The 72089-nt window shown below is 44.4% G+C and overlaps 1 protein-coding gene across 14 annotated transcripts; it reads right to left on the reverse strand.

Annotated features, from left to right (window-relative positions):
- Positions 1–17339: 17339 nt before the first annotated feature.
- On the reverse strand, positions 17340–28457 carry LOC100283535 (UDP-galactose translocator). Of its 14 annotated transcripts, none has more exons than XM_020545077.3 (16): positions 28191–28413; positions 26103–26172; positions 25968–26028; positions 25762–25873; positions 25535–25614; positions 25179–25254; positions 24993–25093; positions 24584–24655; positions 24423–24471; positions 24293–24334; positions 24059–24180; positions 23913–23972; positions 23794–23842; positions 17902–17996; positions 17755–17813; positions 17340–17693 (listed from the first exon to the last, which is right to left on the reverse strand). In XM_020545077.3, the coding sequence occupies exons 1-15, from the start codon at positions 28215–28217 to the stop codon at positions 17756–17758; spliced, it is 1074 nt and encodes a 357-aa protein (XP_020400666.1). In that variant the 5' UTR covers positions 28218–28413; the 3' UTR covers positions 17340–17693; position 17755. The 14 variants fall into 14 exon arrangements, with proteins under 14 accessions (XP_020400666.1, XP_035818963.1, XP_020400667.1 ...); XM_035963070.1 differs by having other exon boundaries at positions 24584–24676; positions 26103–26169; positions 28191–28409; XM_020545078.3 differs by having other exon boundaries at positions 26103–26169; positions 28191–28381.
- Positions 28458–72089: the final 43632 nt, after the last annotated feature.

The raw sequence follows: 72089 nt of genomic DNA on the forward strand, positions 1-72089 counted from the left end.
GTCGTGTTATCCATTTGCTAAGGGATCACAACTTCCCATTCATCTCTACCAAGGAGACGAGGCAGGGTAGCACTACGAGGCCTTTACAAAGTTCCACTAGCTTTAGAAAACCCGCTACGGTTTCTGAGAAGGGCAATATCGTCCGAAAAGCCATCGCAGCATGATCGACCCAAGAACCTACCTATACGTAGGTCCTCTACCGCCCTTGCCCCTTTCGGGTAACGTAGTCTTCCACTAGCTTTCCTAATTAGTCAGCCAAGGGTGTCCCATACCACCCTTGTGGTAGCACTGTTTTCCCGGGTGATTCTCCATGTTCTAATTAACATGATGATCTTATCATGAACAGTAATTAAAACAACAATATAATTGGAAAATGGTCATAATAAAACATTAATTTACCAAAACCAGGTAGAGCAATAGCAAATCTAACCAATAGTTCATCTATTTGCAAGGTGGGGGTAACAATGCTAGGGAGCAAATCTAACCAATAGTTCATCTATTTGCAAGGTGGGGGTAACAATGCTAGGGAAACATATTAGGTCCCATCAAATTAACCTGTGCATATCACAGTGATTAACATGACCATTATTAGGTAAAGAAAAGTGATCAGGGGCACAACTAGCCTTAGACTCGAGATTTCCGGGTACCAACTTGGTCTTCAAGTGACTCGTAACCTCGCTGATGTTCGTAGCAATACAAACAAACATGGTATAGGCAAAATTAACATTACACCAAACATAAGAATAAACTGCATAATGATGTTCTACACGTCGTAACTAGATCGTAGGTTCGAGAACCAATAAATTCAGAGTTACGGTTATAAAGTTATGATTTTCCGAAGGTTTAAGTGTTGATGTAAAACAAATTAAGTGCAGAATTTTAACCTATGTTTCATGATAAAACAGGGTTACCAGATGATAAACAATATTAGTATGAATTTAATGCAACTGGAATAGATCAAAAAGGAGTTAAAATGAATTAAATATGAATTAAACAAGTTTCTAGAATTATTTTTATACTAAAATCCTTTTCTTTATTAATTTATTCGGTTTATTTAATCTCTAGACTACGGCCACTATTCCTGAGAAGCTCAGGGTCTAATTTGCAAATACCAGAACATATGCGTAATACTCTTTCAATACCAGGGGACGTCGGGTTTATTTATCAAAAACTCGGGGTCTCTTATGCGAAAGCGCCACGACGAAGAGGTATGGGCTAATCACAGCCGTTGGATCAGAGACCACCGGCCACGATTAGATTTTCATAACACCGAACTAGTCTCAATCGTACCTGTTGGATTCGCGACCGGCGATCGAGGAGTCGCCATGCCACATCCACAATCTACCCTCGGATGAACGACCCACGGTTCGGATCTAAAGCACGAAGGGGTATGACATCTAGAGATGGCAATGGGTACCCGCGACCCGATATCCGATGGATATTTACTCCATTAGGGTATGTATGTGGGCTAAATATTTTACCTGTGGGTCTGTTATTGGGCAAAAATCTTCACCCAATGGGTAAACGAGTATTAGAACGTTCCACCTTCACCCATACCCGTTAACCCGTGGGTATAAAATACCCAATATAAACTTAGCCCAAGCATGAACTTGGAGTTTAGTCATCCATCTTTTTTACTATGTAACAACCTTTTAGGCCATAATGTCATAGAAGGCTTAACGACCATGTAATGTGCTATGTAGTACTATCCAAGTGTTACTACTTTATCCAATTATCTTTGGTGTGTTGAATGGATGGTTAAATGATGCTAGAAATTTTGTAATGGTATTTATATGGATATACTTGACATTTGTATACTATAATATTTTGATAGATGTTTAATTTTTGTGGGTACGGGTGACCCGATGGTTAACCCATACCCACTTGGGTATGGGAATGGGGGTAAATACATACCCACCAGTGTATATGGGTGACCCGATGGGGTTATTTTTGCGTCGTGGGTATGGGTATGGGGTAGTAATACCCGGTGGGTATTTACCCATTGCCATCTCTTGACATCTTCTAATCCCAGCCGTTCAAAACGCATCGCATGGCAACGGGGCCATCTTCTTCCTCACGACGCTAGGCCGAGCTGGGCACCCATGCTCATGCCGGTGAGCTCGTCGGAGCACACCGACCCGGCGTTCCCGAGGCCGATTAGCCAGGCGACGGGGTGCAAAGCAATACGAACATCCAGACGAAACAATTAGGAAGGAACTCACCGTAGATGCCACGCACAGGAGCTTTGCACACAGGGTTAGGCGAATCGGCGGCAGCCCGACAGCACCGATGAGCAATTTCCCCCACACCGGTCACCCCCGATGCACAATGAAGCACTAAGGATATGCGGCCCGATCTAACGCTCCTCCCTGCACCCACCGTTCGAGCACCACGACGACGTGAGGTCCGAATTTTTTGTATTTTAGCCCCTAAACCGAATTAAATTTACGTTTAGACCTAAAAAAATTTTAAATGCAGTTTTGGACCCTTTGCTCGGCGCCATAGGCCGTGGCGCCGAGCTAACACAGCTCGGCGCCATAGCCTATGGCGCCGAGCTTCGTGACGTGGCAGCCCGCGTGGCACACCTAGCTCGGCGCCACAGATCTTGGCGCCGAGCTAGGGAACTTAACCGAAACGCCTTTCCTCTTCGTTTCTTCTCTGTTTCGCTCGCGGCTTCATTTTCCTACGGCCGAGTTCGCCGCTCGCCGCCTGCCAGCCCGCCGCCGCCAGCCCGCCGCCGCCAGCCCGTCGCCGCCAGCCCGCCGCCGCCGAGCTAGCCGCCCGCCCGCAGCCCGCCGAGCGCGCCCGGCGAGCGCGCCGCCCGCCCGCAGCCCGCCGAGCTCGCCGCCGAGGTCGCCGCTCGACCGGCGCCCGCCTCTCCCGCCGAGCTCGCCGCCGAGCTCGCTCGACTCCGGCCGCCGCCTGCTCTCCTCCGCCTGCCGCTCTCCCTCCGGCCTTCCAGCTGACAAGGTAATAATTTTTTATAATTATTACTTAATATTTTTGTATTTAGTTGGTATTACCTAGTTATTTAGTGTTTAGTTGTTCGTTAGTGGTTAGTTAGTATTTAGCTTTTAGCATTTTAGGGTTTAGTGTTTAGGGTTAGTGGTTACATTAGTGTTTAGCATTTAGTTAGTATTTATTTAGTTTAGTATTTAGTATACTAGCTAGCCATTTACTTGTAAATTGTTTAGTAAATTGTTAGCTCTTGTTCGTGTTTAGTAAATTGTTAGCATATTGTTAGTGTTTAGTAAATTCTTAGTGATTATATAGTTACCATTTTGTTTAGCGCATTGGTATTACATGTTTTCTGTGTTGGCAACCATCGTGTTGTCGTTTATTCGCAGGTTCTATAAACATCACTTTACAGGGGAGGTGCTGCCAAATTTTTTACTGACAATAAGTTTTTTTGTACGTAGGTGTTCGTCCGACTTGACCTTCTCCACCGTTAGCTGGAGTCGTACGCGTTCTCAGGTATACATAGTTTTCGTACATTATTTATAGATTATGTAATTTCGTTTGATGTGTTTATTTAATATTTATTGTATAGTTATTAGTTAGTATATATTTATTACTTAGTAAGTTAGTAGGCTTAAGTATGTAGCCATTATTGAGTTAGTAATCCATTTTTGAAATAGATGGACAGCCTAGTAACACTATACCATGGAGGAAGGGTGGAGATAGATGCTTATGGGAGTGTTACTTTTGATGGTATGAAGATCGTGACCATGTTGTTCGTTGAAAGACCAACTTTTGACCAGCTTTTGGCTCGAGCTTGTGAGGAGATTAGTTGCGACATAAACGACCCTAGAATATCAATTCAGGGTTTGTTGTCCCATATTACATATGGAACAGTTGTCCGACGGTTGATCTCCATTACCTCAGAAGATGATTGGGTGATATATTTAAGAATTGTGAAGACGATGGTTCCACCATGTTTGGATGTGGTTGTTCAAAAGTTACCTGTTAGTCATTGCGGAGGTCCAGTCGGGTTGTCTCCACAAATGCCAAATGCATCTCGTATTGAAGCTCCTTTGGTAGAGCTTCATGAAGAAGTCGTTGTTGTGCCCGATGCTCAATCGGGTCCGCACGAGTATGGGATTTCTCGTCCTATTCCCGGCGTTTGTGGGGCTTCTAATGCGGTGGTACCCCCCCAAGAGATCCCATTGACCCAGGATCCAGTTGACGATCATCCTAGTAAGTGTCTTCGACACATTGTTCGTATCCATCATTATTTCGTTTGATTAGACTTTTTAATGTGGTTTTTCTTGCTCCGACCCGATGCAGGATCTCCACATATCAATAATGCTGATGTTCAGATTGATGTGCCTGTGTCATATAATATGGACAACATATGCAGGGCATCCAATAGTGTTGATGTTCAGATTGAGGATGAGGAGGAGCCATATGAGGCTGCACGGGCCGTAGATTCTGATGATGACCGTCCGGTTCAAGAAATGACCGAGCAAGAAATTGAACTCATAAGACGTTTGTGTCCGGAGCGAGACCCTGCAGTACATGAATTTAGCAGTTTAAGTCATTCCACCCGTGCGTATGCTGAAGGACGTGACGATGAACTGCTAGAGGCTCCGGATAACGCCGACAGCATTGAGATTAAGGTTGGCTTACTTTTCAAGGATCTGCCTACACTGAGACGATGGCTACAGGAATATTCTGTGAACCGGAAGAGGCCGTTCAAGGTGAGACATTCGTATGCACAGCGTCGTTACACTGTTGTGTGCGAGGTGCCAGAATGTAATTGGAGGGTATGTGCCCGAAGGCAGAAGGACACCGGAAAGTTTAAGATCACCAAAATTGTAGGTCCACACACTTGTGCCCAGACAGAGCTGAGCTCTAAGCATCGTCAGTTGACATCTACCCTGATTGCGAAAAGGATATTGGGGATATTGAAGGGTCAGCCAAACTTGAAGGTGAAGTCAATTATGACCATGACTTCGGAGCTGTTTGGTTACAGGATCAAATATGGGAAAGCATGGAGGGCAAAGCAGCGAGCATGGAAGATGATATACGGGGATTGGGAGGAGGGTTACGAGAAGTTACCAGCATTGTTCAATGCAATGAAAGCAAAAAACCCAGGCATGCATTACGAGTACATCCCCAAACCTAATGAATGGAGGAACGGCAAAGAGATATTTTATCGTGCTTTCTGGTGTTTCTCGCAGTGCGTAGAGGCCTTCAGGCATTGTCGTCCCGTGCTCTCTATTGATGGTACTTTTCTTCTTGGGAAGTATAAGGGCACATTGTTGGTTGCCATATCATGCGACGCAGATAACTCACTGGTTCCTTTGGCATTTGCTTTGGTGGAGAGGGAGAACAGAGATAGTTGGTCTTGGTTCTTGCGGCTTGTACGCATCCATGTCGTAGGCCCTGGACGCGAGGTTGGTGTCATATCTGACAGACACCAAGGTATTCTTAATGCAGTGCAAGAGCAGATTACTGGCTACGCACCCATGCACCACAGATGGTGCACTCGACATCTAGCAGAAAATCTTCTTCGAAAGGATCATAGCAAGGCTAACTTCCCCCTTTTTGAGGAGGTATGTCGTCAGTTGGAGGTTTCGTTTTTCGAGGATAAGTTGAAGGAACTACAAGATGCAACAAATGCTGAAGGTAAGAACTGGATTGCTGGATTGCTGAGGGAACCGCACAAATGGACAAGGGCCTACGACGAAGGTGGCTGGCGGTTCGAGTTTCAGACTAGCAACATGGCCGAGTCATTTAACAGTGTGCTCAAGGGTATACGGGGCATGCCAGTCAATGCTATAGTAACATTCACTTTTTATAGGCTTGTGGCTTGGTTTAATGATAGACACGCGCAGGCCAAGGCAATGCAGACCCGAGGGCAGAGATGGGCACCTAAACCAACATCACACCTTAATAATGCAAAGGAACGTGCCCATAGACATGAGGTACAATGCTTTGATGAGGAGCTGGGTAAATACGAGGTAACAACACTAGGCGGCATAACTTCGGACGGTGAGGTGCGACCTTCGAGGACACATGTCGTGTTACTTGATGCATTCTGGTGCGGATGTGGTAAACCTAGACAATACCATTTTCCATGTTCTCATTATGTTGCGGCCGCACGTCATCGTAACTTTGCATTTGAGAGCAGAATACCTTCTGAGTTCAGTGTAGAGAGCTTAGTACGTACCTGGAGCCCTCGTTTTGAGCCATTTCTTGATGAGTCACAATGGCCAACGTACACCGGTCCGGTATACGTTGCTGATCCAGCGCATCGATGGGACAAACGTGGTAGTAGGAAAAGGAGCCGGTGCAACATGGTTATGGATCAGGTTTCCGGTCGCAGTAGGAGAGGACGAGCGTCCCCCTTTCTCGTGGACCCAGAGCAGAATGAATGCGGAAAATGCGGTAGACTTGGCCACAACTCACGTACATGCATTTGGACACTTAGTCAGGTGTGATATATTTTTTTATACACAAATTTTATTCTAATATGTCGATGTTTTTGTTACACTTTGTACACAACTTATATTCTAATATGTTGATATCTTAATTTGCAGGATGGCGCAGTTCCACTTGCTGGACCCTCACTACGACGAGCACCACAGGGGCCGTCTCACCGCAGAGGGAGAGGTAATATTTTGTTTGCTATATTTGCGACCTATATTTGAATTAATATATGCGACCTATATTTGACTAATGAAAAATCTTTTGATTGCTAGGTGTTGCCCGTTCTACGGGTCCGGACCCACGACCGGTTTCTGGAGGAGATGAGGTACGATGAGAGGTACACTCCTCTCCTACAGAGGGCTGGCTTGGACGTCTTATCGTACCAGGTCCGCCGTGGGCTGCCCACTTTCAACCCAGCGGCGTTGACGGCTCTGGTCGACAGGTAAAGACTTCTCTAGTTGTTTAATATTTACAATTATCAAATCTACTTTGCATACTAATGATTTTTGTATTCTTTTGTCTTCCAATAGGTGGCGGCCAGAGACTCACACTTTCCACCTTCCCTGCGGTGAGATGACTGTGACGCTTGAAGATTGCCAGAAGATTCTTGGTCTCAGCATTATGGGTCGTCCAGTGACCGGTCAGGCATCACCAGGCGGTTGGAGGCAGAGGGTGGAGGCCTTTCTTGGGAGACTGCTTCCGGATGAGCTACGAGGTAGCCACAACACCGGAGTCCCACTGACCTGGCTTAGGCAGAGCTTTGGGCAGTGTCCACCTGGTGCAGATGAGCAGACAGTTGGATACCATTGTCGAGCTTGGATTCTCCATCTCTTTGGTTCAGTTCTTTTTCCAGACGCAACAGGCGACAGCGCGTCATGGATGTTTCTGCCCTGCCTGACTGACTGGGATACGACCGGAGGTTACAGCTGGGCTTCAGCAGTGTTGGCCTTCCTGTACAGGCAACTTTGCGAGGCTTGTCGTCGTTCGTCGAGGACCGCCAGCTTAGGTGGATGTGTCTACCTACTACAGCTGTGGATGTGGGCACACATACCCGTCGGGCGACCCAGAGAGTTTCCTCCTCGTGAGTGGTTCGTGGTAGCCGGACATCGGCTTAAGCCCACGGCTGCTTACCGCTGGGACCAGGTCGAGGAGCCATTCGCACGACACCAGCGTGCTTACGTGGAGTACTCAAACGAGCTCGACGCACTTACTCCATCGATGGTGAGTTGTCTCCTTTTTTCTTTTTACATGTCCTTTCTACTTTTATCACACGACACCAGCGTGCTTACATGGGCTTTCTAAAACTTTTGCAGGTGACTTGGCAACCGTATCTTGATCCATATTTCGCCAGCATACAGTTGAGAACGTGGCCCAGGACGACGACGATGACGACGACGACGACGACGATGACGACGACGACGATGACGATGACGACGACGACGATGGCGCTGGCGCTGGCGCCGCAGGTCAGGTGGAGATTGGACCATCTCAGTTGCAGGATGCTCCTACAACTCAGGCATCACAGCTGACACCACGTAGAAGGCGTCCACGAGACCCTTACACTCCAGGCACCGACGCTCTTGGGGCCAAGGGCAAGGGTAAGACTAGGAGGAAATGAATACTTTTGTGATATGGACTGTGTGATTTGGACTTATGCTGGAGACGGTTGTAATATGAACTATGTTTTGTGTTTTGGACTATGTGTTGGGGAACTTGTATTTTGGACTTTGTTTGTGGACATTATATGAAGAACTATGTTCTGTGGATGTATTTATATTCGATGTGATTTTGTGATGTATTATATGTTGAAATGCTTATATGTCTTATAATATGTGATTATTTGAACTGTGGTTGTTAATAAAACAAGGGGAACTCTTGCAAAATTTTTTTGTGAATCGTAAAAAACATAATAATCAATAAGTAACGCATCTTTAGAGTTCTAAATTATTTTTGATACGTAAATACTACATAATAGGCTACAATTCTTCAGTCTGAATCACAATCTATGAGTAACTCATCTTCGGAGTCATCCGTCTCGCAATCCTCAACAACAACCTCATTCCACTTGCTGCATTGTCCTGCATCACACTTGTCACCAGTTCTTTTGTAATAATTGGCTTCTGCTTCATCTGCAGCTTGGGAGAATAGCTCATCCTCAGCCTCAGCCTCATCAGACTTCTTCTTGTAATAAGCTGCCTCTACCTCTGCGGCGGCCTGTGACAGAAACTCATCCTCTTCCTCTTGAGCACGTAATCCTGCCTCAGCTAGTGCTATGAGCTCACTCAACCTTGACATGTCGTCCTCCTCTTCTTTATGTAATCCGGCCTCTGCGAGGGCGATAAGCTCACTCAATCTAGATGTGTCGTCGTCCTCCTCCTCCATCAGCTCAACCGTTGCCATTTTATCCTGAACATATCTCGCATGCGCCTCATCGGCCAAATAGTTTACGCCGCTTCCAATCTCTGCAAATATAATGAGAAAATTAAGTTAGCAAAGTCAGGATAAATAAATTGTACTAACATAATTATAATATCATTTATCTCACTTACTTCCCTTGAGGCGATCAGCAAGATTATCCAACATCTGTTTCTCGGCTTGAGCCGCTTCCCATTCCCTTGCATCCTGTGCTCTCTTCTCATCTGCCGCCTTCAACCTCCTATACTCTGCACGCTTCGGGCTATCATAAAAGGCAGACTTTGCTTCCCTACGCATGTCGCGTATGCGATCGTTAATGTACGAATCAACGAGCTGAGATCCACAACGCATCTTCTGTCCCATTATTCTCTTGGACTCTATTGTCCGCATCACCTCTCCTTTGTCGTCGTAACTCTCCCAACTGCATTTCCTCGTCTCCTACAAAAAAATAGTAAGTACCGCTATAACATTACATCTGGTGCAAAAAAAAAATACCAACCTCATCGTAATCGACCATATGTCCACAAAAATATCCAACACCAAGCTCCGAAGGAACTAATCCATACTTAGCTTCAATACCGCATTTGCAGAGTACTGGATCAAATTTGACCTCTTCTGCCGCCCACCCCATGTATCTCTTTTCCTTTACCTCTGGCTCTGGCCAATGGGACAAAGGACCATACAACCACTCTCTGAAACGACACTTACGCCACCCGTATGGCTGCAGGAGAAAAAATTAGTAATTTATTGTAAATAAAAACTAGTTCATATATTTAGCGTATCAATGGGCTCACATAATCAATGTTCGGACAACAGAACTGCTTGTCATAGTCTTCGTCGATGACAGCACGGTCTCCACAATCGCATCGAGGCGGTGAGTCCATCCGTCTTTCTGTTGCTACCTCCTTCTCTGCATCCGTCATTGGTGGAGGATTCGGGGGAGGAGGTACCCAACGCTTAAAACGCTCATGACTGGTCCTTCCACTCAACCAATTAACGAAAAGAAGATATCGAGGGTCAAATTTATCAGGACCATCGATCCACTGGAAAAAGAAACACCTCTGATGTCCCTAAAATAATGGAAAGATGCACTATTACATATCTACAAAATAATGAACGCGAACAAAGTTAAGTGACAAGTCATAAGCTACGTACGTCCAAAGTGCCACAAAGGTAGTAGCAGCGAGCAGCCGTGTCTGGATGTTGTGATTGATGTACCCAAGCCAGTCTGCCACAGTCACAGTTAGGCACGGGGAGTTCAGGAGGAACAGGAGCATCCTTACTAGATACGTCCGGATATAACTCCCGAGGACGACCTCTCTTCTGCCACAACGCCTCTCGGTACATGTCTTTCATCTAATAAACGATTATAATTATCACTTGTACCTATTATGCTTTATAATAAGTCTACACAAACTAATATTCGAAATAATAATATAATAGGTGTATACAAATTATTTAACTAACAACCCAATATACAAAACGAATCAGTTCGAAATCATACCTTGGCCTACGAAGTGAACCAACTCAAATCTTTGAATCCAGCAATTTTTGACGAAGTTTGGAAATGGGATGAAATGAGCTGCTCTCGGCCAGCCGCGCGGGCGTTTTTATAGGCATTCGTACCTCGGCGCCAAGATCTGTGGCGCCGAGCTACGAGGCCGCGCCGCCGCCACGTCGGAGCCAGGTAAGCCCTGGACGCAACTAGCCGTTGCGGCCACGTCAGAGCTCGGCGCCATAGGCTGTGGCGCCGAGCTGTGTTAGCTCGGCGCCACGGCCTATGGCGCCGAGCAAAGGGTCCAAAACTGCATTTAAAATTTTTTTAGGTCTAAACGTAAATTTACTTCGGTTTAAGGGCTAAAATACAAAAAATTCGGACGTGAGGTCGGTTCAGCGGTGGCGGCTCAAAATTTCCCCCACGGCTTGGTCGGCAGTCTATGGCGCTCCACAAATGATGGACAGGGGGTGTTCAGGGTCCCACGCTTTATATCCTAAAGTCTGAATCGCGTGCCAAGGCGAAGGAGGATGTAACGGACCGTGAGTTCTGCAGCAAGCCAGCTATCCTGGCGCTGGCGGCGGAACCACGCAGAGGAGTCGTTCGGGAAGATGTATAGGGTCGGCTGACAAGCCGAGCCCACCAGTCAGCCAAGCATACGCGCGGTGGAAAAACTCGGGAGTTCTGCCCGTCCGGGCCCTGGTGGCAGTGCTACGAGGGCGCGCGGGGGGTCGATAGGAGCGGCCCGCCTGTCGGCGGCACCCAGCGCACAGGTCGTTTGTGTTGGGCCGGTTTAGTGAATTCGGCCGAGCGAAGGTAAGCTTTTCCTTTTCTTTTTTTCTTTTTTCTTTTTCTTTTTATATTTCAAATTAGAATTTGATTCAAGTTTACCTCAAATTTTGAAAATGCTCAGAACATGTTTTTGCATAAATATTTCATTTATTCTCTTTTTTCTGTATTTGTTTATTCATGAATATTTTAAACTACACAGTTAATGAAAGAAACATCCCACTTGTTTTAAAACACATGAGAAATCTTCTTGTTATTATATATCTAAATCATATGTTTTAAAGAACACAATTAAATAAATTTTATACTAAGGGATAGTTTTATCTCAACCTATCCAAAGAATATTTCCAATTATTTTATCAAAAAGAAAAGTCTAACACATAATTCTTCTATATCTAATCCAAACCAAGTATAATTTAATTTTTAAGTATCTTTTATTTTAGTCTTTTGTTTGAACAATATATTCATTTTGGGACATTTTTAATTGTTAAAGTTATAAATTCCAAAATAGAATTTTGGGTGTTACAGATTTCCTATGCCACTAGTTGAAGAGATTCTAGATGAGTTATTAGGCACACAATTCTTTACCAGTCTTGATCTTACAGTTGGGTATCATCAGATTCGAATGGGTGAGACAGATGAATTCAAGACAGCATTTAAAACTCATCAAGGTCATTACCAATTTAGGGTCATGCCTTTTGGTCTCACTAATGCGCGTTCAACTTTTCAGTGTGCTATGAACTCAGTGTTAGCACCCTTTCTTCGTAAATTTGTCTTGGTATTCATTGACGATATATTGATCTATAGTGCATCTTGGGCTGATCATTTACAGCATTTGAGACTGGTGTTTGAGAAGTTGAAGGAACACAAGTTCTTTTTAAAGTAATTGAAGTGTGTTTTTGGGAAGTTGGAGTTGTTGTATCTAGGGCATATTATTTCTCAGAAGGGAGTATCCACCGATCCTTCTAAAACTGAGGTTATGGAGAAGTGGCCTACACCTACCAGTGTGACTGAGTTGAGAGGTTTTTTTGGTTTAACAGGGTATTATAGGAGATTTGTGAAGGATTATAGAATCATTGCTAAACCTCTCACTAACCTTCTCAAACATAAGGCATTTCACTAGAGTCAAGGTGCTTAAACAACTTTCCAGCAGTTGAAACAAGCTATGTGTGAGACACCAGTGCTAGCTTTGCCTAATTTTGAAGAAGTATTTATGGTAGAAACTGATGCCTGCATGGATGGGATTGGGGCAGTTTTAATGCAAAGAAACAGACCCATTGCATTTCTTAGCAAAGCTCTATGTGAGAAAAATCAGATGCTATCCATTTATGACAAGGAATTCTTGGCTCTTTTAATGGCAGAGGAAAGGTGGCGTCAATATCTACAAAGAGCTGAATTTGTGATTCGAACAGATCACAAGGCATTGAGTTTTCTAAATGAGCAAGTATTGCAGTCGAAATTGCAAAAGAAGGCCATGGCTATATTAATGGGACTACAATACAAAATTGTCTATAAACAAGGTAAAGAGAATATTGCTGCTGGTGCTTTGTCTAGAGTTGGGCATTTTATGGCACTGCAGACTTTGACAGAAGTGAAGCCTTTGTGGGTACAAGAGGTGCTTAACTCTTATGTGACTGATGATGAAGCTCAGAGATTATGAGCTGTCATTCATAGTCCCAATGAACAAGGGTTTTCAGTGCAGAAAGGTGTGATTAGAAAACGGAATCAGATTTGGGTTGCTCAGAACTCAGCTCTCAGAACAAAGATTATTGCTGCACTACATGACAGTATGGTGGGAGGCCATTTTGGCAGCCTGGCAACTTATCACAGAGTGAAGAGGTTGTTTTGGTGGAAAGGGTTGAAAACTGATATCAAATTGTTTGTGCAGCAGTGTTTAGTATGTCAACATGCTAAATCTGAGAGAGTTCTCTCACCAGGATTGCTACAACCTTTACCTATTCCTTAGGGTGCATGACATGACTTGACTATGGACTTCATTGAAGGCCTTCCAATGTCAGAACGGTGTGATACTATTTTGGTGGTGGTTGATAGATACTCCAAGTATGCACACTTCTTTGCTTTGAAACACCCTTTCTCGGCAGCAACTATGGCACAAGTGTTTTTGGATAATGTGGTGAAACTTCATCATTGGTTTCAGACAGGGATAAGATTTTTACTAGCCATTTTTGGAAGTCCTTATTTCAATCTTTGGACACAAAGTTGGCTCTGACCACTGCTTATCATCCTCAATCTGATGGCCAATCAGAAAGGGTTAATCAATGCTTGGAAATGTACTTAAGGTGTGCCATTCATGATTGTCCTGCTAAGTGGAAAAGGTGGCTTCCATTAGCAGAATTCTGGTACAATTCATCCTATCACACTGCTCTTGGATTTTCTCTTTTTAAGGTGCTATATGGGTATGATCCAATGTTTGCTGCAGCACCAGTGTTGTCTGAGGAAAAGGATCAATCAGTCCATGATTTGTTGATGGAAGACAATAGTGTTCAGAAATATTGAAGTCTCGGTTAGCAGCAGCACAGAATCGAATGAAAATTCAAGCTGATAAGAGAAGGTCTGATCGAGTGTTTCAAGAAGGGGAATTGGTTCTGCTCAAATTGCAACCTTATGTACAAAGTTCAGTGGTTAATCATCCTTGCCCTAAACTAGCCTATAAGTACTTTGGGCCATTCAAGGTGTTGAAGAAGATTGGGTTAGTGGCATATTATTTGGAACTGCCCGAGAATTCTTTGGTACTTCCAGTATTCCATGTTTCATAGTTGAAAGCTTTCACACCAAATGCAGCTCCTGTGTTTTCGGATCTGTCTCAGTTGGTGGATCTGTCTCAAGTAGAGGTCAAGCATTTGTACATTGTGATTATCGCATGGTGAGAAAAGGGAGTCATGTTGTGATTCAAATTCGTGTGGTGTGGTCTCATTTACTATAAGATGCAGCTACTTGGGAAGACTATGAGGTGATGAAGAAGCGCTTCCCAGACGCACTTGATTGTGGACAATCAAACTCTAGCGAGGGGGTAATGTTAGGAATGGCACTACTTGATTGTTGGGTAATCAGCTGTAATCAAGATGTAATCTGTGAGTAATAGGCCTATTGTGGCCATTTTACTAGTGGGTTGTATTAGTCTAGTGTTGTACTATATATACTGGACAAATACTAGATAAGAGGACAAAAAAAAGAATTGCAGAAAGTATTCCACCGTTTCTACCTGTTGAAGCGCATCCGGAAGTTTGCTTCCGCCTGGCAACAGCTCACGACGGTGGCTTGCGCTCCACCGTCCCAGGGTTGTGACACCGCACAGTAAAAGGAAGTGAGTGACTGGGAACTGAGGACCACCCGACGTGCGACTGCTGTGGCCCGGAGGCGGCTACAAGGATGAGGAGCGTTGCGCTGGTTCTCATTTTCGTGAGAAGAAACATAAACTAGACGTAGCAAGCGGTCTGAAGAAGTAGACGTCGGCTCTATCTTCAACTCAAGGCTGGGGCAATGACTGATAGCAAGCAGCCACGTGGCATCGTGGGCCACGCGGCGCCCCAGGCTGTGCGCACGCGAGCGCGGCTCGCTCGCAAGTAGGCGTGAAGCTCAAGTCCAACACCACGCGGCACCACAGGCACAGCAAGGCATCGAGCTTGGGCAAGCAACGCAGCTAGAGACCAGGCAGATAAGGACTCCACCGCAGATACTTTGAACCTCCCAGGGCACTCTCTAACCAAACCAACCAAGCAATGTCGGCATAATCGTGGGGCTGAGATCTTTCCTTTTCTCCATATCATGAATCAGCTTCGGCCACCAGAACCTGCACTCAAACTTTTGCCTCTTTCTACTACCGACGCCGAGCACACAGGAAACAAGCAAGTAAGCAGAAGCCTGCCCAAACTGAGACAAATTCAGTTAACTGACAATTCTTCAGTTACCTACAACTAAACTTACACCACCGAACTGAACTTGCATCTCGACTACCACCTAATCCCATGATTTTAAATGGTAATGCGGGATCAACCTTAATGCCAATTGTTTACCAAACTATCCCCTAACAATTAGCTACAGGTACTGCAGGTCAGAACACCACTAAATAGTCACAACAAAGCTCTAAGAATCGAATGAAACATTGAAACCCGTTTCAGCTGCTGATCAAAATTCAGTACACATCTATCTGACAGAGCAACTTAGAGACCGATTTAATTACAATTTTCTGTGCTAACAGGGAGATCTCCGTTAACCAAACTTGTTGACAACATGTATCTCTACAAACTTAGTGCAGCAACCTAAGGTCGAAAGCTCACAAATTGAGAGCTATAGAGCTCCAAAGTTAGGTGAAAATACGGCAACTCGGCTTCAGCTAACTGAAAATGAACTGAACGCAACAACATAGAAGATTGCAGCACACATTTCTCCACATTTTACACAGTAGCAAGCCTCACTCCTCTCATGAAACTTGTTCACCTTCATCTGGTATTTGACTTTGCTATACAACTTGTAGCCCAAAACCTCATGAATTGGTCACAGGAGAGCTCCAAACCGAGCAATCTGCTGCAATTCAGTTTTCAGCTAATTTGAACAAAAATTCAGTCATTGCAAACTGACAGTCCATTTTTGGGCAGGTTTTACTCTATTTTTCCGTGCATCCCCAAGCCAAATCTACTTGAGGAGATTGATTCACCAATATATGGTATTCAATTCTTCTAGAGAAACTACAACCCAAAGCATTATAGATTAACCACAATTAAGCTCCAAAATTGTACTCATAACACTAAAATTAAGTTTCAGGTTATTGCACAAAGTCTGAAATCCACAATTTCTATCAGCTCCTGTTTGGGCCACTTTTTCTCCTGATTCCATATGGTTTTAGGGCTGCAACACTTAATAAAAACTGCTCTTTTATAGTGTCTCTGCAAGTTTGCTATAGCAACCTTTTTCAAAATACTCATGGATTAAATGTTACAGTAATTCAAAAACAGGTAAACCAAACTGTTTTGGGCTGATTTCAAACTGACCCAAATCTAAACTTTTGCAAATTACTTCAAATTCTCCCATTGGAGAGCTCCAAATATGAAAATTGTTCACTTTTCCAATCTCCACAACTTTGATATATGTACTTTTAGCAAAACATAGCTAGATCTTAAAATCCACTTTTGGGCTAGTTTAAAGTTGAAATTAAACTTGATCTGCTTCAAATCTTTCATCAACTTATTGTATCCTACTAAAAACAAGGTTATTCTTAAGCTCAAACCCAACTTTGGAGTATGGATCTCATGTCTAAATTGCCATTGGTTTAAAAGTTGTTTGCTTGTAGTAGATTTCAAACAAAGCCTAACTTCTCTTGCTTTTTTCGAAACGACACGACCTCACCTTTTTACAAATTTGTTATCCTAGTAAATGTTAAGATGATATGCCAAGGTTTTAGTTCTCGTAACACCAGCTGTTATAGTTTTGATGTTTTCTTATGTCCGTGAATCTAGTTTTCATCCATCCCAAGCTTCGACGTTTATATTCATGGTGCATGTTTCTGATGGCGGTTTTCTGTTCTACATCTGTTAAGTGTGAGATACTCGATTATGTGATGATTATTGATTCTTTATTTGAATCCGGAACTCCAAACAAATTTCAGAAATATTAGCAGCACAGGATCAATGGTTGAATTTGGCTCTGCAGTGAAATGTATTCAAGCATCACAATATTGTCTTACGCTATATTTGGAAGTTCAATGCTCAGAGCACGCCGGCCTGTGCACAAACTAAAAACACCCTACACTTTATTATGGCCAATTGGCCATGAAACACAGAATTAGAAAAACACATCCAATACGTTCAAATTTAAAAAATACATATTCAAATCAAGAGTATTGAGACAAAAATATGATTGTCTGCATTTTGGACGCATCCGAGTGGAATGCCCATAAGATAATTCTAGCATAATACAAACACCGAACATGATTAAAATATACTTTGCAGGATCAAATATCCTGCTCCTGCACCGGCCTTGTTTGTTTCATCCCATGATTATATAATCCAACTAACTTATAAATTATATAAACACCTAATGACATGCTTATGAATTATCATAATTTAGATATCTAGATTATATAATCCAGTTTAAATAAGTTAAGAGACAAACAAACAACATAGATTTATTAGATGGATTATGTAATCAAGAGAGTAAAAAGGGCCTCAACATCGGTCCACACGCTCGGTGGTAAAAAGAATGGTAATTCTATACATTAGAATGAAAAGACAACTAGCTCCATACAACAATTGGGTACTACCTAGTATTTCAAAATACTAGCATTACAATAAATGTGCGTTTGATATATCAAAAACTAGGCACGGATGCGGTTAGCGATCAACGAACTCGACTTGATAGAATAGAACAAAAACTAGACCGGATAATAGCTAGAACCCCTCCAAAAATACATTTCTGGTTCTTACTTTGACCACCTACTAACTTTCACAACTATGCAATCAAATCTCATCTCCACTGAAGCTTTTCTTATAGCCTCAAAGCACCAAACACCGATAATGAATCCCATATTCCATCTTCACCAATCCTGTGTTATCCAGTGATTACTAACAGACGAGGAGCAGTCAGCAATCAGTGACTAAACAAACCTTATTTCTGTGGTTGAAGTTTTCCAATTGAGTGCAGGTACACTGAGACGGAAACAACTCTGAAAGTTTCGCATATTGCAATATTCTATCATGAGTTTGAAAGCTCTGATCAGCAGAAGCTGCAACAAAATTATCATTAACACTTACGTGGATCCAAGGAAGAATGCGAGGGATAAATGGAAGTTGAACAAGAAGACAGATACAACTGCTGTCAGAAGCATTGCAACTGAAGTTGAATAGACCTGTAAATACATATTGTCAGTAAAGACTGCTGTGATATTTAACTACATCGAAGCACACCAAGAAGACCAAAATTATTCTAGTGTTTGCTTCATGGGATGAGGCAGGACAGGACACAATAGGAGGGGGCACATTTAGTTAACAACTTAACATCCAAATAAAAGATGCATCTGGTTTAAAGCACATATATGACTGATGTTTGGGAGTATCTAAATCTGTTCTCCTGGAGGCCAATAATAACAGCCTTTTAGTCCCAACCAAGTTTGGGATAGACTAGAGATAAAATCCCCTTTTTCCAATGCCAAAGATAAATTCAAGTGCTTTAAATTAATACTATTTAAGCTAATGATCTAGGTATTTGGTAAACTTAGAGTAGATGTATTGCTTCCAGAAAGATTAAGCAAACATATGCATGTTTGAAACAATGGGAAAACAGTAAAATGCATGCACCAATAATGTACCAAGTATCGTTTTCAGTGCCATTTAGAATTATTGTGCATATAATTAAAAGAACTTTACTGTTCCTAGCTACTTCTCTGAGATGATCTAATTCAAACCGAAGCCTCAATTTGTGACCCTCAAGGCAGCGACTCAGTCCAGGGAGTTAGCAGGATGGTGGATACTTAGACGGTGTTAAGTCATATTAGATGTTTGAATGTCTTTTACGAGTATTAAATATAGTCAAATTATAAACTAATTATACAGCTGAAGACTAAACGGCAAGGCAAATTTATTAAGCCTAATTAGTTCGTCTTATCGTTTAGTCCTCATCTGTGTGATTAGTTTTGTACTTAGACTATATTTAATACTTCTAACTAGCATCCAAACTGAAAGACAGTGTATTGGGAAAATGTTGAATGGTTAATAGGAGCAAAGGCTCGAGTACATATAGGCAAGGATGTTCACAGGAATAGGAAACTATCCTGGACAATGGGAAACTATCTTTAGACAATAGGAAACAATCCTAGACAATCCAATCAGGAAGATCCTTGCCTATTACAACCAAATAACTAAAACTAGGAGAGGGCGCACAAGGCAACATGCCTATGCAGCCGCACTACCTAAAACACAAGGGTCCTGCCTACTATAGCCCATGCTAACACCCTCGGCAGTCAGATCGTCAGCCACTGCACACGTTCAGACTAATCCTAAATTCAGTGAATACTAAGGGATGCCCTTGGTGAAGATGTCCACATACTGTGATGTCATTGGCACATGCAGGACACGAAGATCACCGGCAGCAACCCGTTCTCGGACGAAGTGAAGATCAATCTCGATGTACTTGGTGTGTTGATGCTGGACAGGGTTGGAGGACATGTAGACAGCACTGATGTTGTCACAATACATCAGTGTGGCGCGACGGAGAGGGGTGTGGAGTTCTAAGAGGAGCTGGCGCAGCCATGTAGCTTCTGCAACTCCATTTGCCACAGCGCGATACTCAGCTTCAGCACTAGACCTCGAGACGGTGTTCTGACGCTTGGAGGACCAGGAGACGAGGTTGTCACCAAGGAACGCAGCATAGCCCAAGGTGGACCTGCGCGTATCCAGGCAACCTGCTTAATCAGCATCAGTGTAGACCACAAGATCAGTCGATGTAAATGGTTGCAGCAGTAGGGCAAGATCAAGGGTGTGGCGAATGTATCAAAAAATCCGCTTCAGCGCAGCAAGATGTGGCTCCCAGGGAGCATGCATGTGAAGGCAAACTTGCTGAACAGCATAGGCAATGTCAGGCCGAGTGAATGTGAGCCACTGTAATGCACTAGCAAGATTGCAAAAATCCCAAGTGTCAGTCACCGGTGCACCCTCTGCTGAGGCAACCTTCGGGTTGGTGTCAACCGGTGTCAGGCAGGGCTTACACTCTGACATCCCAGCGCGATCAAGGAGCTCCACCATGTACTGCTTTTGAGAAAGAAGACTCGCATGAGGGCTGAACATGCATACCATGTAAGTGATGCAGCACACCGAGATCCTTCATTGAGAACTCCTGTTGCAGGACCAAGATGATCCAGCGCAGGAGAGCAGTCGAGGAAGCAGTGAGGACAATGTTGTCGACATAGAGCAACAAATAAGCAGTGTCAGGTCCACGCTGAAATACAAAGAGTGATGTGTCTGACTTGGCCTCAACAAAACCGAGGGAGTAAATATGTAGCAAATTTGTTGAACCATGCACAAGGAGCCTGCTTCAACCCGTAGAGAGACTTGTTCAATCAACAAATAAGATTTGGATGTGCAGGGTCTTCAAATCCGGATGGTTGAACGCAGTACACAGTCTCGGGCAAAGTGCCATGCAGAAAAAGCATTCTTCACATCAAGCTGGTGCGCGGGCCACCTCTGGGATAGAGCCAGGGAGAGGACTGTGCGAACCGTAGCTTGGCTTCACCACAGGACTTAATGTCTCATAGAAATCCACACCAGGACACTGGATGAAACCTCGAAGAACCCAGCATGCCTTATACCACTCTAGTGTCCCATCGGCATTGAACTTATGCTTGAAGACCCATTTGCCTGTCACCACGATGGCTTGAGGTGGCCGAGGCACGAGATCCCAAGTGTGGTCTTGGGCACCGAGGAGAGTTGTGTAGCATGGAACAGCACCGGAATGTGAATATGCTTAGCGTGCGTCGCCATCGGGTGTTGGTTGGTCACTGGCTGGACAGCAGCAGCACCGTTGAGAAGCGACGTAGGAGATGATGCGGGTGGTGCCGGAACAGGATCAGTGTGTTCCCGACACGTGTAGATGTTGGTGATGACGCGCGCCGGAGCCTGAAGAGGTGGAAAGCCCGGCAGTGGGCCGCGCGTGGCGGCGCCCGGGGACACCTGCGCCATGGAAGGTGCTGGCAACGTGCAAGCGGGGCGCAGGTACACATCAGGCGATGTCGACAAAGTCACATGTGGCACGGGAAGGGGCGTCGAGGCCACGCGTGGCACGGATAAATTCAGCGGTGCCACAAGGTCCTCGAGCGCAAGCACGGAGGTGCCTGTTGTAGCTACTGTCGATCCAAGGTCGTCGGGGAGAGTTCCTAAAGAATGTGTTGTGGTCCAATAGGACTAGGCACAGTGTCAGGAGCATCAAGAATCTCCAAAGTTGAAGGAGAGCCTGGTCCATCGCGATCACCAAAGGGAAAAGCATTTTCATCAAAGATGACATGCCTCGAGATGATGATGCAATTGGAAGAAAGATCAAGGCAGCGGTAACCTTTGTGATGGTCGGAATAGCCAAGGAAGACACACAGGGCAAACCTGAGAGCTAGTTTGTGGGGAGCTGTGATAGACAGGTTGGGATAACACTTGCAATCGAAAACCCGTAGATGATCATACACCGGTGGAGTGCCATGCAAAGCAAGATGCGGCGTAGAGAAAGCAAGGGTCTTAGTTGGCAAGATGTTAATCAGCCTTGTTGCAGTGGATATAGTGCCTCGACCCAATACGAGGGGGCATGGATGCCTGGAACAATAGAGAGCGAACAACATTATTGACTGACTGAATGATGTGTTCAGCTTTACCGTTTTAAGGCGAGGTGTAGGCACAGGACATCCAGAGTGGATGCCCTAGCTGAGACGTAAGGTACGGGCGCTAGAGTTATCAAACTCACGCCCATTGTCGCATTGGATGGCCTTCACAGAGGCGCATAACTGAGTGGAGGTGTAGGCAATGAAGGTCGTGAGCGTGCTGAAAGTGTCAGATTTAATACGAAGAGGAAAAGTCCACAAATAATGTGCAATCATCAAGGATGACCAAATAATATTTATAACTAGACACACTGACAATTGGAGATGTCCAGAGGTCACAATATATAAGATCAAACTTATTAGACACACGGGAGGTAAACGCATGAAAGGGCACATGGCACCCGAGCTGACAAGCATGACATAAGGTGGAGCAGTCCTGTAAATGAGTGGAGACACTAGACGCGAGCTTCAACAGAGCTTCATGACCAGGTTGACCGAGACGGCGGTGCCACAGGGGAGAGGTGGTCATGGCGACCAAAGACTGTGCTAGAGGAAGGTGCAGGGGGTACAGGGCCCTGGAGCTATTGTACCTGACGATCACGTTCCGAGTTTGCAGATCCTTCACAGAAAAACCACTAGGGTCAAACTCAACAGAGCAATTGTTGTCGATAGTAAATTGTCGAACTAAAATAAGATTCTTAATAATTTGTGGAGACACAAGTATAATATTAAGAAATAAAGAGTGGGGGTAGTGTTGTTATTGCTATTAGAAGTGTTGGTTTGGAGATTGATCTTTGGGTTTTGGTTGGTGCAAAGAAGCTGTCCTTGCTTACTGCCCCCATCCCAGGTCTCCATGTTAGCTAGATAGTTGTAGTGCTGTTTTTTAGTAGTATTTTTGTCATGGATGGGTTCATTTATGCTTGTTATTGGCCGCCGTAGAGGAGGCCTTATCTGTATCTTGGGGTCCTTCTGGACCTTTTTCTCCTTAATATATTTCGCGCAGTTCTCTTGCGCTTTCGAGAAAAAAAGAGTGGGGTAATTCAGTAGAGCCAGTGCTGACCACAGGAAGCAGGGAGCCATTACCGACAACAATAGATGGAGTAGGATACCGTGGCGAAAAAGTGTGTGAAAGATTGCTAGAAGACGTCATGTGGGAACTAGCACCTAAGTCGAAGTACCACTCAGTGGACGGGGGTTGCTGCAGCGTCTCCGTGCTGAACGCAGAGGCCAACGACTGACCCAAGAGGGTAGGCTGGCCATGGGGTGATAGAACCCTGGCGAAGCCCACTGACTGACCCCCTCCTCGGCCGCGGCACGAGCCTCCTCCTCGGCCGCGGCGAGGCAGGCAACATCCGCATCGTAGGCCCTCTGGTGTTCCAGGGCGACAGCACTGGTCGTTTCCGTGGCTTGGCGGGTAGCTCATCTTGTTGAACGCGGGTGAGGGTGGCCGAGGCGGACAAGTCAACAAGGTCGACGGCGGTAGCAACCACCTTGTCCTGGGCGGTGGCGCCCTTGGGCGATGGAGGCGCAGTAGCGGACATGGTGCCTCACAGGAGGGAGGCCGGTGCGCGAGAGCTGCATGGCAAGGAGGTGGTGGCGCTATAAGGCAGAGAGGCCGACGCGCTTAGTGGGGCAGAAATGAAAAAAATCTGAGGTGGAACCCGGACTCTTGATACCACGAAAGACTCTGTATTGGGAAAATGTTGAATGATTAATGGGAGCAAAGGCTCGAATACATATAGGCAAGGATGTTCACAGGAATAGGAAACTATCCTAGACAATGGGAACAATCCTAGACAACAGGAAACAATCCTAGACAATCCAATCAGGAAGATCCTTGCCTATTACAACCAAATAACCAAACTAGGAGAGAGCGCACAAGGCAACATGCCTGTGCAGCCGCACTACCTAAAACCCAAGGGTCCTGCCTACTGTAGCCCATGCTAACACAAACATCCGATGTGACAGAGACTAAAATTTAGTGAGGGAAACAAAACGGGGCTTAGACTAGACTTCTTTCACATTTCTATTTGCTTAATTCAAATGATGACAGTGACCTCACGTGTAGGTGCTAGGGACTAGGTCTAACTCATGAAATATTCAAAAGAGAACACCTTAATGACAGCAACTAAACAAAACAAATTATCTAATTTGGAAGCTAACAAACATATCCAACCTAATCCTAACTAACGCAGTCACCATACTCACGAGTTACTGCTTAGCCATTTATTGGCTACAATGCCACATATAAACCGTAGTCAGGCTCTAGTGGACAGCACATATACAACTGAATCAACAGTAGCATCATCTATCATGCTCATGCATAAATTTACATGCTAGTGCCACATGCCTTGACTATGTTATCAGCATATTTCATCACCATTGAAACAGCAATTCCACTGCACAGCAAATGAAACCACTGTCAGTTGCTTGATTAAGTCACCAAGTTAAACTGTTAGTGTTTGGTACCTCAGTGCGTGGTTCAGAATCATCAAAACTGTGATGAATGAATACCCATGGAAAAAGCCTCTGCGTCAGATATCATAGGTTAGTGTTAAATCCATAACTTATACTGAAGACGACATAATAGTTTAGTAGTTTCCGTGTGCACTAACTTATTCATGACTGCATCATAATCCTGAACACAAATTGCAACTAGATTGAAGATCACCCCAAATATGTATAGCCAAAAGTTCTGCACGTTGATGTTTCTTGATGGCCGTTTTTTAATGATAGCCTGCAGTGTTCAAAGATAAATAAAAACATTCCAACTGTCTTACACCCCCAATGAATTCACTTGACAGATAAATGTATATAAGAGAACATAAACAAAGAGTAACAAGACGTACTTCTGTATACACCCCAGCAAAACCACTCAAAAGAGCCATCACCTGCATGAGAATGACCAATTCAGCAACGTGGGTGAAGACGCTTCCAACAGTAAACTTAATGAAACTGTATACATCTATTACAACTCACAATTGCCATCATCCAACCTTGAATAGGAGTTTGAAGCACATGGTCAGACCTAAATAAGGACAGATAACATTTCAACTAATCAAAACTCATGTTTAACTAAATGACCAAATGATGACTAGATAACGAGAGAGAATCGAAGTGGAATATCATTTAGTGCTTACGAAGGATTAAGTTGAGCTGTTGTGCAACCAGCACATAGAAGAACAAATGCTGCCCACTGAATTTCACTTAGCCTAAAAGGGACAGGGGGGAAACTGAATATACATACACAGAGTGAAAGACTGCAGAACAGCGAACAGGTACTGATGAAATAAAGATTGTAAGACATCCTAGGAAGGAAACAAAACTTGTGGTCCACTAGAAGGCCAGTCACACAGAGCTATAGTTCTTTTTCTGTCAGGTCTGGTATCTGTCAGACTCATGGCCTAAAAGACTTGAAATTCCGATTCTGCTTCTATCCAAGTCAAACAATAATCAACAAAATAAATTGTGACCATGATCCTTGGAGTTCCACTCTTAGAGTAAAGTAAATCTGTAAAGATAATTTCCAATTGCTCAAAAGATACTAACTTTTTCTTCAAAATGATGCGGTACAAAACACCTGTGCTGATGATATTTAGGTTCTTCAAGATTTGATAAGCTGGTGCATCCACGTAGACAAAGATATAGTACTGGCAGATAACAGCAAATGGCCATGTCAAAATGCTTAAACATCATGAAATTAAATTGGCCATATTACAGAAGTACCACTCGCACCTGCAATAAGTTCTTTACCATGTAAAGAACAGCAGGAATCGGATATACACCAACTTCATCAAAAGATGTGGTTAATCTGAAAACAGCAAAAATAAATGGTTGATGACAAAGTTAACAGAAGCAACAGTTTGTATATTGCAAATTTGCAATTGCAAGTCTCAGTTTCCCATATACACAGCAAAATTCATAACATGTTGTAAATTTCTTTGAAACATAATTCCCATGTTAATGATTGGAATTGGTAAAACAAATTTATAATAGTTGACTATAGCTTCATCTGAAAGTAAAATTATACACTCATGCTAGAAATGTAGGAACTAGGTCTATATAGCACAGTTGCCAAATGCAGTCCTCACCTATTATCATCAGTGACACCATGGCAGTTCCACGTCCTAAAAAGAGCAGCTAGTGATAGAAGGCATTTTAAAGCCTCCACCTAGACATATACAAACAAATATTACTAAAATAAGATGTATTGAAAAAACAAAAGGAATAATCTGGCAACACAGTCTACATGCTAGTTCATGCAAATTGGTGGGCAATCTAACGTATATGTAATAAACATCTTGAGACATTTTCTCACCGAAAAATTAGCTGTTGTGACACTATATTCATATTTTCCAGCTCTTTTTGACCACACAATTAATATTGCCTGAGAACTTGTTAGCAATGTCAATGCAAGAGTAACAACAGACCTGTCGCAAATATAAGGATAGGAGATATAATAAAATTCAAGAAAGTATGTGGTCAAAAAATAAGGTCAATACTTAAGAGGAAACTGACACCTACTTTAGCTTCCAACTAGAGTTGGCTTTTGCGCCTCCTGCAGAAGCGGGACCAATAGCTGTAGCTGGTGGAATCCATAATTAGTTCCACAATGTTAAAATAAGAAGGGATCATTTCTACAATGTATCAATAACTTACTATTGGCACTAGATAGTGTCCTCCCACTCAGGCTTTCCACATCCTTCTGAGATAAATCATCATAAATCTCCTTAGGGACAGAAGATATGTTAGAGACTGCTCTAGAGATAAAATACAGGGCTGGCATAGTGAATAAACAAACAAAAGCAACATGCAGGCTAGATATTACTAGCTTTTCTTTTTATGTGGATACTTCTGGGAGATAGGGACTGGACCAAAGCTGGTCTAGTCAAAACCATACTTATCAAGAACGGCACAAACTGGTCCAGTGTAGTTCACCCTGTAAGAGTTAAGTAACACATATACCATTTTGTGAACCATGAGTTCAGTCTTCAGCTCCTTGTTTTAAAGGCGTCGCCTAGGCGTCCAGGCGCCCGAAAGATCCAAGGCGTCCCCGTCGCCTAGGTAAAAAATCAGCAAGAGGGAGGGCATAGGGCAGAGGGGAAGGGGAAGGGGCGGCGCCGTTTCGGGGTGGCAACGCCGAATCGGGAGCAGCGGAGGCCAAATCCAGGGCGGCGGAGGCTGCATCGGAGGCCAAATCCAGGGCGGCGACATCCGAATCGTTGGAGGCAGCGTCCAAATCGTCGGCGGCGGCGGCGAAGCTGAGGCGGCGGCGGCGAAATCGGGGGCAGCAGCAGCTGAATGGTGGGGGAGAGAGGCAACCTAGGGTTGCCAGAAAAAGGACTATATGGGCTGGCTGGTGGGCTGGGCCTCCTACCCCTTCCTTCTCCTTTTTTCTTTTTCTTCCTCCTTCATGGGGTTGTTTTGCTGATTCTCAGGTTGATAAGGCGTCGCCTTGCTCGCCTTAGGCGTCGCTTAGGCATCGCCTTAGGCGTCGCTTAGGCATCGCCTTAGGCGTCGCTTAGGCATCGCCTAGGCGTCTAGGCGGTGGTCCAGCGCCTTATCTCGCCTTAGCGCCTTAAGAACCATGCTTCAGCTTATGCTTGAAGCAGTTTGGATACAAGTTCCCATAAACGATGTACACCACAGAACAGCATTCGAGAGCAAGATGAAGGAAAAAGGATGTTATTTAAACTGCAGATGTTCCATGTTGGTTGAGTCATCAATAACATGAGTCAGTCGAACAACCAAGCTGAATCACAATGTGTTTAAATTTGGAGTGTGTTTGGACAGTTTTGATTGTGCAAGCAGCAGCCAATTATCAGATAGCAAATTATTTTTTTACTCTCTACAGCAGCTGTGCCGGAAGCACCAAACTGAACTTGGTTGCACAGGATGACAGGAAGCTTCACCCTAGGCCCAAAACAGCATTCTACGACCAAAACAAGCCTCTGCAGTTCAAACTGTCTCCCAAGTTAACCAATATATGCCACAATCTGGGTCCATTGAGCTAAAACCAAAACGAGTGCTGACGTTGTCGACAGCATGATCAATCTGAGTAAACAACAGTCATAAACTTCGATGTCCTTGCCAATACCAACTAGCCAGCATATGAAACATGGTCAGTCCCCCAAAACAGATGCAAGCATGTCAATCTCACACACATTCAACATGGCACTCACTGCGGCGACCAGATTAGCAACCCTATTCATCTGATATCTACAAACAGAGAAAAGGTGTGATTTCAACGTATGGCCATCTGCATCATGTGGAATTTGTGGAAGGAACAAAACCACAGAATTTTTTACAAGAAATTATCCACACCCACCCAGGTAGCAGGCCTAACTAATGAAGATCTGGAGCAATACAGAGGGCTCAAATACATATGCAGAGTTAGCGCACCACTCAATGTCCCTTTGGGCTATCAGACCGTGTAATTACCTCCGAGACCGAGAAGCATTCTTGTATAGAAAACTTCCTTTCCTACTTTTAATTGAAAGGCACAGCTCCTGTCATTGCGTTCAAAATACTTACAAACAACGACAGATACAGTACAGATAGATTGTACGAACCCTAGGTAAAGACAATGCCGCAGGAACTTTGGGTGATAGTTCCGGAAAGGGAGAGATTCTTCCTAGATCGAAGAGGCAGCCGACCGCGACCTAAATCTGAGGAGCGCATTGAATCTGATAAAGTTCTCTAAGGGTTAGAGGCTTCTGCAATCGCTATTCTAGACACGGGTTTTACCTGATCCTTCACCCTCCTGTACTCCATAGCCACCTCACCGCTCCGCCTTGGAATCGCTTAATCGAGTGGCGGCTCGACTTTGAGAGACGAGGAGGAGCTGCCGCTCGCTGCGTGTTGGGAGACTGGTGAGTGGGCCCCGGCGGTCGATGACACGAGCACGGGAACCGAGGAGCGTGGAGCAGGACGGTAGTGAGCCGGTGAGCGGTGGAAGCGTCGAGTACTCGAGGGTGAGTTGGCGAGTGGGATTTTAAATGCTATGAGTCCAACACAGAAAGAAGTTAATGGTTAATATCTTTCGTCTTTTAAAGCATTATTTTTCTTTAGAATATAACAATTTTCGGACGAAGGTCGTGAAAGACGTACCTTCGTCATCACAGTTTACATTGATAAAAGAATAAACATATGAAACATAAGAAATAACATGATAATCATATAATATCATTTATATGTCCTTATTATATAAATCATAGATGAATAAGAACAATATTGAATTATATTTAGGGCCTGTTTGTTTAGTCGGAATTGGGTTGAATTAGAATTTGATTCCTGCCAAGCTTGTTTGGCTGTACCTGGAATTGGAAATCAACTTTCCACTCACTTTCCTAGCCTGCATATTAAGTCCACGAGTGATTCCAGCCTCTAAACATGGAATTGGGCTCCCATCGATCCTCCAGCCAGAGGGATCCCCCATCGATCCTCCAATGGGTGAGCAACAGGCTCACGTCTGAGACGCGGGGCGGGTGGACTCGTCGATCGGCCTGCGGTACGCAAGCGAGTGCCGCGTTGAGACTGCTACGGGCGCGCTCGAGGTGGGAGCGAGCTGCGGTGAGATGGGACAGTGCAGCGCCGGACGGCCATCGCTGTTATGTATGTGCGTCTGTATCTGCATCTATCTGTTCATCTTTCTATTCAGGTGAGCGAGCTGTATGTGCTATGTATGTTCAGCCATCTGTCTGTTCAGCCATCGCTGTTCAGCCATCTGTATGTACATCTCTAATTCATGTTAGGTGAGAATTAGAGGGGGGGTAAAATGAAGCATGCACCTGATTCAAGAATGGTCTGGCTCATCTCTGAACCATCGAATGCACACAATGAGAGCTTCCCGGATTCCATGTGCCTTTCTTTAACCGACAGCAACACAGTTACAGAGATCTTACCTATTTCCAGTACTGTTGGAAAAAATGGGAAAGGTCTTGACTCTTGTATAAGCCATGCAACTAGCGCAGTCAACTTAGAATTACCTGTTTCCCGGATTCCATCGTTGTTTCAGATTTTCTTTTTTCAAACAGCTATGCATTCAATCTTATAAATCGTATCCATATGTTTTCTCAAGTGTTATTCAATATCTAGAATCTTGTATAACTACCCAAACAGGATATTGAATTTGATTCATGGAAATAATTCCATTAGCATCCAAACAAAAAAATTGAATTGAATCAAATTCTAAGGAATTACTTTCTTTAGAAATCCAATATCTAGAATGTTATTCATGGAATGAGTTTCATTTCCAATAAAACAAACGACCCCTTATACTTTCGGCTTAACAGAAGGCAAAAGTATAAGCTTGACGCACGAACAAGTATAGGTCAGCGTGAACAGTATGGGGGTACTGTTCATTTATTTATAGGCACAGGGCACAGCCTGTGCAAAATTGCATTCATGCCTTTTATGTTTGTTATTGACTTAAGGACAACCCATCGAGGACTAGATAGCCTTTTCCCCTTTAAGTCGGTTCCTCTTTCTTCCGTTGAGCTGAAGCTCCCTTGCGCGTAGCTTCGGAACTGCATCGACCTTCGTCTCGACCATGCTTTCCATATCGTGTACAGTTTTATTCCAAATCTGAAGATACATGTATATTATACTTGGGAACATTGTTAAATCATGTTTTTGAGGACCTTCAGAAAATGAAGACCCCCAACAGTAGCCTGTCGCAGTATTAATGTGTTATAATCAACGAATTCAGACTGCGACATGAACGAAGGCCTTAAGACGAAGGTCCGAAAAACACCTTCCCTTTTGCCAGAATAGCAATAGTTACTGACAGATGGGGTCTACCAAATTGCAAGGCACTGAGCGTATAAATATGAACCCAGACCGGCAACATTTGATACGCCATTTCTAGCATTCACGTTATTTTCTCAAACTTTTTAACTCTTGCTCACTAGCTCTCGCCTGGTTTTCAAGCTTTTCGAGCTTCGGTTTAAAGACGTGCATTCACCATGTCTGGGGAAAAATGGTTGAGGAAAAGAAGATGACTGAGGAAAAAAGGATGACTGCGGAGACAAAGCTGGCTAAGGAGACGAAGCTGTTCGAAGAAAAGAATGCTATGGATCCTTTCATCACCGGGTTTGAAAGGGAAATAGGGTCAAACCTTTTCCTAAATGATTTTGGTGGTTGAATTACCCAACACAAATAATTGGACTAACTAGTTTGCTCTAAATGTTAAGTTCTACAGGTGCCAAAGGTTCAACACAAACCAATAAAAAGTCCAAAAAAGGGTTTAAAAGAAAGGAGCAAAAGACAACCGAAGGCTGCCCTGGTCTGGCGTCCGGTGCACCAGGGAGATCCACTCCGAACTGCTCAGCTTCGGGTTTCTGGGGAGCCACTCCGCTATAATTCATCGGACTGTCTGGTATAGCACCAGACTGTCCGGTGTGCCAGCGGAGCAACGGTCGCCAGCGCAACGGTCGGCTGACAACGCTACAGTGTGAGAATTGTGCGCGCAGAGTCAGAGCAGGCGCCAGAAGGCGCACCGGACTGTCCAGTGGCCCCACATGTCAGAGCTCTAACGGTCGAACCCTAACGGTTGGGTGACGTGGCTGGCGCACCGGACTGTCCGGTGCGCCCATCAACAAGAGCCTTCCCCAACGGGCACTTTGGTGGTTGGGGCTATAAATAACCCCCAACCACCACACTTCAAGGCATCCAAGTTTTTCAGCCAACACATTCAATACAAGAGCTAGTGCATTCAATACAAGACACAATTAGATTGAATCAAAGCCTCTCCAAGTCCCAATTCCACTCAAAGCAATTAGTGACTAGAAGAGAGAGTTTTGCCCATGTTCTTTGAGCTCTTGCGCTTGGATCGCTTTTCTTCTTTCTCTATTCTTGTTCCCAAGACTTTTGTAATCAAAGCAAGAGACACCAATTGTGTGGTGGTCCTTGTGGGGACTAAGTGTCCCAATTGATTGAGGAGAAAAGCTCACTCGGTCTAAGTGACCGTTTGAGAGAGAGAAAGGGTTGAAAGAGACCCGGTCTTTGTGACCACCTCAACGGGGAGTAGGTTTGCTAGAACCGAACCTCGGTAAAATAAATCACCGTGTCATCCGCTCTATTTCTTTGGTTGATTTGTTTTCGCCCTCTCTTTCGGACTCGATTATATTTCTAACGCTAACCCCGACTTGTAGTTGTGCTTAAAGTTTATTAATTTTAGATTTGCCTATTCACCCCCCTCTAGGTGACTTTCAATTGGTATCGGAGCCTGGTACTTCATTAGAGCCTAACCGCTTGAAGTAATGTCGGGAGTGAAAGCATCTAGGCCCCTGGTTGGTTTTAGTGATTAATGACAACGTAATATTATATGTGACTAACGTGTGTTTTGCAGAGACAAATGGTAAGTTAGGTCGCATGACAGGTAGAAGTACTACAACCGTGAAAACAATCCCGGAGATAAAAACTCGAAGCGACGGCTAAAACGACGGAACAAAAGGTGAAGGTCTAAGGAGTCCGAGTGTCAAGGAGATGTGGACACTCGCGATTTAGTTAGGTCTTTTATTCTCTTTTAGTCGTACTATAAAGAGGGGTTGTCGATGAGTAGTTTGACCAAGAGAGTTCTAGTGTAGTGTTGGTGCACAATCACACTCATATACAGTGCTAGGTGTCACTCTAGAACTCACACACAAGTTAGAGCGAAAACCGATTTGAAAATCAGCTGAAAAACAAGACTTAGAGTTTCTGGCTTTGGGGCACCGGACTGTCCGGTGTGCACCGGACTGTCCGGTGCACCCTCCGCCAGGTGGGGCCAGGCTGGTCCACAGCAGAGTCTTCCCAGTCGCAGAAATCCGAGAGCGCAGCCTTCGGAGATGAATTTTAGTGGCACACCGGACACCGCACCGGACTGTCCGGTGTGCACCGGACAGTGGACTGTTCACTGTCCGGTGCGCCATGAGTCCAACGGCTAGCTGTCAGAACTAGCCGTTGGAAGTGACCGTTGGCGCACCGGTGGCGCACCGGACTGTCCGGTGCGCCATCGCGCAGTAAAGTGCCTGTAACGGCTAGTTGGTGGGTGAGGGCTATTTATACCCCCTCCACCCACCATATTCAATGTCTTGCACTCCACATTTATTCCAGCACCTTGGTAGAGTATTGCAAGCACCAAAAGCCTAGTGAGGAGATTAGAGAATCATAATCCGGGCTTGTTCCTCATTAGCGCTAGTGAGAGCCACCTAGAGCACACACCACTTGCATTAGGCTTCTCTTGGTCAAGCGAAAGTCTATGGCTTGTTACTCTTGGTGATCGGCATCACCTAGACGGCTTGGTGGCGTTGGGAGCTCGGTGATCACCGTGAAGATCTTGTTGGTGACCCGACTAAAGTTTGTAAGCGGTCTCGAGGGATCCACCATGCCGGAGTGGCAAAGGATCATCTCGTAGTGAGCACTTGGTTCTTGCGAGGACCAAGGGGGAGCGATACCCTTGCGCGGGTGCTCCAACGAGGACTAGTGGAGAGTGCCGACTCTTCGATACCTCGGGAAAAATTGGAGGAGTCTTCTAAACTTTGCTTTACATTCCGCACTTAATTCAAGCACTTTACATTGTGTATTTGTTTAGCAAGTATTTGAAGTATTATCTTAGCTTTGTTACATTTCTAGTATTATATTCTTAGTGCTAGTTGTTGGGGTGAAGTTGGGCTTTTGTTTAGCTCTTGCTTAGGTTTTAATTAGTATTGATTTTTAGAAAAGCCCAATTCACCCCCCCTCTTGGGCATCGTGATCCTTTCAATTGGTATCAGAGCCTTGTTGCTCATAGATTAGCTTAACTGCTAGAGTTACGATGTCCGGTGGGGATGGACCTCCTCCCGTTTTTGATGGTGACGATTTTTCTTATTGGAAAATTCGTATGGAAGCATACTTAGAGGCTATAGACATTGGTGTCTATAAAGCCGCCACACAAGGGTTTCCCCAACCTAGAGATCCCACAAATCTAGTAGGTGATGAGTTCAATTATGAGAAATGGAATGCGAAGGCCAAAAACACCCTTTTTAGAGGCCTTTGCAAAGATGTGTTCAATAGAGTTCGGAATCATAAAAATGCTCATGATTTGTGGATAGACATTTGTGCTCTACATGAAGGAACTAGAAGTGAACGTGAGGAAAGATATCACATAGCCATGCGAAAATTAAATTCCTTTGAAATGCTTACTAATGAAAATGCAAATGCTATGTACTCACGACTTAATATTCTTGTAGAGGAAGTCAATGGATTGGGGCTTACTCAAATCTCACAACCAGATGTTGTGAGGAAGATTCTCAGTGTCCTCCCAATAGACAAATATGGACACATTGTCACTGTGCTACATCAAATGGATCTTTCAGTTACCACACCTACACAAATTTTGGGAAAGATCAATGCCCATGAAATGTACATGCACATCAACAAAGAAGAATCATCTTCCAAAAGAAAGGATTTGGCTCTCAAAGCAAATCATGAAAGAAAAGGAAAAGCAAAAATCCAAGTTGAGGAAGAATCCTCAAGTGATGATGACCTTGATGCAAATATTGCCTTGATGGTAAGGAAGACCACCAAGATGTTGAAGAAGCTAAATAGAGAAGGCATCAAATTTGATTCAAGAAAGAAGAAGTTCTTTTCCAACAAAAGAAAGCCCATTTCTGAGATGGACTGCTACAACTGTGGTGAGCTTGGTCATCTTGCTCATCAATGCAACAAGCCCAAGAAGAACAAGTTCAAGGGCAAGAAAGAAGATGACAGCGATGATGAAAAGAAGGAAAAGAAATTCTTTAAGAGGAAGGATGGGAAGCAAAAGAGGTTCCACAAGAAGAAGAATGGAAAGGCATATATTGTTGGCGACTGGCTCACCGACATCGAATCATCAAGTGGGTCTTCTTCAAGTGAAGAAGAAAATGATGAAAAAGTTGCGGCCATCGCCGGGGACTTCTCTTCACCACCACCATCGCCATCATCCACTTCTCACCTATGCCTCATGGCTAGGGGTGAACAGAAGGTACAAAATGATATTAATATTGATGATGATAGTGATAGTGACAGTGATGAAGAATTTGCTTCACCTTCATATGATGAGTTAGCTGACTTACTTAAAGAATATACTCAAATCATTAGAAAGTCAAAAGCTAAATGTGATAGGTTGAAAAATGAAAATGAATCTTTAAATGCCAAGTATGACATAGTTATAAAGGCTAGTGATGAAATAAAAGAAGAAAATAAAACTATGTCATCAACTGTAAATGAGCTTACAAACTCCCTAAAAGATGCTAAGGAAAAATATGACAAATTAAATGAAGCTAATAGGGAGTTGCAAAATAGACTAGTAAAGATCAAGGAAGACTATACTCAAATTAAATTTGATCATGACAATCTTCTTGTTGAAAATGAACTTTTATCTTGCAAAACACATGAGGCTATTAACCCTGTTGTTAAGCTTGATGTAGCAACCTCATGTGATGACTTGATTCAAGAAGAGCAAACTAGTCTACATGCTGAATTGACTGAAAAAGTTGAAGTCCTGACTTTAGACAACCAAAAATTGAAGAATTACTTGACTGATGCAACTACTAGAGGAAAAGTTGCTATTGAGAACAATGATTTCAACAATGAGTTGGCAGTGGATAATCAAAGGCTTAAGAATGAGGTCAAGAAACTAAAAAGTGAAAATGAACATCTTGCAACAAGTGTGCAAAAGTTCAACAAGGGTCAATATCTCCAAAATGAGTTGCTTATGAACACTGTTATGAAAAATAACAAGAGTGGTATTGGATACAATGCTTTTGTGCAAAAGAAAGCTATCACTCAATACAAGCCAAAGCAGACACACAAGCCTATCAAATGCTTTGAGTGTGGAAATGAAGGTCATTTTGCCCACAACTGCAAAGCTAAACCACCAACTCCCTTGCCTAAGCACTCAAGACCATTTGCTTTCAATGCTCACTATGTTCTAAGAAAGGCTGCAAATGGAAAGATTAAGGTTACATTCCTAGGTCCACCAAATAAGAGTAGACCTAAACAAATCTGGGTGGCAAAGTCCTTAATTGAGAGAGTCACTGGTCCTATGCAATATAGGGCCCTCAAAACTCAAGCTTGAATTGTCTGTGAATGTAGGTGAACTACAAGACCGGTGGGAGCCATTGGGTTATTGACAGTGGATGCACACAACATATGACAGGCAACCCACGGATGTTCACCTCATTAGATGAGAATGTTGATGGTCAAGATAAAATCACATTTGGAGACAACTCAAAAGGAAAAGTACAAGGACTTGGCAAGGTGGCAATCTCAAATGACTTATCAATATCAAATGTTCTCTTAGTTGCACCTTTGAGCTTCAATTTATTATCAGTGGGACAACTCTGTGATCTTGGACTTCAATGCTTATTCACTCCATCAGAGGTTATTGTAACAAAAATGGATGATGAATCAATGGTATTCAAGGGATTTAGATACAACAACCTCTACTTAGTGGATTTCACTTCAGAAGATGCAGACTTAAGAACTTGCCTCTTCACCAAAGCTTCTCTTGGATGGCTTTGGCATAGGAGGCTTGCACATGTTGGGATGAGCACACTCAAGAAGGTATTAAAGAAAGATATGGTTAGAGGATTAAAGGATGTGGTATTTGAAAAAGACAAGCCATGCAGTGCATGTCAAGCTGGAAAGCAGGTTGCTAATACACATCCCACTAAAGCTTTCATGTCAACATCAAGGCCACTGGAACTACTTCATATGGATTTATTTGGACCTACAAATTATGTCAGTGCCGGTGGCAACCTCTACTGTCTAGTGATTGTTGATGACTTCTCAAGATACACTTGGGTGTTCTTTCTCCATGACAAATCTGAAGTTGCATCTATATTCAAGAAGTTTGCCAAGAAAGCACAAAATGAATTTGATTGCAAGATTAAGAAGATTAGAAGTGACAATGGCAAAGAATTTGACAACACCAACATTCATGAGTACTGTGATGAAATTGGGATCAAGCATGAAGTATCTGCCACATATACACCTCAACAAAATGGAGTTGTTGAAAGGAAAAATAGGACCTTGATCACCCTTGCAAGAACAATGATTGATGAGTATAACACACCGGAGAGGTTTTGGGCCGAAGCTGTCAACACTGCTTGCTATGCATCAAACAGGCTATTTCCTCACCGACTACTTGCGAAGACTCCTTATGAACTGCTAAATGGGAAAAAGCCAGACGTCTCCTTCTTCCGGGTGTTTGGGTGCAAATGCTACATCTACAAAAAACGCCATCATCTAGGGAAGTTTCAAAGACGTTGTGATATTGGTTTTCTTTTGGGTTATTCATTAAAGTCCAAAGCATATCGAGTATTCAACCATGCCACTGGCGTGGTAGAAGAAACATATGATGTGGAATTTGATGAAACTAATGGCTCCCAAGGAGCACTTGAAAATCTTGATGATGTAGGTGATGAGCCACTTAGGGAAGCAATGAAGAACATGCCTATTGGAGCTATCAAACCAAAAGAAGATGAAGAAGAGGTGCAAATCATTGACAAGCCTTCTTCATCAAATGTACCACAAGATGATGAAAAAGATGAGAGGCATGCAAATGAAGATACATTTGTCTCTCATGAACAAGCAAGGGTACAAGCCGAAGATGTTGATGCTCCAGGATCTTCTTCCCAAGTGGTTGACAGGAGAAACTCATCACTACTTCAAGCTCATCCACAAAACCAAATCATCGGGAGTCCTTCACAAGGGGTTATTACTCGATCACATAGACATGCTAATTTTATTGAACATCACTCTTTTGTTTCTTGTGTTGAGCCTACTTGTATAGATGAGGCGCTACAGGATCCGGACTGGGTGAATGCCATGCATGAAGAACTTAACAACTTCACCCGTAACGATGTTTGGACCCTGGAGAAGCCCCCACAAGATGCAAGAATCATTGGAACAAAGTGGGTGTTCAGAAACAAACAAGATGATCAAGGTGTGATTGTAAGAAACAAGGCAAGACTTGTCGCAAAGGGATTCTCTCAAGTTGAAGGCTTAGATTTTGGAGAGACCTTTGCACCGGTTGCTCGACTGGAAGCCATCCGTATCCTACTTGCATATGCATCATGCTATGATATAAAACTTTATCAAATGGATGTAAAAAGTGCATTTTTAAATGGCTTCATAAATGAACTTGTATATGTTGAGCAACCGCCTGGATTTGAAGACCCTAGATATCCTAACCATGCTTACAGGTTGTCCAAGGCGCTATATGGGCTAAAGCAAGCTCCAAGGGCTTGGTATGAGCGTCTTCGCGACTTCCTCATCGAAAAGGGCTTCAAAATCGGGACCGTCGACACAACTCTCTTCACAAAGAAACATAACGGTGATATTTTCATTTGTCAAGTATATGTTGATGATATAATCTTTGGCTCGACAAATGACTATCATTGCAAGGAATTTGGTGAGTTGATGTCGAAGGAGTTCGAGATGTCAATGATTGGTGAGCTAACATACTTCCTCGGCTTTCAAGTCAAGCAAATGAAAGATGGTAACTTTCTCTCTCAAGAGAAGTATACCAAAGACTTGTTGAAAAGATTCAACATGGAGAAGTGCAAACCAATCAAGACCCCCATGCCTACAAATGGACATCTCGACTTAGATGAGGGAGGTAACCCGGTTAATCAAACTCTCTACCGTTCTATGATTGGTAGTTTATTATACCTTACCGCATCTAGGCCCGACATTATGTTTAGTGTCTGCATGTGTGCTAGATTTCAATCTAATCCTAAGAAAGCTCATCTTCGCGCTGTTAAGAGAATTCTTAGGTATCTCAAGCACACCACAAGCGTTGGTCTGTGGTATCCCAAAGGAGCTACTTTTGATTTAATTGGCTATTCCGATTCGGATTATGCTGGTTGCAAAATTGATAGGAAAAGTACTTCTGGGGGATGCCATCTGCTTGGTAGATCACTAGTTTCATGGACATCCAAAAAGCAAAATAGTGTTGCCTTGTCAACTGCCGAAGCGGAATACATCGCCGCAGGTGCTTGTTGCACACAGATTTTATACATGAAGCAAACTCTTCTAGACTATGGCGTAGTTCTAGAAAAAGTACCTTTGTTGTGTGATAATGAGAGTGCTGTTAAAATTGCTAATAATCCTGTACAACACTCTCGCACCAAGCACATTGATATCCGTCATCACTTCCTTAGAGATCATGTTGCTAAAGGAGATATCATTTTAGAAGGAGTGAGGTCGGAAGATCAATTAGCGGATATTTTCACTAAGCCACTTGATAAGACCCGCTTTTGCATGTTGAGGAATGAACTAAATATACTTGATCTCAGAAATTTTATGTGAAATGTCAAATGGTGTTGTCAAGCTTGCATTGCATATTTAAATTCCTTGTATTGCATCTAGGGCTTGTCTAACCTAGTTGAGATAACCGCCAATAAAGCGAGTGAAAAAGCTTAACTCGGGTCAAACTTGACAAGTCTTAGTTTTTAAGCTTTTAGCACTTAAATTCTTACTTTTCATGCAATTATTGGTTCTTGAAATATGCATGAGGTACTGCACTTAGGGGGAGTATTCAAAACTCAAATCACTCTTGAAAACCCCTAGTGCTAGCCAAAATGCAAATTTCACCATTTGCCTATTTTCTCTAAAAATTATCTAGCCTATGGCAAAATATTTTGAAAAGTATATGAGGGTGCCAATACCTGTCCCAACAAGTGTTGTTTTGTGTGATTATAAGTTGGGATTTGGTTTGGTTAGGAGTTAGAAAAATTCAAAAATTTCCAAACTCCCCTCTGTCTGGGCTCACCGGACAGTCCGGTGTGCACCGGACACTGCACTGTGCAATGTCCGGTGCACCGGCAGCCGCACGCTATAATCCAATTCTCCTGTGCGCTGTCCGGTGGTTCACCAGACAGCTACTGTGCGCTGTCCGGTGTGCACCGGACAGGCGCTGTAGACTGTCCGGTGTGCCCATCTCGCGTTTTAAAAAACCGCCCCCAGCCCGACCGGGCCAGAGGCATTCTTTTCCTGGCCGCGCGCTCTGTCTCCACCTCTGTCTCTGGCGATTTCCCAGCGCCCGCCGACGACCTCCTCTCTCCGGCGACCTCCGTGCTCCGGTGATCGTGTGCCCGGGCTCGCCTTCTCCCTCTCGGTGAGCAGCCCATTCATCTGTCTCTTTCCCTCTGTCCCTTTCCCTGCTGTGTTACAGTAACCACCCTTTTCCACCTCTTGTGATTCTCTTCAAAACCTGTGAAATCTTGTGAATCCAAACAGTGGAATGTGTTCAATTGTCCCCATTATGTCTCCCTGTAGGTTCTTAGCTCCTTCGGGAGGGTTTTCCCACCTCAAATAGCCGTTTCACCGAAACCCTAATCCTTCGCACGCCACGTGCTCGGTGAAATGCCCAAACCAGCCAAACTTGCTCCAATTGAACCCAAATTTTTCAGGCACCTTCACCACACTTCCAGTAACCTACTTGCCAAATTTCACACCAATCCGAGATCCCAGGCTCAAATTTCACCAAAATTCCCGTTTTGAGCGATCGTTTCCGAGCCGAGTGCCCTAATTCCTTTTTCTTCGCCTAAATTCAAACCAAGCACACACTTCACTCATATTTACCTATATAAACCTATTCGTGAAGTATCGGCTCAATTCCATATCATTTCGTGCCCCATTTCAAATTCCAAACCTCCTATGTCACTATTTATCTATCAAATGTCGTTTTCACGTCTTTTGACCTCTTGAACGTCCCGTCTCGTGCCATATCTCTCTGCGTATGTATTTATTCACATTTCATATGCTTATGACTATGTGACTAATACGTGCTCACCTCTTCTGTCATTTCAGTGACCGTGTGTGATCGTGTGCCGTCTCCCGTCCTGCCTGGATCGTCACCTCTCGTGTGAGCTTTCCAGGTAGACATCTCACTCTTTGCTAATTCTATCGGTCACTTTTGCTCTGTGCTTAGTCTCTCTATCTCATTTGCAGACTTTAGTTCAGGATGCCGCGCACGAAGAATGCGTCGGCATCAGGGGGTGGCGACGATGAGGACCCTCGTCGCCCCTTCAGGCAGGTGAAGGGCAAGACTGTCTTTTTGGAGCAGCAGGAAGGCCGCAAGAAGCGGCGTTCGGACAGAGAGGCTCGTGCAGCAGCAGCAGCTGCAGCAGCCGCTGCGCAGGCAGCACTTGGAGATCAGCCGGATGTTCCATCAGATCAGATTGCTTTCCGTGCTCGTCGTCTCGCCTCCCGGTCTCGCTCCTCCACTCACACCTCCGCTTCCACTCCGCCACCCACCCTGCCTGCTCCCGTCACTCCTATTGCTCCATCCACCTCCACAGCCATACCCACTACCAGCACTACGTCTGCTTCCACTGCTACCCCTGCTCCCGCTCCCGCTTCAGCTCCACCTGTCCCTCCACCTCGCTTCCGGGAGCGTGATGAGACTGAGGTCCGTCCTCTGGTTTCGGATCCTCGTCTGTTTGATCTTCAGCGTGCTACTGCAGCACGGGTACGTCGGTTCAGGTACGTACCCGTGGAGTCTTGGCTACCTGCTCAGAGAGACCCAGCAGCAGGTGTTCTTTTCAGCACACGGATTTAGGAGTCATTCTTCAGGGCTCAGATGTCTGCTCAGATAGCACTGCGAGTGCACCGCCTCTTGGATCTTCCAGCTTTTCTGCTTGCAGCCGGTGCTGAGTCTGAGGCGCATCTCACCTATCTGCCTGGCCTTCTGTCCCTTCTGACTATCAGCGGCAGATATGTTGAGGAGTGGGTCCGCGTCTTCTATGCCTCTGTTTGGATTGACCCGGATCATCATTGGATGAGGTTCCGCTTTGAGCGCGAGGATGTCACGATCACTGCCAGTCAGATCCGACAGCTATTTGGATTCCCTGAGTCGACGACTCGCCTTCACAGCCTCTGCTACGGCACTTCAGATCCTCCTCGTCGCCCTCACGGCGGTGTTGCTCCAGGGACAGCTCACGTCGCGGCTCTGTTCCGCCCGCCTTTCACAGATGGGTCGCGACGTTCTCCAGCAGACTTCACTACAGCAGCAAAGTACTTATATGAGCTCGTCAGACGGACACTCCTGCCGAGGATGGGATACAGGGAGGCTACCACTCACAACAACACTGTAGATCATTTTCGGCGGCCCGTGTTATTTTCGGCGGCCAGGGTACAGCCGCCGAAAATAAGAAGTTAATTTCGGCGGCCCGCGCATGCCGCCGAAAATAGTACTAATTTCGGCGGCCTATGAGGCAGCCGCCGAAAATAGCCCTAATTTCGGTGGCCACCTGTCTCGGCCGCCGAAAATAGACCTAATTTCGGCGGCCACCTGTCACGGCCGCCGAAAATTAACCATTAAAAACTGCATTCCCTCGGTTCTCCGTCTTTCTCTCTCTCAATCCCGCGCGCTGCTATAGCCGGTCGTCCGCCGCCGTCGCCGCCAGCCCCTGTCGCGCGCGCTCCCGCCCCTCGCCGGCCACCGCGCCTCGCCGGCCACCGCGCCGTGGACGCCGGCCGGCCGCCCCCGCCCTCGGCCCCCGCCGGCCGACCGCCCAGCGCCCCCACCGTCGGCCTCCGGCGCCGGCCGCCCGAGCGCGCGCGCGGTCCGCCCTCGTCGGCCGCCGCCCCGCCGCGCCGTGGACGGCCGCCAACCGTCGTCCGCCCCCGCCAGCCACCCGCGCCGTCCGCCCCCGCCAGCCACCCCCGCCCGTCCGCCCCCGCCGCGTCGTGTGGACGTCCGGCCGCACGACAGCGCCGCCGGCCCGCCAACAGCCAAGCCGCGCTGCCCGCGCCGCTCACAGCCACGTCGTCAGTGCCTCGCCGACGCGCCGCACGCAAGCCCGGACGTTCGGATCGACCTCGACTCCATTAAGGTATTGTTTTTGTCTATTTTATTTCTTATTTTCGACGGCCTTTTATTTAATTGCCGCCGAAATTAGTATATCGTTGTAATTGTGTTTGTTGATTAGTGCGTTTGATTAATACTATTGTTTAGTATATTTTTGAAATTATATGGTGTATTTTTGGCCATATTTTATTGTATAATATGTGGTTTATTAATGTATTAGTGGTTTATATATATGTGTTTGTTGATTAATTATATATGTGTTTGTTGATTAGTATTATATGTGGTTTATGTCGTTTAGGAAAGACATATGTACGTGGTATATGTGGTTCATTCTTATATTGTTTAGTGGCAGCGAGGTCATGCTGCCGAATTTTTTTTGGTCCTGCTAGCTTGCTGTGGGTTTAGAACCTATTCTTGCCTATACATATATATAGGACCGAAACCATTAACGTAGTTGAATAATGTTTTCACGATATGATTCGGTTTAACAGTCTCAGGCATGGTTGAAGATCGTGCATGGATGTACAATGGCTGGAGTAGGAATGGGCGTCATTCTGATGAGTGGGTAGCCAAGACCAAAGATTTTGTGGACCACGTATTCGCTTTGTCCTTAACCGGCACTGTCAGATGCCCTTGTAGGCGTCACGAAAACAGTATATTTCTTAATAAGGAAAGAGTTAGCCTAGATCTTTGTCAGTTTGGATTTATGCCCGGATATGAGGTGTGGGAACATCATGGTGAGGTAGTACCCAACCGGAATGTAGAAGAGGAGGAGAACAATGATTGGGCTGGCGATGATGCGATGCATGAGATGGTAGATTCGCTACGTCCAGAATTCAACCTAAGCTCCGAGGATCCTGCCACACCAGAGGTTTCCAGATTTTTTAAACTACTAAAAGACTCTGAAGAGCCGTTGCATGAACACACAGATGTGAGTATACTCGCTTTTGTGACTCGGCTCATGGCCATTAAGTCCAAGTACTTTTTCTCGAACAATTGTTACAATGAGATTTTAAAGTTATTAGGAGATGTGCTCCCAAAGCCCAATAAGTTGCCTAAAGACATGTACCAATCAAAGACAATTATCAAAGGTCTCGGTATGGATTATGAGAAGATTGATGTGTGCAAAAATAATTGTATGCTTTTCATGAAGGAGCATGCGGAAGAGAAAAAATGTCTGAAATGTGGACAATCTAGATTTGTGGAAGTTGTTAATGATGAGGGTGAAAAGGTGATGACAGATGTTGCACATAAGCAGCTCCGCTACTTGCCACTAACTCCTCGAGTGAAACGAATGTTTCTATCTAAAAAAAACCGCTATGCACATGCGATGGCACAAAGAAGGTGTCCGTGATAACGATGACCTAATCGTGCACCCTTCAGATGGGGATGCATGGAAGGCTCTCGACACGTTTGATCCTGAGTTTGCAGCTGATCCGAGGAATGTTCGAATCGGCCTCGCGACCGATGGCTTCACACCTTTTGGTCAAATGGCATCATCATACTCATGTTGGCCCGTCTTTGTTATTCCATACAACCTTCCACCTTCTCTTTGTATGAAATATGAATTTATATTTCTTTGCTTAATTATTCCTGGCCCAGACTATCCTGGAAAGAACCTCAATGTCATGTTAAAACCCTTGATTGAAGAGTTGAAGGAGCTTTGGAAAGGTGTTGAAGCATACGATGTTTTTACAAAACAGATATTCAAACTTCGAGTTGCGTATTTGTGGTCGGTGCATGACTTCATGGCGTATGCTATTTTTACCGGTTGGAGTACACATGGTAGATTGACATGTCCATATTGCGGTTCAGATACAGATTGCTTCCGTCTTGCTCATGGTGGAAAGATCACTTACTTCGATTGTCATCGACGCTGGTTGCCCAGGAAACACCCCTTTAGGAGCGATAAGAAAAACTTTATAAAGAACACTGTGGTCACCAAAGGTCCGCCTAAACGTCTTAACGCGGCAGAAATATATGCTCAGCTGAACAACCTTGTCCTAAATGAAAAGGGGGACAAGTACGAAGGATTCGGAGTGGACCACAACTGGACACATATATGTGGTCTCTGGGAGCTCCCTTATATGTCGTCATTGATTCTTGTGCACAATATTGATGTCATGCACCAAGAAAGTAATGTTGCTGAAGCCCTCATACACACCTGCATGCATTTTGACAAAACAAAGGACAATCTGAAAGCTCGAAGAGATCTAGCAATGCTTTGTGACCGACCAACCCAAGTGCTCAATGACAACGGTAGGCCGCCCCGTGCCTTGTTCTGTCTTACCTCTAAAGACAAGATCGAGGTAATGAGATGGATGAAAAAAATTAAATTTCCCGATGGTTATGCTGCGGGCTTGAAAAGAGCTGTGAATTTGAAAACGGGAAAACTAACTGGGTTAAAGAGCCATGACTTCCATATATTAATGGAGAGGATTATCCCTGTCATGTTTCGTGGTTATATGCCCGATGCCATGTGGCAAGCAATAGCTGAGCTAAGTTATTTCTACAGGCAGATCTGTGCTAAAGAAATAAGTAAAAATATGATGGAGAAGTTGGAGAAACAAATACCAGTGTTGTTATGCAAGCTAGAAAAAATATTCCCACCTGGATTCTTCAATCCGATGGAGCATCTACTTATTCACATTCCATATGAGGCAAAGGTTGGTGGACCTGTACAATATAGGTGGATGTATCACATTGAACGTGCACTCAAAAACCTGCGAGGCATGGTTCGAAATAAGGCTAGAGTAGAAGGATGCATCGCTGAAGCTTTTTTGCTAAAGGAGGTTTCATACTTCACGAGTGTGTATTTCGCAGAGGAACATAATGTCTATGCTGCTACCATGCGATACAATGTCGATGAGGAACCTCCTGTCAGTGATCTAAACATTTTCCAATGGAGAGGCACAAGTACTAGTAAGGGCACGTTCTACCACCTTAGCATGGATGAAAGAATGTCCGCATTGCTATACATGTACTCTAATATGGAAGAGATGGAGCCATATTTCATGTAAGTCTTTATTTTACCCCTTAATTTCTTTACCAAAGGAGCCATATTTAATTACTTATTTGTCGTACAGTAAGTTCGACGAGGAAAATTGGACTTATTCCCATCAGCCTACAAGCAAACAACTAGATACTATGCGACGACATGGGAGGCAAGGAAGACCTAATTTTGTTGACTGGTTTCGCGAGCATGTAAACTCTCTATATTCCTTACTTTCATGTCATTTAGCCTTTTACGCGAGGTAGTCATTTGAACTGTATATTATTTGCAGTGCACAAAGACTCCTAACATACACGAGGACTTGAGACAGCTATCTTATGGGACGGTCACTTGCAGAACATTTGGTCGATACGATGTGAATGGCTTTCGTTTTCGTTCAGACCAATTTGAAAAGTCTCGTCCTCGTGCAGCCACACGTAACACTGGAGTTCTGACTAGGGCACTCGATGCACTCGGCAGAGAAACTAATTATTATGGCATCATTCAAAACATCCTAGAGTTTAATTTTGCAGGGAACAAACCTTTGAAATTAGTATTCTTTCTATGTGATTGGTTTGACAGCACTAATGGTATTAGACAAAGTCAATATGGTATAACTGAAGTAAAGCACAAGGAACGACTTCGAGGCCATGATAATTTTATCCTTGCACACCAGTGCGAGCAGGTCTACTATATGTCATACCCAAATCCGAAGTTTGAAGCATGGTGGGTAGTTCATAAGGTGAACCCTAGGGAACGTTTACATACTCCTTGCACTGCTGGTTATCAATTCGAAGATGAACAGGCCGATGATGTTTATCAAGAAGAAGAATTGCCAACTACTTTTACTATCGATGAGGGTGTTGCACTGAACTCACTAGTCGGAGACCGTAACGATGTCACTACTGATGAGTGTATTGCACCGAAACGAAAACGAAATCCAAGGAACAAAAAAGCCACATTGCGAGCTTTGGATCGAAGAAGACTCCTTGATCGTGATTCTGATGAATTTTGATGTGTAATGCAAAATTTCATATTATGTGATGTATTATTTGATTTTTTATTAGTTCACTTAATTTTATGGAGCTAATACATTTAATGTTTTTCTATTGAACAGGATGAGTGGTAGGAATAAACCAAAGCGCACTGCTAGGGGGTTTCTTAATGCGGCTAGCAGGATACTCCCTGGTGCACGTTCCCTTTTCCAAGGGAGTTCTTCTAGCCAGAGCAGACAGGAGGCGTTGCTGAGACACGCTCGGCCAGAACTACGTGATACACCTATCGCTCTACAACGGAGTACCGATGTAAATGTTTATGTAATTGATCTTATTTGTCAGTCACTTGTGTAATTGATCTTATGTAAATGTTTATGTAAATTTTTACGTGTCTCTATTTCATGTGCATAGGAAGAGGAGGACGACGAGGAGGAGGTGCAACACCATGAGGAGGAGGACGAGGACGAGCAGGCCCATGAGGAGGATAACGAGGAGGACGAGCAGGCCCATGAGGGCATAGATGCTGAGGCGGATGACGATACCACCGAGGCTCCTGTCGTTCGACGAAGGGGCACTCGGAAGGGCCACTTTGTCCTACCTCCGTCAGCGCCTGCACAATCTGAAGCTCGAGTACTGATCATCCCGGTTGGTGATAGGTACTCACGTTTGGCCACTTTGTTCTTACTTATTTGTTTATTTTACACTATATATATGACATGACTTTCTTGTTTTTTGTCATGCAGCCAATGGGAAGACACGTCATTTGACGGTCGAGGTCACCATAGACAGGTTAATCAAGTCTTAGGTAACCTCTGTCGTCTACATAACCCAGGAATTGTCACCGACCCGAAAGGTGTGGTGGTTCCTTGCACTAGCTGGTCGCACTTCGCACTAGCTCCACATGCTACATATGGAACAGCTCAAGGCGCCGTCAAGCACGACTTTTGGGTAATTTTTTCGAACTAACATTTATTAGTTGTTTCAACCTAACATTTATTAGTTGCTTTTGAACTAATTTTATTTTCGATGTTGGACAGAGACGCTATCGTGTGGAACCTGAGGCTCAAGAGCATGCAGACCGAGTATTAGAGAAAAATGCGAAAAAGGTGTGCAGGGATGCATTTTCCAATGCTCGTCTACAGGTTGTGAACGCGTACATGAAGCGCCGAGGTCATTCTATCAACAACTTTCGACAATATTCAGATGTCTACTTGACTGTAGACCAGTACATGGAGGTAAAAATCTAATTTAACAACTCATTCAGATGTGAATGTAATTTTGAGCTAACGCTTTATATGCAGGTAACTCTTCCATGGATGGAACACCGGCCGCAGGCTTACAAGGCTTTGTGTGAGATATGGGCTTCGCCCGAGTGGATTGAGAAGTCAAACAGAAATCGACATAGGCAGCGCCATCAGCAGGACGAGGACGATGATGAGGTCGTAGTCAACCATACCTATGGGGCTGATGGACACATTCGGTTGGCTAAGCGAATGGTGAGTATGTAGTATTCTGTTTTACTCAGAAATGAAACAGGATTGAACTCATATATTTGCAGGAGGCTCAAACTGGAGTTGTCCCGAGCCCAATCGATGTTTATAGGAGAGGGCATCGAGCGAAAAACAGTGAAATCTCCGATGAGCTGTGTAGTCAAGCGGCCGTTGAGCGTATGGTTAGTTGTTGTTATGATTAATGTTTTCTTCCCATATAGCTATAAATTACATGTGTGCTGAACCTTCATATTGTATTGCAGGAGACATACGGGCAGGAGATGGTTAAGAAGTATGGAGAAGACTACGATTGGCGAGGAGCGCCTACCATCGACGCTGAGGTTGTGCATTCACTTGGAGGCAAGGCGCATGGACGGTATGAACTTGTGAATTGTTTTCAATAATATTGGAACTACGACCGAATAGCTAATTTTCTTGTTCTTCAAGATATTCTATGTTTACCGGTGTTATCGATTCGACGGAGTTGCGTTCTCGTGGCGGCTCTTCGTCGCAGGCGGGCTGTGGTAGTAGCAGCCGTAGTCGCCGCTCTGTATCTAGCATGGAGGAAGCTATGAGGGAGCAGCAAGAAAAATTTCGTGAAGAGATGCGGCAACAACAAATGGCATTTCTCCAACAGCAATCAGAGTACATGGCTGCTTACAACGCACAGGCGCAACAAGCAATGAACGTGAGTGTCTTATTTATTCTCAACACGCTCGATATTGGTTCTATAACTAATATATTATATTTGCAACAGTCTTGGTTTCCACAGCAGGCACAGCAGCAACCATTTGTTTTCCCTCAATTTCAGCCGCCGATGCCTCAGTGGGGATTACATGCTCCGCCACCTCCACCTCCACCTCAGGTTATTCAATTTAGTTAAGACTTGTCGTTTGTATCAACCTAATTGTCAAATCTTTACTAAACTTGATTTTGTAGGGATCCGGGGTCATGGGCCACAACACGCCACCACCGGTCATACCAGCACCAGGAGGAGCTTATGCAGGGGAGGGAGCTTATGCAGGAGAGGTTAGTTTGAGAAACAATTTGTTTGAATAGTCGTTATACATGTAACTGTAGCCGTTATTAATGTCATCTTTTTTTTAGGATCCAAACCCGTTACACAACTTCGTCGACCAGTTATTGGCTTCTGGAGGTAGTGGACACAACTCCAACGACCCCAATGTGTGATTAAGTTAGCTTTGTGCCGCACTGTGTTGTAATGAACTATTTGTGGACTTTATGTTTGTATGGACTATTTGTGGACTTTATATTTGTATGGACTCAAGTTTTATGTTATGAACTCAAGTATGAATTTTCTGTTATTGTATGGAATTTCTGTGATTGTATGAATTTTGTATAAAATTCTGTTATTTTTCGTTTTTTTTTCAATTTTTTTTGCTCTGAAATTAGTCATTTTCGGCGGCCCCCCTGGCCGCCGAAAATAAGGGTTTTATTTTCGGCAATTTTTATTTTCGGCGGCTGTCTCCCTGGCCGCCGAAAATAGCTTACTTTCGGCGGCCACGAAGCCAGCCGCCGGAAATAAGCTATTTTCGGCGGCCAGGCCCTGGCCGCCGAAAGTAAAGCTTTATTTTCGGTTAGTTTTTTTTGGCGGCCAGAAGCCGCCGAAAATAAGCCTTTTGCCGCCGAAAATAGCTTATTTTCGGCGGGAACTGGCTTATTTTCGGCGGCTTCTGGCCGCCGAAAATGACTGTAGCTGTTGTAGTGACTCATATTCAGCTTTGGCTCCTTGGTGCCCTGGTATCCCACTCACAGTTTGATGTTGTGGACTTCCTGATCTGTGAGATCGAGGACACTGTTCTGGATGGGATTCGTGCTCGACGGCAGCTACCTTATGCTCACTACTTATGCCACATCTTTGCGCAGCTGATTCAGCCACCTCGTTTTCAGAGCACCCTTGAGGCCCCACGCCTTGTATTTGGATCTTACCGTCCTGCTCCTGAGATTCCAGTGCCAGCTTATGCTCCTGTGTTTGACTCTCAGGCCGAGGATGCAGCACTTCGACAGTTTGACACCCAGGGTACATCAGCTGATGATGATGATGATGATGATTTTGGGGTTCCTCCTCCGCCTCCGCCTCCTATGCCTCCACGCTCACATGATCATGAGGCTGGGAGTTCTCGTGCTGCCCCTGCTCCTCCTCCAGCTTTGGACCCTGCTCTTGCGGCGATTCTGGCCAACCTGGCAGCCGAGCAGGCCCGGTTATCCGAGACGATGCTCTCGATGTTTCAGAGCATGCAGGACAGGCAGGATGCTCTTCAGCAGCAGCTTATTCAGGACAGGGCAGAGAATAGGGCATTCATGGCCCTCATGCTTCAGCATTCTGGTATCTCAGCACCTCCGGTTCAGTCTGCTCCGCCTCCTCCGCTTCACGCTCCAGTGGTGCCTTCGATCTTGTCTGGACCCCCTGCTGGTACCTCTCCGCTCCGGCCGGTCACTTTGGCGTTCACCTCTCCGGCTCTCAGCTCTATCTGTCCGCAGCCGCCAGTGCCACCAGCATCTGCTGTTACCACTACCGCTGTGGCAGTATCTGTGACCACTTCTGTTCCGGTAGCTCCTGCAGCGCGGCCTCCGTCCAAGTCAGTACCAGCTCCAGCTTCTACCGCAGATCCTGGATCCGAGACTGACTCTGACCCTCCGTCGGCGTTCGCTCTGCTACCTCGACCTCGACCGGACGCGCCCCCGCCTCCTCCTCCTGCTTCAGATGTTTAGGTTCAGGTCCCTTTTGGTGTTTGACGCCAAAGGGGGAGAGATATGAGTTGTGAGAGCTAGGGGGAGTTCGAGAGTTAGTAGAGAGTCAGAGTCATTTTGATGTAATATATGTGCTTGCTACTCTCTGTACTAGCTTTATGTTTTTGGCTCACAAACTCGTCATATACTCTCGTTGCGTATGTTTGACTGTGTGTACTATGTTTTCACCTTATATCATATCACCAGTCTTCTAGCTCTTGTTTCATTAATTTACTTTCTCTTTTATATGAACAAGAATCTTATGATGTGTATGCGCTCACTCTTATTATTATGGTACACATTCTTTCTGTCAAAGATTACTGAGTATAACTAACCATTCTCTCTATTGACAGAATCTTCAAAACAAACTACTCTCACAAAACTTGTAGGGTTGTCATCAATCACCAAAAAGGGGGAGATTGAAAGCATCTAGGCCCCTGGTTGGTTTTAGTGATTAATGACAACGTAATATTATATGTGACTAACGTGTGTTTTGCAGAGACAAATGGTAAGTTAGGTCGCATGACAGGTAGAAGTACTACAACCGTGAAAACAATCCCGGAGATAAAAACTCGAAGCGACGGCTAAAACGACGGAACAAAAGGTGAAGGTCTAAGGAGTCCGAGTGTCAAGGAGATGTGGACACTCGCGATTTAGTTAGGTCTTTTATTCTCTTTTAGCCGTACTATAAAGAGGGGTTGTCGATGAGTAGTTTGACCAAGAGAGTTCTAGTGTAGTGTTGGTGCACAATCACACTCATATACAGTGCTAGGTGTCACTCTAGAACTCACACACAAGTTAGAGCGAAAACCGATTTGAAAATCAGCTGAAAAACAAGACTTAGAGTTTCTGGCTTTGGGGCACCGGACTGTCCGGTGTGCACCGGACTGTCCGGTGCACCCTCCGCCAGGTGGGGCCAAGCTGGTCCACAGCAGAGTCTTCCCAGTCGCAGAAATCCGAGAGCGCAGCCTTCGGAGATGAATTTTAGTGGCACACCGGACACCGCACCGGACTGTCCGGTGTGCACCGGACAGTGGACTGTTCACTGTCCGGTGCGCCATGAGTCCAACGGCTAGCTGTCAGAACTAGCCGTTGGAAGTGACCGTTGGCGCACCAGTGGCGCACCGGACTGTCCGGTGCGCCATCGCGCAGTAAAGTGCCTGTAACGGCTAGTTGGTGGGTGAGGGCTATTTATACCCCCTCCACCCACCATATTCAATGTCTTGCACTCCACATTTATTCCAGCACCTTGGTAGAGTATTGCAAGCACCAAAAGCCTAGTGAGGAGATTAGAGAATCATAATCCGGGCTTGTTCCTCATTAGCGCTAGTGAGAGCCACCTAGAGCACACACCACTTGCATTAGGCTTCTCTTGGTCAAGCGAAAGTCTATGGCTTGTTACTCTTGGTGATCGGCATCACCTAGACGGCTTGGTGGCGTTGGGAGCTCGGTGATCACCGTGAAGATCTTGTTGGTGACCCGACTCAAGTTTGTAAGCGGTCTCGAGGGATCCACCGCGCCGGAGTGGCAAAGGATCATCTCGTAGTGAGCACTTGGTTCTTGCGAGGACCAAGGGGGAGCGATACCCTTGCGCGGGTGCTCCAACGAGGACTAGTGGAGAGTGCCGACTCTTCGATACCTCGGGAAAAATTGGAGGAGTCTTCTAAACTTTGCTTTACATTCCGCACTTAATTCAAGCACTTTACATTGTGTATTTGTTTAGCAAGTATTTGAAGTATTATCTTAGCTTTGTTACATTTCTAGTATTATATTCTTAGTGCTAGTTGTTGGGGTGAAGTTGGGCTCTTGTTTAGCTCTTGCTTAGGTTTTAATTAGTATTGATTTTTAGAAAAGCCCAATTCACCCCCCCTCTTGGGCATCGTGATCCTTTCAGGGAGCTCACGCCAAGAAGGAGATGGTGACCGGCGACAAGTCTGCCACAAGCCACGAGAAGGTTCCATCGGGAGAGTCCGGCAATAAGAAGCGGGAGGAATCACCTCCCCGCGTCAAGTTGCACCGGAGTGGCGACAAGAAGAAGAAAATGAAGAAAGTGGTCTACTACGAGACCGATTCTTCGTCGCCTTCCACCTCCGGCTCCGACACGCCGTCCATCACTTCTAAGCGCCATGAGCGCAAGAAGTTTAGTAAGATCCCCCTACGCTACCCTCACATTTCTAAACATACTCCTTTACTTTCCGTTCCATTAGGCAAACCACCGACTTTTAATGGTGAAATTTATTCTAGGTGGAGTGAAATGATGAAATATCACCTAACCTCACTCCACACAAGCATATGGGACATTGTTGAATTTGGAGCACATGTACCATCTGTAGGGGATGAAGATTATGATATGGACGAAGTCGCCCAAATCCAACACTTCAATACCCAAGCAACTACTATACTCATCACCTCTCTAAGTCGAGAGGAGTATAATAAGGTGCAAGGGTTGAAATGTGCCAAAGAGATATGGGACGTACTAAAGACCGCGCACGAAGGAGACGAGGTGACCAAGATCACCAAGATGGAAACGATCGAAGGGGAGCTCGGTCGGTTCATGCTCAACCAAGGAGAGGACCCACAAGCCATGTACAACCGGCTCAAGACCTTGGTGAACCAAGTGCGCAACCTCGGGAGCACAAAATGGGATGACCATGAAATGGTCAAGGTTATTCTTAAATCACTCATTTTTCTTAATCCTACTCAAGTACAATTAATTCGTGGTGATCCTAGATATAAACTAATGTCTCCCGAGGAGGTTATAGGAAAGTTAGTGAGCTTTGAGTTGATGATCAAATGCTCAAAAACAAATCATCAAGTGAGGCGCCACCTACACACCCGAGGTGCAACCCGTCGCATTCAAAGCGACGGAGGAGAAGAACGAAGAATCTACGTCAAGTAGGCTCCCCATCGACGCCTCCAAGCTCAACAATGAGGAGATGGCGCTAATCATCAAAAGCTTTCGCCAAATCCTCAAGCAAAGGAAGGGGAAAGACTACAAACCCCGTTCCAAGAAAGTTTGCTACAAGTGTGGTAAGCCCGGTCATTTTATTGCTAAATGTCCATTATCTAGTGATAGTGACAGGGGCGACGATAAGAAGGGAAAGAGAAGAGAAAAGAAGAGGTACTACAAGAAGAAAGGCGGTGATGCCCATGTTTGTCGGGAGTGGGACTCCGATGAGAGCTCCACCGACTCCTCCTCCGACGAGGACGCCGCAAACATCGCCATCAACAAGGGTCTCCTCTTCCCCAACGTCGGCCACAAGTGCCTCATGGCAAAAGACGGCAAAAAGAAGAAGGGTTTGTAACGCATGTCAGGCAGGGAAGCAAGTTGGTGTTCATCATCCACACAAGAACATCATGATGACCGACAGGCCACTTGAGCTACTCCACATGGACCTATTCGGCCCGATAGCTCACATAAGCATCGGCAGGAGTAAGTATTGTCTTGTAATTGTGGATGATTATTCTCGCTTCACTTGGGTGTTCTTTTTGCACGAAAAATCACAAACCCAAGAGACCTTAAAAGGATTCTTGAGACGGGATCAAAATGAGTTCGGATTGAGAATCAAAAAGATTAGAAGTGACAAAGGGACAGAGTTCAAGAACTCTCAAATTGAAGGCTTTCTTGAGGACGAGGGCATCAAGCACGAGTTCTCTTCTCCCTACACACCACAACAAAATGGTGTAGTGGAAAGGAAGAATAGAATTCTACTTGACATGGCGAGGACCATGCTTGATGAGTACAAGACTTCGGACCGGTTTTGGGCGGAAGCAATCAACACCGCTTGCTACGCCATCAACCGACTCTACCTTCACTGAATCCTCAAGAAGACATCTTATGAACTCCTCATCGGTAAAAAGCCCAATGTTTCATATTTTAGAGTCTTTGGTAGCAAATGCTTTATTCTTGTTAAAAGAGGTAGAAAATCTAAATTTGCTCCTAAGGCTGTAGAAGGCTTTTTACTTGGTTATGATTCAAACACAAGGGCATATAGAGTCTTTAACAAGTCCACTGGACTAGTTGAAGTTTCTTGTGACATTTGTTTGATGAGACTAACGGCTCTCAAGTAGAGCAAGTTGATCTTGATGAGCTAGATGATGAAGAGGCTCTGTGCGTCGCGCTAAGGAACATGTCCATTGGGGATGTGTGTCCTAAGGAATCCGAAGTGCCTCCACAAGCACAAGATCAACCATCTTCTTCCATGCAAGCATCTCCACCAACTCAAGATGAGGATCAAGCTCAAGATGATGAAAATGAAGATTAAGAAGAGCCACCTCAAGAGGAGGACAATGATCAAGGGGGAGATGCCAATAATCAAGACAAAGAAGATGATAAGGGTCCAAGACCGCCTCACCCAAGAGTCCACCAAGCGATACAACGCGATCACCCCGTGAACTACATCCTCGGCGATATTCATAAGGGGGTAACCACTCGATCTCGTGTCGCTCATTTTTGTGAACATTACTCTTTTGTGTCTTCTATTGAGCCATACAGGGTGGAAGACGCATTAAAAGATTCGGATTGGGTGTTGGCAATGCAAGAGGAACTCAACAACTTCACAAGGAATGAGGTATGACATCTTGTTCCACGTCCTAATCAAAATGTTGTAGAAACCAAGTGGGTCTTCCGTAACAAGCAAGATGAGCATGGTGTGGTGACAAGGAACAAAGCCCGACTTGTAGCCAAGGGATATTCACAAGTCGAAGGTTTGGATTTCGGTGAAACCTATGCACCCGTAGCTAGGCTTGAGTCAATTCGCATATTACTTGCGTATGCTACTTACCATGGCTTCAAGCTTTATCAAATGGACGTGAAGAGTGCCTTCCTCAATGGACCAATCAAGGAAGAGGTCTATGTTGAGCAACCTCCCGGCTTTGAAGATAGTGAGTACCCTAACCATGTGTGTAAACTCTCTAAGGCGCTTTATGGGCTCAAGCAAGCCCCAAGAGCATGGTATGAATGCCTAAGAGATTTCCTTATCGCTAATGGCTTCAAAGTCGGCAAAGCCGATCCTACAATCTTTACTAAAACAATTGCAAATGATTTGTTTGTATGCCAAATTTATGTTGATGATATCATATTTGGGTCTACTAACAAATCTACATGTGAAGAGTTTAGTAGGATCATGATTCAAAAATTCGAGATGTCTATGATGGGGGAGTTGAAGTATTTCCTAGGATTTCAAGTAAAGCAACTCCAAGAGGGCACCTTCATCAGCCAAACCAAGTACACTCAAGATATACTTATCAAGTTTGGAATGAAGGATGCCAAGCCCATCAAGACACCCATGGGAACCAATGGGCATCTCGACCTCGACACGGGAGGTAAATCCATAGATCAAAAGGTATACCGGTCGATGATAGGATCTTTACTCTATTTATGTGCATCTCGACCGAATATTATGCTTTCTATATGCATGTGTGCAAGATTCCAAGCCGATCCTAAGGAAGTTCACCTTAGGGCCGTGAAAAGAATCTTGAGATATTTAGTTCATACACCTAAGTTTGGTCTTTGGTACCCCAAGGGATCCACTTTTGATTTAATAGGTTATTCAGATGTTGATTGGGCAGGGTGTAAAATTGATAGAAAGAGCACATCGGGGACTTGTCAGTTCTTGGGAAGATCCCTGGTGTCATGGGCTTCAAAGAAACAAAACTCAGTAGCTCTTTCAACCGCCGAAGCCGAGTACATTGCCGCATGCCATTGTTGCGCGCAATTGCTTTGGATGAGGCAAACCCTTAGGGACTATGGTTACAAATTAACTAAAGTCCCTCTCCTATGTGATAATGAGAGTGCAATCCGCATGGCGGATAATCTCGTTGAGCATAGCCGCACTAAGCACATAGCCATTCGGTATCACTTTTTGAGGGATCGCCAACAAAGGGAGGATATCGAGATAGCCTATGTGAGCACCAAAGAACAATTAGTCGATATCTTCACCAAGCCATTAGATGAGAAAACCTTTACCAAACTTAGGCATGAGCTAAATATTCTTGATTCTAGGAATTTTGATTGATATTTTGCACACATAGCTCATTTATGTACCTTTGATCATCTCTCTTTCATTTGCTATGACTAATGTGGTTTTCAAGTGTATCTCATGCTAAGTCATAGATTGAAAGGGAAATGGAGTCTTCGGCGAAGACAAGGCTTCCACTCCACTCCATCATATTATTTTTCCTTCGCCGTCACTCCGCATCGCTCTCCACTTTGGTATAATCCTTCACTCATATATTATTTGCCAAAGGGGGAGAAAGTTTGAATAAGGGCTCTAATGACTCCGTTTTTGGCGGTTAATGCCAAAGGGGGAGAGAGTATTAGCCCAAAGCAAAAGGACCGCACCACCATGCCAATTTCAAAAGTTTTAAATGTTGTTTTTCAATTGGTATTGTATTTGTGATATTTCAAAAATTGGTATCTTTGAAATTAGTTTTCCTCTAAGAAATTCTATCTCAATTGATATCTAAAACATTTGATCTTCTTTCAATTTCAAAAACCCTCTTGAACACTAAGAGGAGAATTTCATTATGGGGGAGTTTTGTTGAAAGAAAAGCATTTGAAACAGGGGGAGAAAATTTCAAATCTTAAAATGCTTCTCGAAATCTTATTCATATACCTTTGACTATTTGCAAAAAGACTTTGAAAAGAATTTCCAAAAGAATTTGCAAAAACAAAACAAGTGGTGCAAGCGTGGTCCAAAATATTAAAATGAAGAAAGCAATCCATGCATATCTTATGAAACTATAAATTAGGTTTAATTCCAAGCAACCTTTGCACTTACCTTATGCAAACTAGTTCAACTCTGCACTTATATATTTGCTTTGGTTTGTGTTGGCATCAATCACCAAAAAGGGGGAGATTGAAAGGGAAATAGGGTCAAACCTTTTCCTAAATGATTTTGGTGGTTGAATTACACAACACAAATAATTGGGCTAACTAGTTTGCTCTAGATGTTAAGTTCTACAGGTGCCAAAAGTTCAACACAAACCAATAAAAAGTCTAAGAAAGGGTTTAAAAGAAAGGAGCAAAAGACAACCGAAGGCTGCCCTGGTCTGGCGCACCGTACTGTCCTGTGTGCCACCGGACAGTGTCCGGTGCACCAAGGAGATCCACTCCGAACTGCTCAGCTTCGGGTTTCTGGGGAGCCACTCCGCTATAATTCATCGGACTGTCCGATATAGCACCAGACTGTCCAGTGTGCCAGCGGAGCAACGGTCGCCAGCGCAACGGTCAAGTTCAACGGTCGGCTGACAACGCTACGGTGTGCGGACTTTGCGCGCAGAGTCAGAGCAGGCGCCAGAAGGCGCACCGGATAGTGAACAGTACCTGTCCGGTGCACCACCGGACTGTCCGGTGGCCCCACATGTCAGAGCTCCAACGGTCGAACCCTAACGGTTGGGTGACGTGGCTGGCACACCGGACTGTCCGGTGCGCCCATCAACAGCAGTAGGGCTGGAAAAAATGCTCGAGCTCGACGAGCTGGCTCGGGCTCGCAGCAGCTCGGCTCGGCTCGGACCGGCTCGACGCTTAGAACGAGCCCGAGCCGAGCCTATTTTTGTGGCTCGTGAAAAGAGCGAGCCAACTCGGCTCGGCTCGGTGCAGCTCGCGAGCTGGCTCGTGGCTCGACCCAACAACAATTTGTTATATAAAATCTTAATTAGCATATAATATTAGTACCGAGTAGATAATAATTTATGTTATTTGAGATTACTATACAAAAATAATCTATTTTCTATATTATATTAGTGATATATCTATTTTACTAATTTAAAATATGTTATTTAAAATATTTTTAAGATTTTATATTATAATTTAGAGAGCAGATTTATATTTATGGCTAGGCTCGTTGGCTCGGCGAGCCGGCTCGCGAGCCCGGAGCGAGCCGAGCCGAGCCTCTTTTCCGAGCTCGCCAGATGGACGAGCCGAGCCGAGCTCGGCTCGGCTCGTTTCCACCCCTAAACAGCAGCCTTCCCCAACGACCACTTTGGTGGTTGGGGCTATAAATAACCCCCAACCACCATACTTCAAGGCATCCAAGTTTGTCAGCCAACACATTCAATACAAGACACAATTAGATTGAATCAAAGCCTCTCCAAGTCCCAATTCCACTCAAAGCAATTAGTAACTAGAAGAGAGTTTTGCCCGTGTTCTTTGAGCTCTTGCGCTTGGATCACTTTTCTTCTTCCTCTATTCTTGTTCCCAAGACTTTTGTAATCAAAGCAAGAGACACCAATTGTGTGGTGGTCCTTGTGGGGACTAAGTGTCCCAATTGATTGAGGAGAAAAAGCTCACTCAGTCTAAGTGACCGTTTGAGAGAGGGAAAGGGTTGAAAGAGACCCGTTCTTTGTGACCACCTCAACAGGGAGTAGGTTTGCAAGAACCGAACCTCGGTAAAACAAATCACCGTGTCATCCGCTCTATTTCTTTGGTTGATTTGTTTTCGCCCTCTCTTTCGGACTCGATTATATTTCTAACGCTAACCCTGGCTTGTAGTTGTGCTTAAAGTTTATAAATTTCAGATTTGCCTATTCACCCCCCTCTAGGCGACTTTCAGGGTTTATTGAGTCTATGTCAAAAACAAACACCGAGAAGATTACTAAAGAGATACTGGAAGGTTTGTCTGAAGATACTGATGACAGTGATAGTTATGATGTGGAAAGTGGGGATGAAGATTCCGAAGATCGACCCTGGCGACCAAGCCATGTTGTCTTCGAAAAACTATTAAGCAGAGTCATCTTGACAACATGAGAGGAAGGTACTTTCATGACATGTCTATCGTGAGAGTTGGCGGAGACAACATTGTCCCTGCCCCTGAGGAAAATGAAGTTGTTATCTATCGAAGCTTTTTTAAGGCTAGACTCCGGTTTCCTTTGAGCAAGTTTGTAGTTGAAGTATTGAAGACATACCAGATTTTTCATCATCAGATCACCCCCAAAGCTGTGATGAGGATGGGGATTTTTGTGTGGGCTATAAGAAGTCAAGGGCTGGAGCCGAGCGTGAAGTGCTTATGCAGTATGCACGAGCTCTTGTATGAGACGAAGGCTACCGGCAAAAAACAGTACCACAATAACTTCGGTTGTTATGGATTTATCGCTCGCCCCAACGCAAGCCACCCGGTGCCAACATTTCGGAAGAGATGGTCCGGAGCCTGGATGGAGGAATGGTTTTATGTGAAGAATGATTTAAAGGCAAGGGAAGACATTAAAGAGATCATCCAGCGCCCTATCTGGTCACGATTCGGCCTTCGAAGGCCGAAGGTGGAAATTGATGACGCTGTCGAAGCGTGTCAGAGGGCTTTCAACACTGTTTGCTCCTTCATTGGCACAAGAGATTTGATTCAAGAACATATAGCCTTCAGGGTATGGCCGCTTGTGGAAAGCTGGGAAATGCCGAAGGAGACCATCACTGACTCTAGTGAGGGTGGTCTAGTCCAACTGAAGTATACCTTCAGATTTAGGGAGAAGTTTGATGAGCCAAACGACGACTGGCTGAAGTGTATTGAAGCTACGAGTGATGAGCTACTTGGAGGATACTCCAAGGCCGAAGATAATGCTCTGTCCACAGCCTTTGGAGGTCGGAGCAAGAAAAGATTAAACAGGGTATTCGATGCTATTGGCTTCGTATACCCTGACTATCATTACCCGCTACAAGGGCAAGAAAAGAAAAGAAAAGTCGCCGCTTCGGCCATCATTGTTGTGCCGGCTGAGCTGAAAAGTAAGAAAATAAAAGTTCTAACCCATTGGCCGTGATACATTGAACCAGCCGTAGTGCCTGAATTTGGCGAAGGGGGCTCCTCAACTGCCGAAGCAAGACAGGCTGCTCCAATTGCACAGAGCATTGAAAAGCCAACTGTAGTGTCGAAGATGCCTATAGTTTGGCCCGCCGAAGCTGAAGATGATAAAGCCGAAGAGCCACAAGTGGAAAAATCGATAAAAAAGTCATAAATCCTGAACCCGCCAACAGAGGCAAAACTGCCTAAGATTCAAAAGGCTTTGAAAGTCGACTAGAGGGGGGTGAATAGGCAAATCTGAAATTTATAAACTTTGAAAGCCGTTGGGGAGAGCTGTTGTCGATGGGCGCACCAGACAGTCTGGTGCGCCAGCCACGTCACCCAACCGTTAGGGTTCTGAAGGTTTCGACCGTTGGAGCTCTGACATCTTGGTGCACCGGACAGTCCGGTGTTGCATCGGACAGGCACTGTTCACTGTCTGGTGCGCCTTTTGGCGCTGCTCTGACTTCTGCCGCGAACTGTAGCTCTGTTAGGGCACTGTGCAGTCGACCGTTGCGCTGGTAGCCGTTGCTCCGCTTGGTACACCGGACAGTCCGGTGAATTATAGCGGAGTGCGCCTCGAGAAACCCGAAGGTGAAGAGTTTGAAGTCGATCCACCCTGGTGCACCGGACACTGTCCGATGGCACACCGGACAGTCCGGTGCGCCAGACCAGGGTTCTCTTGGTTTCTTTTGCTCCTTTCTTTTGAACCCTAACTCGTATCTTTTTATTGGTTTATGTTGAACCTTTGGCACTTGTAGAACTTATAATCTAGAGCAAACTAGTTAGTCCAATTATTTGTGTTGGGCAATTCAACCACCAAAATCATTTAGGAAAAGGTTTGACCCTATTTCCCTTTCAATCTCCCCCTTTTTGGTGATTGATGCCAACACAAACCAAAGCAAAAATATAAGTACATAATTGAACTAATTTGCATAAGGTAAGTGCGAAGGTTGCTTGGAAATAAACCAATTTATACTTTCATTAGATATGCATGGATTGCTTTCTTTCTTTTTAATATTTTGGACCACACTTGCATCACTTGTTTTGTTTTTGCAAATATTTTTGGAAATTCTTTTCAAAGTCTTTTTGCAAATAGTCAAAGGTATATGAATAAGATTTCGAGAAGCATTTTCAAGATTTGAAATTTTCTCCCCCTGTTTCAAATGCTTTTCCTTTGACTGAACAAAACTCCCCCTTAATGAAATTCTCCTCTTAGTGTTCAAGAGGGTTTTTACCAATTGAAAGAAGATCAAATACCAATTTTTGAAAAAAAACTCCTCCTTAAAATATAGGTACCAATTGAGATAGAATTTCTTAGAGGAACCAATTGAAAACTAGATTTCGAAAGTTTTTGAAATTGGTGTGGTGGTGCGGTCCTTTTGCTTTGGGCTAATACTCCTTCCCCCTTTGGCATTAATCGCCAAAAACGGAGTCTTTAGAGCCCTTTTTCTTTCTTCCCAATGGTATGAGTAATAAGAGTGAAGATTATACCAAAGTGGAGAGCGGTTCGGAGTGACGACGAAGGTTAAATAATACCGATAGAGTGGAGTGGAAGCCTTTTCTTCGCTGAAGACTCCATTTCCCTTTCAATCTATGACTTAGCATAAGAATTTACTTGAAAACACATTAGTCATAGCACATGAAAGAGATATGATCAAAGGTACATAAATGAGCTATGTGTGCAAAGTATCAATCAAAATTCCAAGAATCAAGAATGTTTAGCTCATTCCTAAGTTTGGTAAAGGTTTTCTCATCTAATGGTTTGGTAAAGATATCGGCTAATTGTTCTTTGGTGCTAACATAAGCAATCTCGATATCCCCCCTTTGTTGGTGATCCCTCAAAAAGTGATACCGAATGACTATGTGCTTAGTGCGGCTGTGTTCAACGGGATTATCCGCCATGCGGATTGCACTCTCATTATCATATAGGAGAGGGACTTTGCTCAATTTGTAGCCATAGACCCTAAGGGTTTGCCTCATCCAAAGCAATTGCGCGCAACAATGGCCTGCGACAATATACTCGGCTTTGGAGGTAGAAAGAGCTACTAAATTTTGTTTCTTTGAAGCCCAAGACACCAGGGATCTTCCCAAGAACTAACAAGTCCCTGATGTGCTCTTCCTATCAATTTTACACCCTGCCCAATCAGCATCGGAATAACCTATTAAATCAAAGGTGGATCCCTTGGGGTACCAAAGACCAAACTTAGGTGTATGAACTAAATATCTCAAGATTCTTTTCACGGCCCTAAGGTGAACTTCCTTAGGACCGGCTTGAAATCTTGCACACATGCATACGAAAAGCATAATATCCGGTCGAGATGCACATAAATAGAGTAAAGATCCTATCATCGACCGATATACCTTTTGATCTACGGATTTACCTCCCGTGTCGAGGTCGAGATGCCCATTGGTTCCCATGGGTGTCTTGATGGGTTTGGCATCCTTCATTCCAAACTTGGTAAGTATGTCTTGAATGTACTTCGTTTGGCTGATGAAGGTGCCCTCTTGGAGTTGCTTCACTTGAAATCCTAAGAAATACCTCAGCTCCCCCATCATAGACATCTCGAATTTTTGAATCATTATCCTACTAAACTCTTCACAAGTAGATTTGTTAGTAGACCCAAATATGATATCATCAACATAAATTTGGCATACAAACAAATCATTCACAATGGTTTTAGTAAAGAGAGTAGGATCGGCTTTACCGACTTTGAAACCATTAGTGATAAGAAAATCTCTTAGGCATTCATACCATGCTCTTGGGGCTTGCTTGAGCCCATAAAGCGCCTTTGAGTGTTTATAAACATGATTAGGGTACTCACTATCTTCAAAGTCGGGAGGTTGCTCAACATAGACCTCTTCCTTGATTGGTCCATTGCGGAAGGCACTCTTCACGTCCATTTGATAAAGCTTGAAGCCATGGTAAGTAGCATAGGCAAGTAATATGCGAATTGACTCAAGCCTAGCTACGGGTGCATAGGTTTCACCGAAATCCAAACCTTCGACTTGTGAATATCCCTTGGCCACAAGTCGGGCTTTGTTCCTTGTCACCACACCATGCTCATCTTGCTTGTTGCGGAAGACCCACTTGGTTCCTACAACATTTTGGTTAGGACGTGGAACTAAATGACATACCTCATTCCTCGTGAAGTTATTGAGCTCCTCTTGCATTGCCAACACCCAATCTGAATCTCTTAATGCGTCTTCCACCCTGTATGGCTCAATAGAAGACACAAAAGAGTAATGTTCACAAAAATGAGCGACTCAAGATCGAGTGGTTACCCCCTTATGAATATCACCGAGGATGGAGTTCACGGGGTGATCTCTTTGAATCGCTTGATGGACTCTTGGGTGTGGCCATCTTTGACCCTGAATTTCTTGCTCATCTTCCTTGTCCTTATTGACTTGATCTCCCCCTTGATCATTGTCCTCCTCTTGAGGTGGCTCATCCTCTTGATCTTCATTTTCATCATCTTGAGCTCGATCCTCATCTTGGGTTGGTGGGGATGCTTGCATGGAAGATGATGGTTGATCTTGTGCTTGTGGAGGCTCCTCGGATTCCTTAGGACACACATCCCCAATGGACATGTTCCTTAGCGCGACGCATAGAGCCTCTTCATCATCTAGCTCATGAAGATCAACTTGCTCTACTTGAGAGCCATTAGTCTCATCAAACACAATGTCACAAGAAACCTCAACTAATCCAGTGGATTTGTTGAAGACTCTATATGCCCTTGTGTTTGAGTCATAACCAAGTAAAAAACCTTCTACAGCCTTAGGAGCAAATTTAGATTTTCTACCTCTTTTAACAAGAATAAAACATTTGCTACCAAAGACTCTAAAATATGAAACATTGGGCTTTTTACCGGTGAGGAGTTCATAGGATGTATTCTTGAGGATTTAGTGAAGGTAGAGCCGATTGATGAAGTAGCAAGCAGTGTTGATTGCTTCCGCCCAAAACCGGTCCGAAGTCTTGTACTCATCAAGCATGGTCCTCGCCATGTCAAGTAGAGTTCTTTTCTTCCTCTCCACTACACCATTTTGTTGAGGTGTGTAGGGAGAAGAGAACTAATGCTTGATGCCCTCCTCCTCAAGAAAGTTTTCTATTTGAGAGTTCTTGAACTCTGTCCCGTTGTCGCTTCTTATCTTTTTAATCCTTAATCCGAACTCGTTTTGAGCTCATCTCAAGAATCCCTTTAAAGTCTCTTGGGTTTGAGATTTTTCCTGCAAAAAGAACTCCCAAGTGAAGCGAGAATAATCATCCAGAATAACAAGACAATACTTACTCCCGCCGATGCTTATGTAAGCGATCGAGCCGAATAAATCCATGTGGAGTAGCTCAAGCGGCCTGTTGGTCGTCGTGCTGTTCTTGTGTGGATGGTGGGTATCAACTTGCTTTCCTGCTTGACATGTGTTACAAACCATGTCTTTCCCAAAATGAACATTTGTTAGTCCTAAAATGTGCTCTCCCTTTAGAAGCTTGTGAAGATTCTTCATCCCAACATGGGCTAGTCGGCGATGCCAAAGCCAACCCATATTATTCTTAGCAATTAAGCAAGTGTCGAGTTCAGCTCTATTGAAATCAACTAAGTATAGCTGACCCTCTAACACTCCCTTAAATGCTACTGAATCATCACTTCTTCTAAAGACAGTAACACCTACATCAGTAAATAGACAGTTGTAGCCCATATTGCATAATTGAGAAACAGAAAGCAAATTGTAATCTAAAGAATCTACAAGAAAAACATTGGAAATAGAATGGTCAGGTGATATAGCAATTTTACCAAGTCCTTTGACCGAACCTTGATTTCCATCCCTGAATGTGATAGCTCTTTAGGGGTCTTTGTTTTTCTCATAGGAGGAGAACATCCTTTTCTCCCCTGTCATGTGGTTTGTGCACCTGCTATCAATTATCGAACTTGAGCCCCCGGATGCATAAACCTACAAAACAAATTTAGGCCTTGTTCTTAGGTACCCAAACATCTTGGGTCCTTTAACATTAGAAACAAGCACCTTGGGTACCCAAACACAAGTCTTTGAACCCTTGTGTTTGCCCCCAACATATTTGGCAACTACTTTGCCTGATTTGTTAGTAAGCACATAAGAAGCATCAAAAGTCTTAAATGAAACATTAGGCTCATTTGATGCAACAGGAGATTTCTTTTTAGGCGTTTTAACATGGGTAGAATGCCTAGAACTAGATGTCTCATTCTTATACATAAAAGCATGATGAGAACTAGAATGAGACTTCCTAGAATGAATTCTCCTAATTTTGTGCTCAGGATAACCAGCTGGGTATAAAATGTAACCCTCGTTATCCTGTGCCATGGGAGGCCTTGCCCTTAACAAAATTGGACAATCTCTTAGGGGCATTAAGCTTGACATTGTCTCCCTTTTGGAAGCCAATGCCATCCTTAATGCCAGGGCGTCTCCCATTATAAAGCATGCTACAAGCAAATTTAAAATTTTCATTTTCTAGTTCATGCTCGGCAATTTTAGCATCTAGTTTAGCTATATGATCATTTTGTTGTTTAATCATAGCAATGTGATCATGGATAGCATCAACATTAATGTCTCTACATCTAGTACAAATAGTAACATGATCAACACTAGATGTAGAGGGTTTGCAAGCATTTAATTCATCAATCTTAGCATGTAACATTGTATTTTCGTTTCTAAGATTGGAAATAGCAATATTCAAACATTTAAATCTTTAGCCTTAGAAATTAGTTTATCATTCTCAATCTTAAGGCTAGAAATTGATTCATTCAACTTGTCAATTTTAGCAATCAAACTAGCATTATCATTTTAAGGTTGACAAGAGAATCATCACAACCAATCATCACAACCATTTAATTTCTCAACCTTAGCAATTAATTTGGCATTTTCAATTCTAAGGTTAGAGATGTTGTCATGGCAAATGCTAAGTTCACTAGTTAATTTTTCACATTTTTCTACTTCCTGAGCATAGGCATTTTTTACTTTAACATGCTTTTTGTTCTCCTTAATAAGAAATTCCTCTTAGCTATCCAAGAGTTCATCCTTCTCATGAATAGCTCCTATCAATTCATTTAATTTTTATTTTTGTTGCATGTTAAGGTTGGCAAAGAGGGCAAGCAAATTATCTTCATCATCACTAGAACTACCCTCATCACTAGATGTAGTATACTTGGGGTGGTTCTAGCTTGTACCTTCTTTTTCTTGCCGTACTTTGCCATGAGGCACTTGTGGCTGACATTGGGGAAGAGGAGGCCCTTGTTGACGGCGATGTTGGCGGCATCCTCGTCGGAGGAGGAGTCGGTGGAGCTCTCATCGGAGTCCCATTCTCGACATACGTGGGCATCGTCGCCCTTCTTCTTGTAGTACTTCTTCTCCTTCCTTCTTCCCTTCTTGTCATCACCCCTGTCACTATCACATGATAATGGACATTTAGCAATAAAATGACCGAGCTTACCACATTTGTAGCAAACTTTCTTGGAGCGGGGTTTGTAATCATTCCCCCTCCTTTGCTTGAGGATTTGGCGGAAGCTCTTGATGATGAGCGCCATCTCCTCGTTGTCGAGCTTGGAGGCGTCGATGGGGAGCCTACTTGACGTAGACTCTTCTTTCTTCTCCTCCGTCGCTTTGAATGCGACGGGTTGCACCTCGGGTATGGAGGTGGCGCCTCGCTCGATGATTTGTTTGGAGCCTTTGATCATCAATTCAAAGCTCACAAACTTTCCTATAACCTCCTCAGGAGACATTAGCTTGTATCTAGGATCACCATGAATTAATTGAACTTGTGTGGGATTAAGAAAAACGAGTGATCTTAGAATAACCTTGACTATTTGATGGTCATCCCATTTTGTGCTCCCGAGGTTGCGCACTTTATTCACCAAGGTCTTGAGCCGGTTGTACACGGCTTGTGGCTCCTCTCCTTGGTTGAGGACGAACCGACCGAGCTCCCCCTCGATTGTCTCCCGCTTTGTGATCTTTGTCACCTCATCCCCTTTGTGCGCGGTCTTGAGTACGTCCCAAATCTCTTTGGCACTCTTCAACCCTTGCACCTTATTATACTCCTCTCGACTTAGAGAGGCGAGGAGTATAGTAGTGGATTTGGAGTTGAAGTGCCGAATTTGGGCAATTTCGTCCGAATCATATCCTTCATCCCCTACGGATGATACCTGCGCTCCAAACTCAATAATGTCCCAAATGCTAGAGTGGAGTGAGGTTAGGTGATGCCTCATTTTATCACTCCACATACAATAATCTTCACTGTCAAAAACTGGTGGTTTGCCTAATGGGATGGAAAGTAATGGAGTACGTTTAGAAATGCGAGGGTAGCGTAAGGGGATCTTACTAAACTTCTTGCGCTCATGGCGCTTAGAAGTGACGGACGGTGCGTCGGAGCCGGAGGTGGATGGCGACGAAGAGTCGGTCTCGTAGTAGACCACTTTCTTCATCTTCTTCTTCTTGTCGCCACTCCGGTGCGACTTGACGCGGCGAGGTGATTCCTCCCTTTTCTTTGAGCCGGACTCCCTTGATGGAGCTTTCCCGTGGCTTGTGGCCGTTTCCACCTCCCTCTTAGCGGATCCTCCCGACATCACTTCGAGTGGTTAGACTCTAATGAAGTACCGGGCTTTGATACCAATTGAAAGTCGCCTAGAGGGGGGGCGGGGGTGAATAGGCAAATATGAAATTTATAAACTTTAGGCACAACTACAAGCCGTTGTTAGCGTTAAAAATAAAACCGAGTCCGAAAGAGAGGGCGAAAACAAATCACAAGCAAATGAAGCGGATGACACGGTGATTTGTTTTACCGAGGTTCGGTTCTTGCAAACCTACTCCCCGTTGAGGTGGTCACAAAGACCGGGTCTCTTTCAACCCTTTCCCTCTCTCAAACGATCACCTAGACCGAGTGAGCTTACTTCCTTGATTTCCTGGGTCACTTAGACCCCGCAAGGACCACCACACAATTGGTGTCTCTTGCTTCACTTACAAGGCTTTGAGAGTAAGAATGAGAGAAATAAGAAAGCCAACCAAGCAACAAGAACAACAAAAGAACACAAGTCAATCTTCTCACAAGTCCTAAAAACTAGAGTTGAATTGTGGACTTTGATTTGATTGGAGGCTTTGATTTGTGTCTTGGAGTGTTGTGTATTGCTCTTGTATTGAATGAGGAGTAGTGAATGCTTGGATGTCTTGAATGGTGGTGGTTGGGGGGGGTATTTATAGCCCCAACCACCAAAACAGCCGTTGGGGAGGGCTGCTGTCGATGGGCGCACCAGACAGTCCGGTGCGCCACCTGACATTGCCTGGTGCGCCAGCCACGTCACCCAACCATTAGGGTTCTGATGGTTTCGACCGTTGGAGCTCTGACATGTTGGTGCACCAGACAGTCCGGTGCCGCACCGGACAGGCACTGTTCACTGTCCGGTGCGCCTTCTGGCGCTGCTCTGACTTCTGCCGCGAACTGTAGCTCTGTCAGGGCACTGTGCAGTCGACCGTTGCGCTGGTAGCCATTGCTCTGCTTGGTTCACCGGACAGTCCGGTGAATTATAGCGGAGTGCGCTTGGAGAAACCCGAAGGTGAAGAGTTTGAAGTCGATCCACCCTGTTGCACTGGACACTGTCCGGTGCGCCAGACCAGGGTTCTCTTCGGTTTCTTTTGCTCCTTTCTTTTGAACCCTAACTCGTATCTTTTTATTGGTTTGTGTTGAACCTTTGGCACATGTAGAACTTATAATCTAGAGAAAACTAGTTAGTCCAATTATTTGTGTTGGGCAATTCAACCACCAAAATCATTTAGGAAAATGTTTGACCCTAATGCTCTTTCAGGCTTCTGCTGCAACTCCCAAGAGGAGGAGGATGGCCAACGTGCTAGACGCTGTGCTGGAGACTACGAAGGCCTTGAGCCCTGCTCCTACAAGGAAAGTTGCTGAAGCTGCCAAGGCGCAAGCCGAAACTGATACTAAGCAAGCAAAAGTCGAAGCTACAAAAACTCGGGCTGAAACCGAAGCTGGGCCTTTAGCGCCCGCCGCGACGAAGCCTATCGCGCCTGAGGAAGAGATGGCAGGGCAGACTGCACCTGAAAAGGTCGAGACTGCCGCTCCCGAAGCTCCAATTGAAAATATCGACTACATCGTTCGACATGCTTCGGGGAAGAAATTGTCCGAAGATGAAATCGCTGAAGCAAGGCATTATGCTCAAAAACTGAAATATCCGAAAGGAGCCTTAGTTTTTAACGGAAGCAATGAAGATGACTTCTTATACTATCTCCCGGACAACAAAGAAATATCTGTTTGTCGGGAGATAGGCAAAAGCATGGGATTCCCGAAGCTGGAAGATGGTCTTTCAATTTTGTCGAAGGATGATCTTGCCGACAACCTAGCCTACAACAGTATAAAGGTATAAAGGTTAACTTTGAATTTGAGAATGAAGTATTTTATTTGTCATACTCAATTCTTTCCTCCTCTTGCAGGGCTTAATTCTTAGTAATGCCCTTAGGACGCAAAAGAATATTGAAGACGAAGGCTATACAGTGGCTCTGAATAACCTTCGTTCAGAGGTGATCGAATTGAGAAACGAAGGTCTTAAAAAAGAGAAAATCTTAATTTCATTGGTAAACAAAGTGAAGGAAGACGAAGCTAGTTTCAAAGCTCAGGCCGAAGCTCAAAAGAATGAAATTGAAGACCTTCGGAGACAGCTGGCCGAAGCTAAGGAAAACTGCGCACTCGCGCAAGCTAACAAGGAAATTAGCGAATATTGGAAAAATCATCTGAAGAAAAATGTTGAAGAACTTCGCACATCCAGGGAAAGGTGCTTTGAAAAAATCCTTGGATTGCATGAAGAAAATAAAAGCTAGCTTCACCAAAGTGGGTGCCTACTCTGCTGAAGAAAACTACATACGAGGCGACCTCGAAGGCGTTGTTGAATGGATAAGTGGAGAAGCCGAGACCTTCGAAGAAATTTTGAGTGATCGCGGGGATGTTTGCTCATTTTTCGGTGCGTGGGGAATTTCAGCCATCTTGGAGAAGGCGGGATGTGATCACATTAAGACCATGGCCCAGGTCGAAGCTGCCTTCTTCGTAGATGATGCGAAGGATCCTTCAGCTGAAGCAACCTTGATGGGCGGGAAATTTTACAATGATGTCTAGATGAATAGTGGCCAAGAGATGGCCCATGAAATTATAAAGAAAAGTGAAAAAGACACCCATGACGCCCGAGAAGAAGCAAGGCGAGCTGAAGAAGCTGCTGAAAAGCGTATAGGTATTATTTTTTGGTTTTTAGCTTCGGCATTTGTTTTTGTGGCTTCAGACTGATTAATTTTTCTACTTCAACTGAATTATGTCCACCGCCGAAACCGTTCGATCCCCTAGCTGATCCAGAAATGAAGGAAGCGCTAGACATCATAAACATGGCTGAATCCATCGTCGATGAAGTCGTCAACAAATTGCTGAATGAAGTTGCAGAGAAAGTTCTTAAAGAGGAATATATTTTATTGTAATAATTTTTTTTGAAAAGCTTGATGTATATAACAAATGAAGGAAGATTAGGTTTCTACTGTAACAAAGCTATGTAATATTTGGAGTGTGCAATGTTGAATTGAATATGTAAATTATTGTAGTTTATTTCTTTGCGATGTATGAAATTTACACACATACTGTTTTTGAGCCTTCGGCGAAAAAACACCTTCCCTTCTTTTCATGCTTCGTAAAGAAAAAGATCTATGCTTCGTAAAGAAAGATATCCATGCTTTGTAAAGAGAGATGCCTTCTTGTGACAAGGCTGATAAAACTGTATCTCCCAAAACTTACTTCGTGCCTTAGCACCTTTTTATTTTGACGAAGCATTTTCCGAAGATGAGCTTTGTATTCAATCCTCGTGTCATTGATGCAATATGATGTATGATGTGATGTTATGCAAAATGATGTGATGATATGATGCAAAATGATGAGGATGCCGAAGACACACACCCACACGCCCACACTGGAACACACAAGCTCTGCATCCCCTTAGGAACGACTTTTGAGCTTCTTCACCTTCTATTTCGGTGATATAAGTTCTGCATCCCCTTAAGAACATCTTTTGAACTTCTTCGCCTTCTATTTCGGCGGTATAAGTTCTGCATCCCCTTAGGAACGACTTTTGAACTTCTTTGCCTTATATTTTGGCGGTATTTGGCTCCGCATTCCCTTTGGAACGACTTTTGAGCAGAAAACTTACGCTGCGCTCCCTTAGGAACAACTTTTTTGTAGCTTCGGCAAATTTAGCTTTGCATTCCCTTAGGAACGACTTTTGATCTTCGTAACTTAAGCTGCGCTCCCTTAGGAACGACTTTTTTGTAGCTTCGGCAAATTTAGCTTTGCATTCCCTTACGAACGACTTTTGAGCTTCGTAAATCTATGAAGGAGATATATTTCATTCTGATAGAAGCAAAATCATTACAAGAAATTAAATCTACATTTACATTGTTTGTTCCTTATTAAAAAAGAAAAATGGCATAGAACATAAAAGAATTTCAGAAGCAGGATATCATTCATTATATGTGCTTCGATTCTGGTACAGTACTATTGACTGTACGAGCTTCAGATTCCTCTCTAAATTCACGTTGTTGTTGGTAGTGCTGGCGCCCTTCTGGCTGCTGGCTTCGAGAGTAAGTAGGTTACAGTAGTGGTGGCGGTGGGAGCTGAGGCCAAGAAGCATGTGAATGGCTTGCCGAAGCAACAGAAGCTGTAGGTTGGTTGCCCACATATTCTGATATGTAAGGAGAATGGCACGAAGCAGTATGTAGGACTTGCTTCGACTGATTCTGCTGAGCTTCTGCTTCGACAATCTCCCTT

This window comes from Zea mays, chromosome 10, assembly GCF_902167145.1.
Source record: "Zea mays cultivar B73 chromosome 10, Zm-B73-REFERENCE-NAM-5.0, whole genome shotgun sequence".
NCBI lineage: Eukaryota > Viridiplantae > Streptophyta > Magnoliopsida > Poales > Poaceae > Zea > Zea mays.

Excerpts from the sequence above, each read along its gene's own strand:
- LOC100283535 (XM_035963068.1), bottom strand. The coding sequence starts at position 26,229 with ATGCCAGCCCTGTATTTTATCTCTAGAGCAGTCTCTAACATATCTTCT. Across the intron at positions 25,255-25,534 it reads GGTGTCACTGATGATAATAG|ATTAACCACATCTTTTGATG; the intron begins GTGAGGACTGCA and ends TGCTGTTTTCAG. Across the intron at positions 23,973-24,058 it reads TATGATGCAGTCATGAATAA|AGGCTTTTTCCATGGGTATT; the intron begins GTTAGTGCACAC and ends TATCTGACGCAG.